Source organism: Zootermopsis nevadensis, unplaced genomic scaffold, assembly GCF_977971745.1.
Source record: "Zootermopsis nevadensis isolate Lab colony 2312 unplaced genomic scaffold, Znev_1.0 Znev_ptg000044l, whole genome shotgun sequence".
Lineage (NCBI taxonomy): Eukaryota > Metazoa > Arthropoda > Insecta > Blattodea > Termopsidae > Zootermopsis > Zootermopsis nevadensis.
The window spans coordinates 1,046,859-1,118,947 of NW_028259176.1; the positions used below are offsets into that span (position 1 = coordinate 1,046,859).

A 72,089-nucleotide genomic window follows, 5' to 3' on the forward strand; every position below is an offset into this window, starting at 1 on the left:
ATGTGTGTCTAAGGGTTTGGAGGATAGAGACATTTAAATTTTTCGAGATTATTCGAAAGTCAATTTTTCAAAGGCAAATATCTCCCGATCTGTAGGAATCTGAGAGACAAAACTTATGTCACTTTGAGGGAACGTAAATGTCAACTTCATGTCAGAATCTCCTCAATGTATGTACAAGGGTTTGGACGATAGATACATTTTAATTTTTCGAGATTATTCGAAAGTCAATTTTTAAAAGGCAAATATCTCCCGATCTGTAGGCATCTGAGAGACAAAACGTGTGTCACTTTGAAGGAATGTATATGTCAACTTCATGTCAGAATCTCGTCAATGTATGTCCAAGGGTTTGGAGGATAGAGACATTTAATTTTTCGAGATTATTCGAAAGTCAATTTTTGAAAAGGCAAATATCTCCCGATCTGTATTAATCTGAGGGACAAAACTTATGTCACTTTGAGGGAACGTATATGTCAACTTCCTATCAGAGTCACGTCAATGTATGTCCAAGGGTTTGGAGGATAGAGACATTTAAATTTTTCGAGATTAGTCGAAAGTCACTTTTTAAAAGGCAAATATCTGCCGATCTGTAGGAATCTGAGAGACAAAACTTATGTCACTTTGAGGGAACGTATATATCAACTTCCTGTCAGAGTCACGTCACTGTATGTCCAAGGGGTTGGAGGATAGAGACATTTTAATTTTTCGAGATTAATCGAAAGTCAATTTCTGAAAAGGCAAATATCTCCCGATCTGTAGGAATCTGAGAGACAAAACTTATGTCACTTTGAGGGAACGTATATGTCAACTTCATGTCAGAATCTCGTCAATGTATGTCCAAGGGTTTCGACGATAGAGACATTTTAATTTTTCGAGATTATTCGAAAGTCAATTTTTAAAGGCAAATATCTCCCGATCTGTAGGCATCTGAGAGACAAAACGTATGTCACTTTGAAGGAACGTATATGTCAACTTCATGTCAGAATCTCGTCAATGTATGTCCAAGGGTTTGGAGGATGGAGACATTTGAATTTTTCGAGATTATTCGAAAGTCAATTTGTGAAAGGCAAATATCTCCCGATCTGTAGGAATCTGAGAGACAAACCTTTTGTCACTTTGAGGGAACGCATATGTCAACGTCATGTCAGATTCACGTCAATGTATGTCCAAGGGTTTGGAGGATAGAGACATTTAAATTTTTATAGATTATTCGAAAGTCAATTTTTAAAATTTAAATATCTCCCGATCTGTAGGAATCTGAGAGACAAAACTTATGTCACTTTGAGGGAACGTATATGTAAACTTCCTGTCAGAGGTTCGTAAATGTATGTCCTTGGGTTTGGAGGATAGAGACATTTCAATTTTTCGAGATTATTCGAAAGTCAATTTTTAAAAGGCAAATGTCTCCCGATCTGTAGGAATCTCAGAGACAAAACTTATGTCACTTTGAGGGAACGTATATGTCAACTTGCTGTCAGAGTCACTTCAATGTATGTCCAAGGGTTTGGACGATAGAGACATTTTAATTTTTCGAGATTATTCGAAAGTCAATTTTTAAAAGGCAAATATCTCCCGATCTGTAGGCATCTGACAGACAAACCTTATGTCACTTTGAGGGAACGCATATGTCAACTTCATGTCAGAGTCTCGTCAATGTATGTCCAAGGGTTTGAAGGATAGAGACATTTGAATTTTTCGTGATTATTCGAAAGTCAATTTTTAAAAGGCAAATATCTCCCGATCTGTAGGAATCTGAGAGACAAAACTTATTTCACTTTGAGGGAACATATATGTCAACTTCCTGTCAGAGTCACGTCAATGTACGTCCAAGGGTTTGGAGGATAGAGACATTTAAATTTATAAAGATTATTCGAAAATCAGTTTTTCAAAAGGCAAATATCTCCCGATCTGTAGGAATCTGAGCGACAAAACTTATGTCACCTTGAGGGAACGTATATGTCATTGTCATGTCAGAGTCACGTCGATGTATGCCCAAGGGTTAGGAGGATAGAGACATTATAATTTTTCGAGATTATTCGAAAGTCAATTTTTAAAAGGCAAATATCTCCCGATCTGTAGGAATCTGAAAGACAAAACTTATGTCACTTTGAGGGAACGTATATGTAAACTTCCTGTCAGAGTCACGTCAATGTATGTCCAAGGGTTTGGAGGATAGAGACATTTTAATTTGTCGAGATTATTCGAAAGTCAATTTTTAAAAGACAAATATCTCCCGATCTGTAGGAATCTCAGAGACAAAACTTATGTCACTTTGAGGGAACGTATATGTCAACTTCTTGTCAGAGTGACTTCAATGTATGTCCATGCGTTTGGAGGTTAGAGACATTTAAATTTTTAGAGATTATTCGAAAGTCAATTTTTAAAAGACAAATATCTCCCGATCTGTAGACATCTGAGAGACAAAACTTATGTCACTTTGAGGGAACGTATATGTCAACTTCATGTCAGAATCTCATCAATGTATGTCCAAGGGTTTGGAGGATAGAGACATTTTAATTTTTCGAGATTATTCGAAAGTCAATTTATGAAAAGGCAAATATCTCCCGATCTGTAGGAATCTGAGAGACAAAACTTATGTCACTTTGAGGTAACGCATATGTCAACTTCATGTCAGAGTGTCGTCAATGTATGTCCAAGGGTTTGGACGATAGAGACATTTTAATTTTTCGAGAATATTCAAAAGTCAATTTTTAAAAGGCAAATATCTCCCGATCTGTAGGAATCTGAGAGACAAATCTTATGTCACTTTGAGGGAACGCATATGTCAACTTCTTGTCAGAGTCTCGTCAATGTATGTCCAAGGGTTTTGAGGATAAGGAAATTTTAATTTTTCGAGATTATTCGAAAGTCAATTTTTAAAAGGCAAATATCTCCCGATCTGTAGGAATCTGAGAGACAAAACTTATGTCACTTTGAGGGAACGTATATGTAAACTTCCTATCAGAGTCACGTCAATGTATGTTAAAGGGTTTGGAGGATAGAGACATTTTAATTTTTCGAGATTACTCGAAAGTCACTTTTTAAAAGGCAAATATCTGCCGATCTGTAGGAATCTGAGAGACAAAACTTATGTCACTTTGAGGGAACTTATATATCAACTTCCTGTCAGAGTCACCTCAATGTATGTCCAAGGGTTTGCAGGATAGAGACATTTTAATTCTTCGAGATTATTCGAAAGTCAATTTTTAAAATTCAAATATCTCCCGATCAGTAGGAATCTGAGAGACAAAACTTATGTCACTTTGAGGGAACGTATATGTCAACTTCATGTCAGAATCTCGTCAATGTATGTCCAAGGGTTTCGACGATAGAGACATTTTAATTTTTCGAGATTATTCGAAAGTCAATTTTTAAAGGCAAATATCTCCCGATCTGTAGGCATCTGAGAGACAAAACTTATGTCACTTTGAAGGAACATATATGTCAACTTCATGTCAGAATCTCGTCAATGTATGTCCAAGGTTTTGGAGGATAGAGTCATTTTAATTTTTCGAGATTATTCGAAAGTCAATTTTTAAAAGGCAAATATCTCCCGATCAGTAAGAATCTCAGAGACAAAACTTATGTCACTTTGAGGGAACGTATATGTGAACTTGCTGTCAGAGTCACTTCAATGTATGTCCAAGGGTTTGGACGATAGAGACATTTTAATTTTTCGAGATTATTCGAAAGTCAATTTTTAAAAGGCAAATATCTCCCGATCTGTAGGAATCTCAGATACAAAACTTATGTCGCTTTGAGGGAACGTATATGTCAACTTCTTGTCAGAGTCACTTCAATGTATGTCCATGGGTTTGGAGGATAGAGACATTTAAATTTTTAGAGATTATTCGAAAGTCAATTTTTAAAAGACAAATATCTCCCGATCTGTAGGCATCTGAGAGACAAAACTTATGTCACCTTGAGGGAACGTATATGTTAACGTCATGTCAGAATATCGTCAATGTATGTCCAAGGGTTTGGACGATAGAGACATTTTAATTTTTCGAGATTATTCGAAAGTCAATTTTTAAAAGGCAAATATCTCCCGATCTGTAGGAATCTGAGAGACAAAACTTATGTCACTTTGAAGGAACGTATATGTCAACTTCATGTCAGAATCTCGTCAATGTATGTCGAAGGGTTTGGAGGATAGAGACATTTTAATTTTTCGAGATTATTCGAATGTCAATTTTTAAAAGACAAATATCTCCCGATCTGTAGGCATCTGAGAGACAAAACTTATGTCACTTTGAGGGAACGTATATGTCAACTTCTTGTCAGAGTCCTTTCAATGTATGTCCATGGGTTTGGAGGATAGAGACATTTAAATTTTTAGAGATTATTCGAAAGTCAATTTTTTAAAGGCAAATATCTCCCGATCTGTAGGAATCTGAGAGACAAATCTTATGTCACTTTGAGGGAACGCATATGTCAACTTCTTGTCAGAGTCTCGTCAATGTATGTCCAAGGGTTTCGAGGATAGAGAAATTTTAATTCTTCGAGATTATTCGAAAGTCAATTTTTAAAAGGCAAATATCTCCCGATCTGTAGGAATCTGAGAGACAAAACGTATGTCACTTTGAGGGAACGTATATGTAAACTTCCTGTCAGAGTCACGTCAATGTATGTAGAAGGGTTTGGAGGATAGAGACATTTTAATTTTTCGAGATTATTCGAAAGTCAATTTTTAAAAGGCAAATATCTCCTGATCTGTAGGAATCTGAGAGACAAAACTTATTTCACTTTGAGGGAACATATATGTCAACTTCCTGACAGAGTCACGTCAATGTGTGTCTAAGGGTTTGGAGGATAGAGACATTTAAATTTTTCGAGATTATTCGAAAGTCAATTTTTCAAAGGCAAATATCTCCCGATCTGTAGGAATCTGAGAGACAAAACTTATGTCACTTTGAGGGAACGTAAATGTCAACTTCATGTCAGAATCTCCTCAATGTATGTACAAGGGTTTGGACGATAGATACATTTTAATTTTTCGAGATTATTCGAAAGTCAATTTTTAAAAGGCAAATATCTCCCGATCTGTAGGCATCTGAGAGACAAAACGTGTGTCACTTTGAAGGAATGTATATGTCAACTTCATGTCAGAATCTCGTCAATGTATGTCCAAGGGTTTGGAGGATAGAGACATTTAATTTTTCGAGATTATTCGAAAGTCAATTTTTGAAAAGGCAAATATCTCCCGATCTGTATTAATCTGAGGGACAAAACTTATGTCACTTTGAGGGAACGTATATGTCAACTTCCTATCAGAGTCACGTCAATGTATGTCCAAGGGTTTGGAGGATAGAGACATTTAAATTTTTCGAGATTAGTCGAAAGTCACTTTTTAAAAGGCAAATATCTGCCGATCTGTAGGAATCTGAGAAACAAAACTTATGTCACTTTGAGGGAACGTATATATCAACTTCCTGTCAGAGTCACGTCACTGTATGTCCAAGGGGTTGGAGGATAGAGACATTTTAATTTTTCGAGATTAATCGAAAGTCAATTTCTGAAAAGGCAATTATCTCCCGATCTGTAGGAATCTGAGAGACAAAACTTATGTCACTTTGAGGGAACGTATATGTCAACTTCATGTCAAAATCTCGTCAATGTATGTCCAAGGGTTTCGACGATAGAGACATTTTAATTTTTCGAGATTATTCGAAAGTCAATTTTTAAAGGCAAATATCTCCCGATCTGTAGGCATCTGAGAGACAAAACGTATGTCACTTTGAAGGAACGTATATGTCAACTTCATGTCAGAATCTCGTCAATGTATGTCCAAGGGTTTGGAGGATAGAGACATTTGAATTTTTCGAGATTATTCGAAAGTCAATTTGTGAAAGGCAAATATCTCCCGATCTGTAGGAATCTGAGAGACAAACCTTTTGTCACTTTGAGGGAACGCATATGTCAACGTCATGTCAGATTCACGTCAATGTATGTCCAAGGGTTTGGAGGATAGAGACATTTAAATTTTTATAGATTATTCGAAAGTCAATTTTTAAAATTTAAATATCTCCCGATCTGTATTAATCTGAGAGACAAAACTTATGTCACTTTGAGGGAACGTATATGTAAACTTCCTGTCAGAGGTTCGTAAATGTATGTCCTTGGGTTTGGAGGATAGAGACATTTCAATTTTTCGAGATTATTCGAAAGTCAATTTTTAAAAGGCAAATGTCTCCCGATCTGTAGGAATCTCAGAGACAAAACTTATGTCACTTTGAGGGAACGTATATGTCAACTTGCTGTCAGAGTCACTTCAATGTATGTCCAAGGGTTTGGACGATAGAGACATTTTAATTTTTCGAGATTATTCGAAAGTCAATTTTTAAAAGGCAAATATCTCCCGATCTGTAGGCATCTGACAGACAAACCTTATGTCACTTTGAGGGAACGCATATGTCAACTTCATGTCAGAGTCTCGTCAATGTATGTCCAAGGGTTTGAAGGATAGAGACATTTGAATTTTTCGTGATTATTCGAAAGTCAATTTTTAAAAGGCAAATATCTCCCGATCTGTAGGAATCTGAGAGACAAAACTTATTTCACTTTGAGGGAACATATATGTCAACTTCCTGTCAGAGTCACGTCAATGTACGTCCAAGGGTTTGGAGGATAGAGACATTTAAATTTGTAAAGATTATTCGAAAATCAGTTTTTCAAAAGGCAAATATCTCCCGATCTGTAGGAATCTGAGCGACAAAACTTATGTCACCTTGAGGGAATGTATATGTCATTGTCATGTCAGAGTCACGTCGATGTATGCCCAAGGGTTAGGAGGATAGAGACATTATAATTTTTCGAGATTATTCGAAAGTCAATTTTTAAAAGGCAAATATCTCCCGATCTGTAGGAATCTGAAAAACAAAACTTATGTCACTTTGAGGGAACGTATATGTAAACTTCCTGTCAGAGTCCCGTCAATGTATGTCCAAGGGTTTGGAGGATAGAGACATTTTAATTTGTCGAGATTATTCGAAAGTCAATTTTTAAAAGACAAATATCTCCCGATCTGTAGGAATCTCAGAGACAAAACTAATGTCACTTTGAGGGAACGTATATGTCAACTTCTTGTCAGAGTGACTTCAATGTATGTCCATGCGTTTGGAGGTTAGAGACATTTAAAGTTTTAGAGATTATTCGAAAGTCAATTTTTAAAAGACAAATATCTCCCGATCTGTAGACATCTGAGAGACAAAACTTATGTCACTTTGAGGGAACGTATATGTCAACTTCATGTCAGAATCTCATCAATGTATGTCCAAGGGTTTGGAGGATAGAGACATTTTAATTTTTCGAGATTATTCGAAAGTCAATTTATGAAAAGGCAAATATCTCCCGATCTGTAGGAATCTGAGAGACAAAACTTATGTCACTTTGAGGTAACGCATATGTCAACTTCATGTCAGAGTGTCGTCAATGTATGTCCAAGGGTTTGGACGATAGAGACATTTTAATTTTTCGAGAATATTCAAAAGTCAATTTTTAAAAGGCAAATATCTCCCGATCTGTAGGAATCTGAGAGACAAATCTTATGTCACTTTGAGGGAACGCATATGTCAACTTCTTGTCAGAGTCTCGTCAATGTATGTCCAAGGGTTTTGAGGATAAGGAAATTTTAATTTTTCGAGATTATTCGAAAGTCAATTTTTAAAAGGCAAATATCTCCCGATCTGTAGGAATCTGAGAGACAAAACTTATGTCACTTTGAGGGAACGTATATGTAAACTTCCTATCAGAGTCACGTCAATGTATGTTAAAGGGTTTGGAGGATAGAGACATTTTAATTTTTCGAGATTACTCGAAAGTCACTTTTTAAAAGGCAAATATCTGCCGATCTGTAGGAATCTGAGAGACAAAACTTATGTCACTTTGAGGGAACTTATATATCAACTTCCTGTCAGAGTCACCTCAATGTATGTCCAAGGGTTTGCAGGATAGAGACATTTTAATTCTTCGAAATTATTCGAAAGTCAATTTTTAAAATTCAAATATCTCCCGATCAGTAGGAATCTGAGAGACAAAACTTATGTCACTTTGAGGGAACGTATATGTCAACTTCATGTCAGAATCTCGTCAATGTATGTCCAAGGGTTTCGACGATAGAGACATTTTAATTTTTCGAGATTATTCGAAAGTCAATTTTTAAAGGCAAATATCTCCCGATCTGTAGGCATCTGAGAGACAAAACTTATGTCACTTTGAAGGAACATATATGTCAACTTCATGTCAGAATCTCGTCAATGTATGTCCAAGGGTTTGGAGGATAGAGTCATTTTAATTTTTCGAGATTATTCGAAAGTCAATTTTTAAAAGGCAAATATCTCCCGATCAGTAAGAATCTCAGAGACAAAACTTATGTCACTTTGAGGGAACGTATATGTGAACTTGCTGTCAGAGTCACTTCAATGTATGTCCAAGGGTTTGGACGATAGAGACATTTTAATTTTTCGAGATTATTCGAAAGTCAATTTTTAAAAGGCAAATATCTCCCGATCTGTAGGAATCTGAGAGACAAAACTTATGTCACCTTGAGGGAACGTATATGTCATCGTCATGTCAGAGTCACGTCGATGTATGCCCAAGGGTTTGGAGGATAGAGACATTATAATTTCTCGAGATTATTCGAAAGTCAATTTTTAAAAGGCAAATATCTCCCGATCTGTAGGAATCTGAGAGACAAAACTTATGTCACTTTGAGGGAACGTATATGTAAACTTCCTGTCAGAGGTTCGTAAATGTATGTCCAAGGGTTTGGAGGATAGAGACATTTTAATTTTTCGAGATTATTCGAAAGTCAATTATTAAAAGGCAAATATCTCCCGATCAGTAAGAATCTCAGAGACAAAACTTATGTCATTTTGAGGGAACGTATATGTGAACTTGCTGTCAGAGTCACTTCAATGTATGTCCAAGGGTTTGGACGATAGAGACATTTTAATTTTTCGAGATTATTCGAAAGTCAATTTTTAAAAGGCAAATATCTCCCGATCTGTAGGCATCTGAGAGACAACCCTTATGTCACTTTGAGGGAACGCATATGTCAACTTCATGTCAGAGTCTCGTCAATGTATGTACAAGGGTTTGGAGGATAGAGACATTTTAATTTTTCGAGATTATTCGACAGTCAATTTTTAAAAGGCAAATATCTCTCGATCTGTAGGAATCTGAGAGACAAAACTTATTTCACTTTGAGGGAACATATATGTCAACTTCCTTTCAGAGTCACGTCAATGTATGTCCAAGGGTTTGGAGGATAGAGACATTTAAATTTGTAGAGATTATTCGAAAGTCAATTTTTGAAAAGGCAAATATCTCCCGATCTGTAGGAATCTGAGCGACAAAACTTATGTCACCTTGAGGGAACGTGTATGTCATCGTCATGTCAGGGTCACGTCGATGTATGCCCAAGGGTTTGGAGGATAGTGACATTATAATTTCTCGAGATTATTCGAAAGTCAATTTTTAAAAGGCAAATATCTCCCGATCTGTAGCAATCTGAGAGACAAAACTTATGTCACTTTGAGGGAACGTATATGTAAACTTCCTGTCAGAGTCACGTCAATGTATGTCCAAGGGTTTGGAGGATAGAGACATTTTAATTTGTCGAGATTATTCGAAAGCCATTTTTTAAAAGGCAAATATCTCCTGATCTGTAGGAATCTCAGAGACAAAACTTATGTCACTTTGAGGGAACGTATATGTCAACTTCTTGTCAGAGTCACTTCAATGTATGTCCATGGGTTTGGAGGATAGAGACATTTAAATTTTTAGAGATTATTCGAATGTCAATTTTTAAAAGACAATTATCTCCCGATCTGTAGGCATCTGAGAGACAAAACTTATGTCGCTTTGAGGGAACGTATATGTCAACTTCTTGTCAGAGTCACTTCGATGTATGTCCATGGGTTTGGAGGATAGAGACATTTAAATTTTTAGAGATTATTCGAAAGTCAATTTTTAAAAGGCAAATATCTCCCGATCTGTAGGAATCTGAGAGACAAATCTTATGTCACTTTGAGGGAACGCATATGTCAACTTCTTGTCAGAGTCTCGTCAATGTATGTCCAAGGGTTTCGAGGATAGAGAAATTTTAATTTTTCGAGATTATTCGAAAGTCAATTTTTAAAAGGCAAATATCTCCCGATCTGTAGGAATCTGAGAGACAAACCTTATGTCACTTTGAGGGAACGTATATGTAAACTTCCTGTCAGAGTCACGTCAATGTATGTCCAAGGGTTTGGAGGATAGAGACATTTTAATTTTTCGAGATTATTCGAAAGTCAATTTTTAAAAGGCAAATATCTCCCGATCTGTAGGAATCTGAGAGACAAAACTTATTTCACTTTGAGGGAACATATATGTCAACTTCCTGACAGAGTCACGTAAATGTATGTCCAAGGGTTTGAGCATAGAGACATTTAAATTTGTAGAGATTATTCGAAAGTCAATTTTTTAAAAAGGCAAATATCTCCCGATCTGTAGAATCTGAGAGACAAAACTTATGTCACTTTGAGGGAACGTATATGTAAACTTCCTGTCAGAGACACGTCGATGTATGTCCAAGGGTTTGGAGGATAGAGACATTTTAATTTTTCGAGATTATTCGAAAGTCAATTTTTAAAAGGCAAATATCTCCCGATCTGTAGGAATCTGAGATACAAAACTTATGTCACTTTGAGGGAACGTAAATGTCAACTTCATGTCAGAATCTCGTCAATGTATGTCCAAGGGTTTGGACGATAGATACATTTTAATTTTTCGAGATTATTCGAAAGTCAATTTTTAAAAGGCAAATATCTCCCGATCTGTAGGCATCTGAGAGACAAAACTTGTGTCACTTTGAAGAAACGTATATGTCAACTTCATGTCAGAATCTCGTCAATGTATGTCCAAGGGTTTGGAGGATAGAGACATTTTAATTTTTCGATATTATTCGAAAGTCAATTTTTAAAAGGCAAATATCTCCCGATCTGTAGGAATCTGAGAGACAAAACTTATGCCACTTTGAGGGAACGTATATGTCAACTTCATGTCAGATTCACGTCAATGTATGTCCAAGGGTTTGGAGGATAGAGACATTTGAATTTTTCGAGATTATTCGAAAGTCAATTTTTAAAAGGCAAATATCTCCCGATCTGTAGGAATCTGAGAGACAACACTTATGTCACTTTGAGGGAAGGTATATGTCATAGACATGTCAGATTGGCGACAATGTAAGTCCAAGGGTTTGGAGGATAGAGACATTTTAATTTTTCGAGGTTATTCGAAAGTCACTTTTTCAAAGGCATATATCTCGCGATGTGTAGGAATCTGAGAGACAAACCTCATATCAGTGTGATTACACTTGTATGCCAACTTCATGTCAGAGTCACGTCAATGTATGTCCAAGGGTTTGCAGGATAGAGACATTTTAATTTTTCACGGTTATTCGAAAGTCAATTTTTCAAAGGCATTTATCTCGCGATGTGTACGAATCTGAGAGAAAGAACTCATGTCACTATGGGGTCACGTACATGTCAACTTCATGTCAGAGTCACGACAATGTACGTCCAAGGGTTTGCAGGATAGAGAACTTTTACTTTTTCGCGGGTATTCGAAAGTCAATTTTTCAAAGGCATATATCTTCCGATCTGTAGGAAACTGAGACACAAAACTCCTGCCGTGTCTTCAAACTGTTGGTAACGTATCTGAAACACGCATGTCATTGCTAAATGTACCTCTGACTTTTCTTCACGGTGGTACTGTCTTGTCTCAATCTCGTACGTCTTAGGTAAATGTACTCTTGTCGTGTCTTATGGAATTCATCGGAATAAAGTATAAATATCACAAAACAACGCACTTGCATACAGCACACCAGCTCAAGGAACACAATACATCATCATACAGTAGCGTATGACACAATAAATTGCCATTTGAAATATTATAAATTCTGTGTGATGTGTGACTAATTTTTGTCTTAACAAACAAAATACGAGCTACAAAACATGCATGATGTGGGTGGGTGCGTGTTTGGGTTAATCTTCGTATGTATACATAGATTGGTAAACACATGAACGGATGGATAGATATGTAGATGGGTAAATAGATAAATAGGCAGACACATAGACAGGAGACAGAGAAACAGATACACAGAGAGAGAGAGAGAGATATTCAGATAGATAGAATAGATAGATTATATAGGTAGAGAAACCGAGATATCTAAAGCCGGCCTGATAATCTTTTATACACGTACTATTCTGTGGCCTGAGTGAACAACCGTCTGTCATCAAATGTTATATGAGTAAGGATCGCTTTTCACTACATCCTCGGAGCTAATTCTGAAAATACCTAAACCTCATCTCTAATGAGTATTTGTATTCATAACATATTAATAATATAATTGGCTTCTTTCTCTAACTAACGAAAGTAAAATATTTAATCCAAGAATGTATTCCACACATACTCAAGTGTAACCACTCATGTAGCCAAAAATCTATTATGTCATATGAAAAAAGTAACGCAGTCCTAATACACGCCATGTGGGACGCTTGGCTGGAGAGGCAGTTATTAAGTACAAATTTATTTCTGCAGTAATTTTTAACTAAATTATGATATCAATCTTATACCGCATTGAATCAAAGAAGCTACTCAGGCACCTAGTCTACAAATTATGTCTACCGATGTTCATTCCCATGTTCACAGCAGCTGTTACTAGACACTCTATTATCTTCACATCAAATTTTATGTCTTCCCTTCAGGGTTTTTTTTTTCAGACCCAAAATCCGTATTCACTTGTAATTTCTACGTCATCCCCGATTTTTACCACGATTAATACTTTATTTCTGGATCCTCTGCAAGTCCGCGGTTCAACTACCGACAGCGACACAATCAAGTTCGGTCCAATTCAATAATATACACAGAAGATACCGTGAATTTTTCCTTCGGGTAAAACCGGCTGGAACGTGATGCTGTCCACGTATCTCTATCTAGCTAGCTGTTAAAGATGCACGTACCTAAACCTTCAATAACCCATACGCCTTCATGCCGTAGTGCGTAATTAAACACGGGCGCAACTTATCTTTAAAAAGAAATTAGTCTATCACGTGTAAGTAATAAGATGAGAAAGAACGAGAAGATGAAGATTTGCAATTCGTTTTCCTTCAAGGATGGAAATAAGGACTTCATTAGATAAAACCTCTCAACTACGGGATACTGGCAAAAACTAAGCTACAAACTACTACGACTACTGCAACATTGAAGAGATAAATTTCACCCACCAGCGATGAACTGGAGGTTTCTCAGATGACGTCGTCGCTGGACATGGCAATCGTCCGTTGTTTCTCGTGTCGTCTGCTACAAGTTCACTCACGTTTCAGAGCTACGCGCTGCCTCCATTCACAAAGCAATGAGCAATTTTAGTTGACTTCTTTTTTTTTTGGGGGGGGGGGGAGGCTCTCTATGATTTCTGTATTATTTGATTTATATATAATATGAGCGACGTTCTTTGCAAATGACTTGACAATGCGAGCTTTCATAACTCTGAAAGAACAAGGGAATTAATAGAAAGTGTCGGATGCAAAGTTGTATTTTTGCCACCAAACTCGCTAGATTTAAATCCAATTGAGAACTTTTGGTTTGTCATCAATGCACACTTTAATTTGCTAGTACGCTACTATATAATTAATAATTATAATGTAACAAGTCATGGAAATTTTAGCTGCTGTTAAAATCTGATCTCATTGAAAGTCAACTCATATGCGAAAATTTAAAGACGAAATAGTGACATGTCGTTCTTCTACCTGTTATAAAGGGAGATGGAAACAGAGGTATACAAGCAAGTGTTACAGTTTTCGATGTTTCTACAATCGGAAAAAATAAAAGTACAAGTTATTTATTTATTTATTTATTTATTAAATAACATCTTGAACATATAACAATCTGAAAACTTCATTTAAAATCTCAGTGGCGGCGTTTCAATTATTTCGGCTTCAAAAGCCTGTATTATTTTATTCACATGTTATTTGTATGTGATTTCGTTGTCCACTACGTCTCGTCCCTAATTTCAGTGTGAATCTCCCATCAATCCACACTTTAATGTCATAGTACTGATGCCTACGATACTATAAAATCTCAATCACTTTCACTGAATGAACTTTGTCTGCGTCAGAGGTGGTTAAATTTGGACTGTACGTCTGTCCTGCAATATGATTGTAATCTAAGGGCAAAGCTATGTAAATAAACAACGATAATGTAGTTTTCAGCCCCATGAAATTTTCCAAATTTAAAATCTTCCCCGCTTTATAGTTTGTGTTAGCAGACGCTTAAGTCACCTCAAAATTACTTAACTTGAAAAGCTAGCCGTTACTCAGATCATCAAAACAGAAAATCCCCACTTTTTAAAATCCTCAATATCTTCTATATATGCTTTAGCAAATCCCACCACTGCAACTTAACGCATGGTCTGTGACCTCACACCCTCAACATTTCTAATATTGTGGGCAAACTAACTGCGTCTTTGCTGGATTCCGCTGATATTCCGTTGCAGCGCAGCGGCTGGACTGCAGGGTCGATGATGTTGTTAGTGGTTAAGAATGCATGCAGCTACAACTCTACTCTAACCCGTCTATCCTCTGAGGGTAGGAAGAAGGCGAAAAAGAAGAAAAGAAAGAAGAAGACGAGTAAATAGAAAGAATCTGAATTCATTTTGCTCAAGGGATGGAACAAGCAAAACATTAATTGGAGACTCAAAATTAAGGAACATTGGAAGGAGTTTAACCCCTGCACCCCAGGCGTTAGTCGTGTGTTAATTTAAAATTAAAGTAATTCGTTTCACTCGCCAGCAAAGATGGCAGAAACGAAATATGCCGGAGAGATGACCGCCGACACTGGAAACACGACAAGAGTGCAGCGTCCGGGTGGAAGCGGCTGCGGAACTCCGGGTTCCTCGGAGCGTGTAGACGCAACCGCACGGGTGAAAATGCCATGAAGATCCTCCTCTGAGTCTCGGAACCACGAAGATTCACTTGCCTTTCCCCTGAAACGAGACAGAATGTCCCATATAATGACAAGAATTTATATGTAGGGTCTGAAGCTCCATATTATTCATATTAACATTAATTACGATGAGAGCAAACCAAATTTAAACGTTAACAGTGTGTTGTTCATTAATATTTACAACTTTTATTTATCAGACTAGAAGACAAAAGATTCTAAATTCATGGTCAACCTTATTTTGATTAGAACATACAAACAGCTTGGTTGAAAGTTATCTCCTAAACACAACACACTCTTTTCTGAAATGCTAGACTAATTATAGAAAAAGCACTCATTAAAAGCAGCTTCGGGGGGGGGATGCGGGTATTATCTGTCCCGACACTACGCCTCGGCCTCGCAAGATAGAAATTTGTGCCTTACATCTTCAATCTGCGCGTAAATTGTTATCTCCTGTTCTCACTGTGGTGATTGTGATGATTAATTTTACCGACGTTTAGGAAATGATATTGCTACCTCCATCATAACAGCGATGATGGTGGGCCCTTATGATGACGCAACATCACAAAAGACATTCATAAAACATTTTTCGGTTATGATTATTTGCTCCCAAGCGATTTTGGACCTTACGGGATAACATTTATAAATAACCGTTGCCATGGTAACGCTGCTAAGAGATGTTGGGTCTAATCGGATAATTCTTATGATTATTATTGTTTACTACTTTACATTTTTGCCGTCATTCTTAGCGGGCAATTTATTAGTCTTAAAATTTTGTCCGTTATACCCCATAAAATGGCATGATTCTTCTAAAATATGAACTTGAAATTACATTGAATAAAGCGATAGCTGTCTACATTTAATGTGTCTTAAAATATGCTTCAGAATACTAAAAAGGACGAGAAAGATCTCTAACGATTGTCTGTCGACGGGGAGAGATTCGAACCCGAAACCTATCGAGTAGGACAACTCAATATTTATTTCTTGTATGTTTACTTACCCACCTCTCCTGATCTGTGGAACTAACCCTGACCGATCATTAAACAGACTACGTGCATGATGAGGGACCATACATCAAAGGAAGACAGTGATTTCTATCTACACCAAGACATTCCAACAGCACCAGGTTCTAGCCAGTGTGCTCAACGGTTAAACGGGTACGGGGTTACTGCGACCTGCTGTAAACATCTGACCAGTTAACGACGTATTACGGAACAGAGAATGACGTCCACATGTTCATAATCCCATGCTCTGGCAAAACAGATACGGGTGTAATTTGTCAATATTCGATTTAAAAGAAATTGGATAATAATCATTTTATGCGGAAAAGTTTACAAAGATATGAGAGACTCAAACAAGGAACAGAAATGTGATTAGTCCGTGAAACATTAAACAAGAATAATCTCTTTTAAAATTGACATATTGCAGAGGATATAGAGTCTGGATGTAATGACTCATACGACCCGGATTTAAAGAAATCAGATATTATTCGTTCAAGTATCATGTGGAGTAACAAATATTTCCGAGGAATATATTTCTTCCATCCTCAGGGCTAAAGATTGGTGAGCATTAATGTTACATTCTATAACATTAGGTGTAACTGGGAGGATAATATTAAAATTGTTCTTACGGAAGTACTTTTCAAGGTTGCGAAATGGATTAATATAGCTCAGGAAAGACACCAGTGACGGGATTTTGTGAACACTAAGCTGAACTTTCCATTCAAGGCGGATAATTTTACTGGCTGAGCCTATTGTTAGCTTCTAACTCCCACCTCAGAAATTCGCAAGACTACCTTTGATGGTCATATCGATGGCAAAGCATGTAAAATTTAAAAAAGAAAGTTGTATGGCATCTGGTGTCATTTCAATAAAATAAATTCTTTCTAAAATAATTAATAATGCCATACACGCATACGATAAAAATAGAAATTAAAGTCTCACTGATTATTACAGAAATTTGGACATATAATAATAATAATAATATTTGCATTAAAGGGTTATTTTGATCTGGGACCATGCACAGCTACTGTATAACTCACAGTCGAACGCACGTATATGTACGATGGTGTCCGACGCTACCAGAAGCTTGCTGGAATATCGGCTGGATACCGGCCCTGCGATACGACCTTAAGGTCAAAACGTGCCCCCCATTTCCAAACAACCATTCGCAGTCAATACTCTTCGTTTCTAACACGTACTACTAACATTACACAGGCCGATTTTCGTCAAATTCGATATTAACTGTATGTCACTATCTGTTACCTTCCATTGGTACTATCAGCCATGACCCTCGTTATTAATTTATGTATTAAAAGTACAAATCCACGATTAAGAATATCCATAAATTTAAACTTGCATGCATCTAGGACAAAAAATTCTGAATGGATTAGGCATTGGACAAGGCAGGTAGCTCCAAAATTGACTTTCGATATTACGCCCGTGCGCACAGACATGTTTAATTTGTTACCATGCACTTGGGCAAACATTACACGGATCCCTAGGGTCAAATCAACAGGTCACGCCGCCATTGTGCCAATTCTTTTAAGTACTGCATAATTTTTTGAAAGCGTCTCCACGAACAGCGGAGAATTTTATGGAAGTGCATTAAGACGCACTCTTTCAACCAAGGTCAACAGTTCATGACACGAAATAACAGAAAAAGATAATTATTTGTCTGAATTCGATTCCACAAGGAATTTAATCCATGGTTACACGTGATATGAGCAATGCGACAAAGTTGGAGAATGTGTAATATTTCTAAGAATTCCATTCACGCAGTGCATTTATTGAGACTATCTGCTGGTTTCTTCCAGCTTAAAACATGTTTTCAAACACGGCAGCAATTTCTTTCTCGTACTGAACACGTACACGTGTTCAACTTATTAAATGGGACACGAAGTGCTGGAAACAGCGACTTTTTCAAGTTTTGCTATTATTCTCGAGACAATGTTCAATGGCGCAACAAATATTCGAGCTGAGGAACGACTGGATTTTAGAGCAACACACACCTGAACGCGGTAATAAATTCGTCAGAATCTGTCGAGAATCGATGAACCAATTTACTGTAACCTGAGTGTCAACCCATCCTAATCTTCGGAACTTATTAAAAACACAGACAGACAGACAGAGAGAGAGAGAGATGCTTCAACTAAGTTAACAGTCCTATAATATTTCTTGATGATTTAGACAGGCGTAATACTTCGTTTCTCACTCTGTAAGACAATCCGAACTTGAAAACACTTAGGGAAAGAGATTCAAGAAGATTATTTACAAGCGAGTGGGGCGAAGTAATACTGATAAAGAAAAAGGTATGTAAACGGTACATTAAGCCTTCAACAGAGAATGCTAAATACCAAGTAGTTCAATTCTGAAAGTTTACTTCAACGTATGTACCAAGTGTTTTAATTATGATGCCTTTTATATTTATGGATTTTCTATGATTCTCACTATAAACAACGATCATTTCCTTAAACAGCGTTAACTAGTTGATCTTCGTAATGCTGAAGAGTTGTGTTTTCTTCGCGGTACGGACTGAATTCTTTAATATTAATCAGACGAACTATGATTCTCGGAATAAACAGCGATCATTTCCTTAAACAGCGTTAACCAGTTGATCTTCGTAATGGTGAAGTGTTGTGTTTTCTTCGCGGTACGGACTGAATTCTTTAATATAAATCAGACGAACTATGATTCTCGGAATAAACAGCGATCATTTCCTTAAACAGCGTTAACCAGTTGATCTTCGTAATGCTGAAGAGTTGTGTTTTCTTCGCGGTACGGACTGAATTCTTTAATATTAATCAGACGAACTATGATTCTCGGAATAAACAGCGATCATTTCCTTAAACAGCGTTAACCAGTTGATCTTCGTAATGGTGAAGTGTTGTGTTTTCTTCGCGGTACGGACTGAATTCTTTAATATTAATCAGACGAACTATGATTCGCGGAATAAACAGCGATCATTTCCTTAAACAGCGTTAACCAGTTGATCTTCGTAATGCTGAAGAGTTGTGTTTTCTTCGCGGTACGAACTGGATTCTTAAATATTATTCAGACCAACTATGATTCTCGGAATAAACAGCGATCATTTCCTTAAACAGCGTTAACCAGTTGATCTTCGTAATGGTGAAGTGTTGTGTTTTCTTCGCGGTACGGACTGAATTCTTTAATATTAATCAGACGAACTATGATTCTCGGAATAAACAGCTCACAAAACTAGTCGCGTCCCTGGCAGACGGCTAATCCAAGCAATACAGACTCCGTACGCAATACTCGGTCCACCTGACACCAACAGCATTTCCTTACGAAATTTATCCAACAGAAATGAAGTAAGGACGACCAGTCAGTTTTTAAAATTTCTGTGTTTATACACGAAGAGAACGGCCTTGACCAGTTAAACGACTGTCAGCTACACGATGACTGCCGTACATGTTTACAAGACAGACGCAAGAAACTGGTCTCATACCGCAAGTGTGCGTGTCCATCACCGGACACGCAACGTCTCTGCGATTGTCTGCATTTTCTCCTTTTCCAATCTTTCCCATCAACAATTCTCAAATGATCTGTAACTTTTCCTTTCTGTTTCCAACTCATAAAAGAACTCGATTCCTTACCGTACGTAGGGGGTTTCAAACATTCTTTAATTTTTGACGATATCGGTACTTTCGCGAAATCCCATCCACGTAGACCAGGTTTTACTCAGACACTACATTACCGTCGAGACATACTAATTTCTAATTTCCCACAGAACACTATCTACGAAAGTCATTATAATTTTGAATCAACCTCGAAATAATACATCACCGTACTCACCCGAGTCCATCGCTCACTGGTGCCTCATCGTTTCAGACGTCTCGAGCCAGACGACGTCACAGAGCAGCGTCCAGGAGCGAGACGTGGAAAAATCTTCTGGTTCAGAGGTTCACGACGGCGATGAAGAATGATGATATCATAATCACCGTGAATGTGAAGAGGGCTCCGCCAATCACCTCAAAGCAGACATAATGACAAGAATTTATAATTACGTCGCTTCTGTACGTACGCTCTGAAACTCGATCAGTGGGCATTATCTGACAATTTCTCATTGTACTCACCGGAGTCCTTAGTTCGCTGCTGCTGTAATATAATTTTCGGGTTGTCGTGTTAGCGACCTCACGATGTAAGCGGCCGTCATCCTCACCGCTCCGTAAACCTCAAGTCTTGAACGAGTGTCACGTGGTTGTTACCACTGACCTAGAAGGAGACGGAATGCGTGGGCAGAATCACAGAACAATCAAAACGTAAAATAAAATAATATCTCAGAATACTTAGTTCAGTATTGCAACGTCATTTCAGCCATCTTGTCTTGTGTGACGTAGGCCAAGTCACGTTGTATCGGTAACAGCACGCAATATAAGTTTTTCTCTCAACGTACTTTCAGAACTCTCTACTTCAGAGGACGGAATATTTCATGCAACTCACCTTGAATGACTTAAGTAGGCTCGCGTTGTACAGGACGTAGCACCCGAGGACCCACAACAGGACACATGTACTCTCGCATGTGCGTTGTCACAGTCCTAGAGAAAAATATATAGACGATCTTATATCACTCCACTTTCTCCATGGAAAAGCGACGTAATTCACCTGTAAAGCCGCCAGACAGAAATGCCGATAAGTCAGGGTCGTTATCTATCCGACCAGGTTAAATCTGTATTCATTATGATAAGGTCAAATCCAGGAGTCAATTATAATCAATATTACAATTTTCATCGATTTGTGCTTACATTACACGTACAGTGAATGGCAAAAGAGGTGGAAATCCACACAATAAGAATTTATTATTATTATTATTTTCGCTTCAGATTTCAGGATTACATTTTCAATGGTGCAAGGGTTAATAAAATCTAACTCAAAGACGTTTGTAATTTCTAGAGAAAATCGGTTAGTATTTTCAGTATCACGAAATCGCCTGCATTCTTTAGAGCCTCGTACTACCACCACGAAACCTTCAACAACTCTTTGGCTGTCGAATAAATCGAGAATTAAACCAAATACAAGCTGAGACGTAATATCAAAATGGCCGACTGAAGCCCCAACTTACGTAAAGACTGCGTACATACGCGCTGTACCGAAGCAGGAGACAGACAACCGGAAAAAACTTAACTTGTCCGTAGGAAACAAGTTTCGCGGAGCATGCTGGGAAAGGCAAAGATGAAAAACTCATCCAACGCGCGTCGGCAGAGATGACTAAGGGGCAGATAAAATTATACGTCCAGTAATAAAACACTAGAAGCGAAAATACTACGAGCAGCGAAAACTCAATGATTTAATCGAATGAAACTAAATCGCGGGACGGAGGGTCAGCCTCAGACTGTAAATGGTCGTAGAGAATAAAACAAAGCTTAAAAACATAAAATAAATGGCAGCGTCCTCTGTGCGGGAACATCGGGACCCACCACAAGCGCCGTCCCGCACAGAGGGCGCAAGTTATTATTTTGCTTTAAGAGGTTTGTTTTAAGTTCCTATGACCACTTAGCGGCTGCGGTTGAGCCCCCCTGTCGGTATTATTCCATATCAATTACTGCGCTTTCGCTGCTGGTACAATTTTCGAATTTTGAGTGGTCCTTTCATTATACCTAATCTTACTATGCTCTTGCTATATCCCCTAGACAAGATCTGTTGCCAGGTCGGTTAGTCGAAAGACTTGGACGACTCGCCTCGCCCACAAGGTTCTGTTTTCCGTAGCGTGCGAGCGCAAAGCCAACGAGTTGGACTCGTCCGACTCGGGCGGTTCGTTGGAACCCGCCACCAGGCGCCCGGCGCCCAGGCCATTGTCCGGAGCCGGGTCCGCGCCTCTGCTCGCTCAAGAAACAGCCTGGGCCTCCACCTCCCTTCGTGGGTCGCGGGGGTTAGGTCGCGGGGGTTAGGGCGCGGGGGTTAGGGCGCGGGGGTTAGGGCGCGGGGGTTAGGGCGCGGGGGTTAGGGCGCGGGGGTTAGGGCGCGGGGGTTAGGGCGCGGGGGTTAGGGCGCGGGGGTTAGGGCGCGGGGGTTAGGGCGCGGGGGTTAGGGCGCGGGGGTTAGGGCGCGGGGGTTAGGGCGCGGGGGTTAGGGCGCGGGGGTTAGGGCGCGGGGGTTAGGGCGCGGGGGTTAGGGCGCGGGGGTTAGGGCGCGGGGGTTAGGGCGCGGGGGTTAGGGCGCGGGGGTTAGGGCGCGGGGGTTAGGGCGCGGGGGTTAGGGCGCGGGGGTTAGGGCGCGGGGGTTAGGGCGCGGGGGTTAGGGCGCGGGGGTTAGGGCGCGGGGGTGAAATTTTTTTGGGGTGGCGGCCCCTCGTTTTGAATTCTGGTTGGGGATCCTATGTGGGATAATATGGGAATTTTTGGTGGGGAATCCTGCGGGATCGTGGGTTGCGACCGTGGGAAATTCTGTTGGAAATGTTTGGTGGCAGATTCTGCTAGATCTGGGTAGGGAATCCTTGGTGGGGATCCTAGGAAATCTGTGGGGAATACTAGGATGGTCATGGGGAGTCCTGGTAAATCCGAGGAATCCTGGAGGGGGTTATAGGGGATTCTAGAGGTGATTGTCTTCGGGGATCCTGCCGTGGTCCTAGAGGGCAGTGTCCCTGGGGTTCATCAGGGAATCCTTGGGTCCTAGGGGATGCTGTGGTTCCTGGGATATGGTGATGCTGAAAGGATCCTGAGGGGATGGTCCCGGGGGGGGCGATCTTGGGTAGGGGTGATCATGAGGGTTGGCCCAAAGAAGGGGATAGCCCTGGGAAGGGGTGCGACTGGGGTAGTGGCCCTGGGGTAAAGGGTGTGGCCCTAGGGTGGCTGGCTAGCAGAAATATTGGTGAGAAGATATAACCTTGAGATTTTTTAAGACCAGTATCTACGAAACTATTGGGCCGAATTTGTCGTGGCTTCCTTGACCTATACGTGACCTCATTTTGACATGAGTATGGTCAATCAGGTATTCACCGTTTGGCATAAATACGTATGACCTTGAGAATTTTAAAGACCTCTATCTGGCAAACTATTGGGGCGAACTTGTCTTGACTTTGTCATGACCTTGACCTAACAGTGACATCAATGTTACAAGAGAATAATCACTCTGATATCTGATGAAGATGTGAGGGCGAAATAATGTACAACAGTGGTCCCCAACGCGGTGCCCGCGTTGATACGGAAAGAGGTTATACTGAATAATAAAGGCCGTTCAACCATGAACATTATAAAATCAAAGCACAGTTCTCCACGTACTAATGCCCATCTTGACGATTGCGAGCAGCAACATCATCCTACTCTCCCAAATTTGTAAAACTGGCCGCTGAAATGCAGTGCCAAACATCACACTGACTTCCCACTTGGGTAATAATAATTGTACTTATAAAAGTACGTATTTTTGATTGCGTGGTTTCTTGTATCAATAAACGTCGTGTTCTTTTGTGTATTATTTGGTGTCCGTATCTTATTTGTCCAGAGAAAACAAAATTTGGCTTTGTTAATTGGTTGGTGCCCGCCACAATCTCATAAACTCTCAAATGTGCCCTTGGGCAAAAAAAAGGTTGGGGACCACTGACGTAGGGCAATACATGCCAAACATTATCATCAGTGCGTTTGGTGTAATCACGCACGTCTGCTGATATCGAAGTTTCAACGTTCCTACGTGCGGATATCCGTATATCCCATGTACACATAAGATCGAGATTAGATACATTTCTTTTGTACATTCATATTTATTTATGACGGACTTTGCTCGACTGTCTTAACTACCACGCACCGTGGGACATAGCCGCAGAGCTCGACCGTCCATGTACGACGCAGTGCGAAGAATGAAACAATAAGAGAAGGGGGGAACTCCAAATTAAAATATAAATAAACATCACGTACAAGCAGCTTACCGTGTCTCGTTTGTGTGCGGTAGTTGGCTGCCTGAGTCAAAGTCACACGGTGCGTAATATCTGACTGGCTAACTTCTTCGGTGCGTGCTACTTTCCGCGTTGCCTGACAGCACAAGTCCCTCGGCGATACCGACTACATAAGAATAAAATTAAGAATATATATACGCATGTGTATATAAATATGCATATATATTTTTGAGAGAATAAGAAATTTTGGTAGAATCAAAAAAGAGTAAAAACATAATATAATAAGAAATCACATAAAGTACGTTGCCGTGGCTACTGTGTGCGCGCGCGAGTGCGGTGCATGCTACTTGGTCGGTCGAGTTCCGAGTCAATGTCCGGCGGTGCGTCGTAGTTTTCTGTAATGCTTGGCACCACAAACCCCTCGGCGATACCGACTTGGTAAGAATAAAAAATAATATATATATGCATACATACGTTTTTATGTACGTATTTATATATATTTTTGCAAATAAGTGTTAGTGAGCTGTCAAGGGGAGGCTGCCCGTGCCTCTGGCGGCAGCCGAGGAGCCGACTGCCGGCCTGCGGACCCCGACGACCGGCGATTGCTGATTTACGGGTGGCTCAGAACGCAGTGCCGCGAGCGAGGCAGGCCTCGAAGAGGGGACAGATACAATGGTCGGCCGGTCGCCGGGAACTCTTTCGCGGGAAACGCCCCATGGCCAGCCCGGCCGAGACCGTGAGAAGCAGAGATTGGGTGCTGCACAGACGGAGTCTCGCATGGACTGGGTGTCATTCAACGTTTCTGGTAGGTATAGAATGGGAAAAATTTCGACATTTTCATATTTTTTTTAATTTTTTTGAAAAAAACTAAAATTGCTGGAAATTGTCAAAAAAAACAACACAAAACCCAAAAATTTTGAAATTTTTCAAAAATTTTTGAAGTTTACATTTTTCAAATTCTTTAAGCTTTCTGCGTCCTTTCGAAGTAAAGAACTATATTGAGGAGACTTTATGGCCTTAAAATTTAATGACATTGCACATTAAACAACAAAGGTCCTAATACAGATCCTTGAAAGTTACCAGACAATAAATCAAAAGGAAATGACAAAACTTCAGAATAACGTACTTGCGAATGTCTGCTGCTTATGTAACTTAAGAAATCAATCATATATCCAGCAGACAGTTCATAGTCACCAAGTTTGTGCAAACGTAAGACATGCAAAACAACACTGATAAATGTTTTAATATTTGCCGTCAAATCACAATTTTTAATAAGATGATAAAATATAAAATATTTAAAATATCATTTTACGTTTCGCATCGAATGATCGATTTACAAATTGGAACGTCTCTTACGACATGTTTCGGTTATATTTAACCGTCTTCAGGTATAAATTAGATTGGTAAATTTAAAACTCGAATTACAATCCTTTACAATGTTATGCAGTTTATGAAAGATGTTCTTATCAGATTACTCTTATATATTAGAACGAAGGTATTGTTTTTTATATGGCGTGGTTCATCTGATGTTCAATATTAGTCTGTAAAGCAATGATTTAAAGAAAACATTAATAAATATGGAGTAATATAGAAAACAAAATGATAAAATCAACATAAAAGGCATCATGTACACATAAGATCGAGATTAGATACATTTCTTTTGTACATTCATGTATGTCTGAAGGTTGATATGGGTTGCCATTATCCACACATTGAAGGCAGATTCATATTTATTTATGACGGACTTTGCCACAGTACGTACGTGTTTGCCGTGTGGTATTCTACGTCCATACAGCATCCAGTTGATGTGATGTGTCCAGATGGGGGGGGGAGGGAGGAGATCATAAATGCAGAGGGAGTTAAAGAGAGAAAAGTAATGCCGCACCAGCTTGGCCCAAAAGTTATATTCTGAGCAAAAAATTTCGAAAAGGAATTCCCACAGTGGCAAAGCGTGACTTTTTCAAAAGTGTTGGCCAAACCCCACTCCGGGATGGGGGTCAGGGGAGTTAAAACTTTGGCAGTTGAGTTTTTGGATCGTAATTTATCTTCCATGATGAACAATTAAGTGTTAGCAGTCGAGGTTTGGCTAGCATCTTAGCTTCGTAGGTCATGTAATCCTCTACTTACCCCCTCAAACCAGAACTAAATTGTAAGATTTGAGGTTTCCACAGCAGATATTGTTTCTGTCATAATTGCGTTTGCGCAAATAGACTGGGAGCTTACGCCTGAATGAGGTACCCATCAACGCTTGTAGGGGAAGGTATTCCCATATGTCATTTCAGATAAATCCATTAAAACAGCACACCCAAGTTACTGCTATTCTTATGGGCACACACTCCAGAAGCATCTATACGTTAATGTGATTAAGTCAAGGTTCTTTACAATGTCTTCCGTGGTTTAATGCGTCACTGGGACATACGATTGTGTGGGTCGTATTAACCCGGTCAGTATCGCACTCCATTGCAGCATGCTGCCACTACAAACAGTCCTACATATCGGGTGGGATATCTAGTTGCTACAGGTTGCAGCGTGAACTTGTAACTTAATCAGTACACGAACTGTAAAGAAGTTCTTGACATAATCTCGCACAGTGCTAGGACAATGGATGTAAAATAAAATGTCGTACCTTTAGTTGCAACGAAGGTAACTGTTGCGAGTAGCGCCAACTGGGACAATCATAATTAATAAGAAAGCTGGCCATGTCGTTGACCGATTGACTAACTAACTAGATGGCTTACCGAACCCGAAGGTTCATCACCGAATTAACCAAAGCTCTGTCCTGGGCCAACAAAATCCAGTCTCCTTCAACTCCTATCTCCCACAGATCCCGCCTGACATTATCCTCCCATCTACGTCTAGGTCTCCCCAGCTGTCTCTTCCCTTTAGGCTTCCAAACCAGTACCCGGTGCACACCTCTTGTCCCATCCATGCGCGCTACATGCCCAGCCCATCTCATTCTTCTCGACTTAATCAGCCTGACAATATTGGGGGAGGAGTACAGATTTTTAAGCTCGTCATTGTGCAGTTTTCTCCACGCCCCATCGTCTTCCCTCCTAGGCCCAAATATCCTCCTCAACACCCGATTCTCAAACACCTGCAATCTGTGTTCCTCCCTCTGAGTGAGAAGCCATGTTTCGCACCCATACAAAACAACAGGCAAAATTATTGTCTTGTATATTTTAATCTTCAGGTTCTTAGAAATCAGACGGGAAGACAAAATATTTTGGACTGAGAAGTTGCAAGCATTTCCGGAATTTAGTCTCCTCCTAACTTCGTCGTGAGCATCATTTTGAATCGTTTTTGTTGTTCCCAAGTATTTGAACTTTGTAACCCTTTCAAAGGATTTATGAGCCACCTTAATGTCTGTCGGGTACATCATCGTGTTCACAAAAGTCCGCCACCGGGGTCTATCCTGAGTCAGTTGCATCCAGTTCACTCCATTGAGACCCCATCTCCGTAAGATTCGTGTTAATGTTATCTTCCCACCTACGCCGAGGTGTTCCCTTCAGGCCTTGTAAACTTTCAACTCGCCCTAAAAACATCGGCTGAGGAGCTCGTCATGCATTTTTCTCTATTATCCGTCCCACCTTCATTTTGGGTCCAGACATCTTCCTCGACACTCTGTTCTCAGAGCTCCTCAGTCTATGTTCCTCCCTCAATGTGAAAGACCACGTTTTGCACCCATAAATACTTTGCACTCAATAATAGCAAGCATTCCCCGGATTTAATCTGCTGATGTAGGAGATAATGAGAGGGAGATTCTTCGATATTTATTCCTCTAAATCCGGAATAAAAATTTCTTTCAGCTCCCTAAAACGCTTTAATAATGTCCATGTATCAAGAGATGTAAAGTGTTAGAATTATTGTTCAGAATATAAACCCCACTTCTTAAGATCCATTAATTTTTATTAAGATTCTGGGATACGAAACACCTTTCATTCCTTTAAAATATTAATTGCCTACTGGAATATTCTTTTATTATCAATGTTGCCGTGAACAAACAGAAGTCAATCTAATGTTACTTGAAATTGTGTTAAAAAAGTTTAATTCTCTTACAAGAGTTCACAAATTCAGACGAAAACATTAAATGTGATGAACATTAATAATAAATAGGAATCCCTTATCTCAAACTTTGTTCAATTGTAAGAGACCATGACGTCCACCGTCAATGATCGATCTAATCAAAACTAAAACGGAGAGAGTGGAGGGCAGGAGCACAGATTTCTTAATAATTCTTTTATTAGATAAGAACTTGCGATATTCTATATTAGTAAGAATTTGCCACAAACAACATATTCCCTCCACCTAACATTTACCTGGGCAATACTCGTTACAGCTGAATCTAAACGGTGACAAGCCGCTGCATCCAGTCTGTACAAAAAGTCATTATTTCAAGGTCACCAACTCTGAAATGACAAATGTTCATGTAAAAGACAGATCAATGAAAATGTCACCTTATATTTTAAACTGCGACAGTAGCTCAGTCTCTTGTGTGGAAGGAAACGATCTTGGATGAAGATAAGTGCAAAATTCCTCTGACAGCATAGCCGAGTTTCCAGGAAATTCCAAAGTGCAATGGCCGTGACTTCCACATGAAACCAGATTCATTCAGAATGGAGTTGCCTCTTTCCACATCCTACGTCATTAGGAACCCTGCATATTCCAAACTGCATTACAACACTGATATTTAAACACCGCAACCTATCTGCTGTCACACCACAGCGACCAGAATGGCATATCCAGATCACATCAGGTGTTCCGAGTAAAGGTGACGATTCTGAAGAAAAAGTAACACACACATCGCGAAGACAAGTTTACTGCAATTACTGTCATCATCATTATTGCCATCTTCTTCTTCCAAACATCTAATCTGCCATATGCAACTTCCGTGCTCATTCTTTCCCTTTCTGACTGCCTCACTAGAATCGTAACAAACTGGTAATATTACCAACTACAAAACATCAGTGCCTTCCTGGACAAACACGTAGTAACTAGTTTTAACACTTTTCTTAGTATTCAAATTGAGCTGAGTTGTTTTTTAAAGATTACGAGGACGAACAAGACCTCAAAACAATGTAGAAATACACGAATTCTGTCGGCCAATGTACAAACGTTCTAGGCTACGCTTCAGGAAGTTGTCAAATGTCACTTTCATGAATTACAAAGGGACCCTTTCCCCCCCCCCCAGTAACGTATCCAACGCAACGAATTATGGTCGTATTACGTAGGAAAATGGTGGGGACAAACGAAGTCAAATCAGACGACAAAACGATGAAGTAAAGCAAACGCGAAAAGCCGTTCAATATGACCTTCGTGACTGTGTGTTCGTAAATAATTTGTTTCGGCTACGGTAAAAAAAATGATCATTTCCTTGTTAACCAAAGCAACGCGCCATTCATTATGCTAAACTACGTTCAATTTTTCTGCTACCCTTTTTAAAACAATCCGCACACCTACGCCCACATCTTGGGGAAGATTTTTATTCGAAGTCTTGGTTACTCGTATGGTCACATTTCCAGCAATTACAGAACCAGCAGACAACTGCCTGCCTTCTCTCTGTCGCTCCACACCCAATTCACATAACATGATGGAAGGATGACTGTAAGTGCTAAAGAAACTGGCAGGGTGCTGGGGCCACCAACCCGGTCGCAAATACTTAGACACTCTGTACTGTGGACATGGGGATTCCCCACTAAGTAAAGGAGAGCCACCAAAAATTTCTTACTTTGAGGAAACATCTCTCCATGACACCAGCAGCAGCACTCTCAATGTAACAACTTTAACAAGTAGAAACACAACAAAATAAAGAAAGCAATTCTACAAAACAATATTTTGCATCTGACATTACGTCAATAAACAGTTTTACGAGATGAGTTTTAGTGCACGCTGATTACTGAATTGCCAGCATGTCTACATGAGAATTTCTGATTGTGGTCACAATGTTTATTAAGATCCCGGGACCCCTTCAACATCGTCATCGTATGTTGACTGACTACCCAATAACAAGATCAATAAAACGTGCAACAAACAAAGCTACGTTCTGCCTCCAAGAATCATACGCAAAGGAATCTTCACTCACAGACAGCTCAAACACTCTAATATTTTAACAAACATCCTGCAAAAGAGCTGTACCACTTAAAGTCCTCTCCCTTCCATTTCAGCACAGATTCTTACAGTAGTAATACGTTTTAGAAATGAAAGGAGGGGAGACACGGGTTTCGTATTGTATGCATTTCCTTCCTGATTTCTGCCCTCTAAAAAAAATAACTGAGGGTTTCGTGGGTGCGATATGGGAGCCCAAGATGAGAGGAAGGAGGGGTTATGTAAAAATATATTTATGAGGGAGCAGCCAAGGTGGTCAACGAACACCAAACAGACATCATATATCATTTCATTTCCAGGTCAACAATCTTTAACCAAACTAAATGGTCAATAACTCTACATTCTTCCTATAAACAATCTGACTGACAAGACTAACAAATTAGTCTTTCCTAAGCCAAGAACTCTTCACAACCATTTTACACACATAATATAACAATCCTGACAACACCAGCACTGGTACATTGTGACCCACATAAGTGGCACTGCCTTTCTATACTTGGTTCCAACCAACCACACCACTCCTCGATCCTAATGCAAATCCCATCCCCACCCCCAACCATGAAATATACCAGAAGTAATACTGAGCCTCATCACATGTCCATGAGACTGACACCTGACAACTCTCAACTTATGGTTAAGTCTCGAATAAATGGAACCTCTGACAGTCATCTCCATTTTTGCAAGCAAATCCAAATTCATAACGAACACCACACCACAAACTTACAAGTTTTGTAACCGATCCCCTTGCTCAACACAGCAAACTCTAAACTTAAGCACAAGAACAGAAAATATCCCGGCAGCTCCGCTCACTGTGCACATCTCACATGTAACAAAACCTTATCACAAATAGTCACCACCCTCGTCTACAAGCTACACCTAACCTCCAATTTTGGTGTCCTATGAACAATATATTCACTAGAGAATCATGAATGCCTCCAGCGTACCACAGATACTGCAATAATGCCAATCCCTCACCACATTTACGTCTTTCAACATATCAAATCTCACATTTAAGTTCACAACATCTAAAGTACCTAATAAAATTGGACAGACTCATCTCTCTCACACGACAACCACATCAAATACATTCTAATGCTCATGTACTCACACAACGAATGCCTGGTTCAGACCGATATCAGTCTCTTGCGGATTCGAGGTTCCTTCTTTGTCCCAGCAGGTTTAATCTTCTGACATCAAGTCGGTCTGCCAACTGTTGCCGCACGTACTTCAACGCTTCTCTGGCTAGCAGTACGCAGGTCACGTGGTGCTCAGTAGAATCTGAAGGATCATTCTGTTTCTCGTAATCTGCTACTCCCACAAAGAGAAAATACATTCACATTCAAGAAATCAAGACATCACACTCTTCAAAGAACACACAGTTTTACTTCACCAAGCAGTTAACACTCCCATCTTAGCCAATGAACAAGCACCTTCCATTTTCAGAAGACAAATTTTGTCATGTTCATTACAAACCCATTCACAAGTTAACTTTAAATATGGGTCACGACCAGCGACCTGACAAAATCTGAACTCCCTCGCTCACAGATTCATACTGGAGCCTTTCTTTCGTCCCCCCCAGCAAATTTAAAACATTCGCCAAGTGGGCCATTATTCCACACGTCATAATACTGCAACTACAAACTCTACAACTCACACACATCACGTCAGACCCACGCAACTTCCGTTGCCACTGATTCAGTGGATATTTAACGAACAGTTCGCTTGCCGTCTGTCTGGAGCCGAGGATGTTGATCGCTGTCTCCAAGATAGGAACAAGTGCCAGGTGTCCCGGCTTACACGGCTCCCTCTCCTCGTGCCCCATTATGACAGCAAGGGAGTCTATAAACACCAGTCGGTCCATGCCCTTCAGGTTCGCCTGTTTTGATGTCATGGAGAAACGACGTAAATGAAAGATTAAGAAATGGCAAGCCTCTACCACACAGCCAACATCTGTAGCACTTCTACTACTAAGGTGAATTCAACCGACAAGGGGCAAGAGGTAGCCGTATCAATTAGATTTATTTTCCATATCACCATTAGTAATGCCACTTTATAATGCCTTCTGGAAGCAAAGGTGGAAACTTCACCGTCAGTAATATAAATTGTTTCAATGTTGAACAATCTAAATTTATAAAACTGAACTCACCAGCTTCCTGTGATATCGCCACCATTGTGTAGTGACAAACAAGGAACACCGTCATAACTCTTTCATGGCTGCAGCAACAAACACTCCTACCAACTTACACAACAGGCCTCACTGGTTTTTCCAGATATGAAGCAGAAATAAGTACGTCAGACGCTTTCAACCAGTTCACATACTAAATATGGTTTAAAGAGAGATTTCAGGTTCTCACAGTCGTCTTTGGGTTCTAACACCACTTGGACTTACAGAAAACCAACACCGATTACGATTTTTAAACATTTAATGGTTCGCTATATCAGCTGAAGTTATCCTTGTGACTAAGCGCAATGCCATGAGGCAGTGGGAGCATGGAGGTAAACTCCATGCATTCTCAATTACGATGTGCGATCAGAAAGTTTCTAGACTGCGCCTATAAAAACCCGTACACTTATCTCAGGTATTAAATTCATCCATCACCCTCGAAGTAGTTCCCCTGGGAGTGAACACAACGATCCCAGCGCCGCTGCCAAGCCTGGAAGCATCCCTGGAAATCTTTCTTTGTCAGCCTGTCAAGCACCATCTGCGATTCTGCCTGAATCTCTTCTATCGTCTCAAATCTCCTTCCCTTTAGCTGAATTTTCATCTTTGGGAAGAGGAAGAAGTCACACGGAGCTTAGAAAGGAAGTTGGGGTCGGTTCTTGCAAGATCTTTGAGCTCCTGACAAACGAGAAGTCGATTCTGCTTCTGGTCCTCAGACAGGATGCGTCGCATGTGGAGTTCTTCCTTTAGAATCAGCTGACAGGTCCCATAGCCTATCCCAACAATGTCGCACAAGTCGTTGATGGTACGACGTCGATCTTCGTGAATGGCCTGCCGAATCTTCGTAACATTTTCGGGCGTTGTGCTCGAAGATGGTCGTCCAGAACGCTCGTCATCATCGACAGAGGTTCGGCCATTTTTAAAACGTGAATGCCACACAAAAGTTTGTGCACGACCCATTGTGGACTCCCCAAATGCTTGCTTTAGCATTTCATAGGATTCCGTAGCCGTTCTGGCGAGTCTTTGGCAAAATATGATGTACACGCCATTCCGAAATCGCAGGAGGGTCGGTGTAATGCACTACCAAAACGCCCGTAACTAAGAAACAAATGCTAATTCGATGATGCCGGCTGGCACACTGATTCACTATGAATGTAGGCCGCACCCCCTAAAGGCAGAAGCTCGTACTACATCCGGTTCACCCTCTATTGACACAGCCTGAAACTTTCTGATCGCACCTCGTATAGAACTATGTGGAGGTCAGCCTCAAAATGTGGTTCCTTAAACTGGCAAAGAAAAATCACGTTCTTCATTGTTTCTTTTTAGTCTCAATAGAAGAAATAGACAAGTTCTTTATTTCATTAAAACCATTTACTACTTTTCAGGAAAAAAAGGTCTTCTTCTTTCAATAATGGCATTGTAATTCAGAAAAGAAGTTTATTAAACAATTTACTCAAATAGATGAACTTGCCTGTGACTGACGTCTGGTGAGTGGCTCTGGCTTGCTTGTCCTGCAATCTGTAGGGAATCCCATGGACTGCGGAGATCTCCACATGTGGATCATCAAAACTGCAACAGCGAATCACAATGAGTACAGATAATTACACTCACATCCTAATGTTCAATGGTCACAACAGTGGCCAATGCAGTAGCTGCTTCCTAAATCAGCAACTGATGTACGGGGCACAGAGCAAATGGGAAATCTGAGTTTATGATATGACAAAGAAATACATTACTTGTAGAAGCCTCCTGGTACTGGCAGGATACTAAACACAAACTAATTGTGATACAGCCTCTAACGGGCTCACTGTACCAGTAAATAATGAGTTCTGGGTGCTCAGAGAAAAATCTATATCAGTGCCTCATAGACTGCCTTGGGACTCGCTTACAATTCTGCGAAGAAAAGCCAGTGATTAACAATCTGTTATGTCATGTTAGTACCATCAGGCTGGAAAAACATCTTTTATTTTGTACACTATTTTAATATCAAGAATGAGGTTAGTTTGACAATATTCTTCTGCCTCCAACTGCTCTTATATACCTTGGACAGGAGAAAAGCTGCTGCACTCTATTCTCATCATCATTAAAATTCAGGGATGCCACCAAGAAACAGCAAATTATTTCCCAGCACTGACGACGGTAGAACGGATCCGTCGTGCTTGACTTCTGAGCACTAGATGCTGTCTCCACGACCTGGAAAACACAAGCAACAGTTTCAAGTTATAACGACTAAGGAAAGTGAAATGTTTTAGTTACAGTAACTTCCATGCGGCATTGTTATAATACTTTCACGTACTGCACTTACTGTAATACTCTAAACACCTTTTCTCCACATCAGGGCGCATGTCATATTTATTTCCAGAAACTTTGGGTTTCATGGACACCTAGACTTTTATTTTGCAAGTGGAAACAAGTTTGACAAATCTCAACAACACTGAAATAAAAATTAACTACAAGCATATAATTTTTGTATAGTCTATGCTAACCCTAATAAACGTCAAAAAGGAACGTACTATACGCGTACCAAGTTATTTAATAATTTTCCACCAACAATTTAAACTCTAAATGATTTAAAGGTGTTCAAGCGTGCATTGAGAGGTCACCTCATCACTCACACTTTCCATTCTGCAGTTTATTTCACCTCTGCTGAAATTTCTTCAGTTTTATGTATATCTATAATCTATATTTAAAGTGGTTTTGCATTTCTATTTAAAATTCTGAGGTTTATGTATATTAATTTGTAATTTTTTTTAATACCTGTATTGCAGAATCTGAAGGTTATGTACATTCACATATGAAACACGTCCTTGCATTGTGTCAAAAGTACTGAGGTTTACGTATATTGAATGAAGTCCTGAAGTTTATGTTTGTTGTATGAAATGACTTGTACTGCATCCTTTGGATTACTCCTAAGAAGGATCTATGGAATGCAAACAAACTCTACTCTCTAACATACCTGAATAATGCAATTCCTTATCACACACACTAATAAGGCTTTTTACATGCAAAAGAAAATAATCACAACAATGGCAGGTGTCAAAAGCTGCTTACCTTATAGAGAATAATTTCGTAAATTTAATATACTTCCACTTGCAAGTGAATTTATATTCTGCTTGCTATCATTTGTGGTGGAAAAGTTGGATAATTTTAAAAGAAATACAGATGTACATAATTGAATTACAAGATGTAAACCCTGCTAAATGTCAAAGAGGAGTGTACTTTACACGTGTCAAGTTATTTAATAATTAAAACTCTAAATTGTGATATAAATGTATTCAAGCCTGCACTGAAATTAGCTTTCATACTTGAATTGCAAAATCTGAAGGTTATGTACATTCATATGTGAAACACGTTCTTGTAATTGTGTCAAAAGTACCGAGGTTTACGTATATTGAATGAAGTCCTGAAGTTTATGTTTATTGTATGAAATGACTTGTACTGCATCCTTTGGATTACTCCTAAGAAGGATCTATGGAATGCAAACAAACTCTACTCTCTAACATACCTGAATAATGCAATTCCTTATCCAAGTAACAAACACTCCAGGTGCTTCGTTCTGTCTCGTTCTTCACATCTCCAACTCCAAATAAGCTGCTTCCCCATCACGCACACAACTGATCTTCTGAAACACTGATATTCAGACAAATTGGTCCTCCATGTCTTCGTTGATGCCAGTAAACACACACTACAGCTACAGTTCACATGAAAGTTGCTACTCAGCACATCCCCTGTTCTCAAACTCCTCTTTGAGACAGACTAGGCACTCCCACTAAATCTATAACAGTACACCTCCTCGGAAAGCAAGGTATATAATCGCACGAGGGCCTGAGGTCTTCCTTGTGGCATTGTGAGGCATGCTACGAAAACCCCATACTTGGTCACTAGGAATCAAAAGTGGGCAACTGTGGTGTGGTGTGGTGTGGTGGCCACATAACCAACATTACAACCTGTAACCCTAGCTGCTTACTTCTAGCTTCTTCACTGCGATAAGCTCTTGCACAAAGTTAAATCAACAGCTACTGAATTTCCACATGCAAGTCACAAAAACAGAGGCTGCCACCACGAGTCTGTGGGTCATCCCAACCGCATCGACTGATGAATTGTGTCCATCATGCACAGTGGTCATGTCAGCTACCGGAGCAAAGTCTTGCTACCTCCGTAGTAATGATGGACTCGAAACTGCATAACGGCTGAAGTATCCCATATGCTTGCATTCACGCCTACCTGAAACAAAACCATGTACAGAAATAAACATCCGCATTGAGAGACCAGTATTAATTCTTACTACGAAGGCACTCTACACCACATTAATAACCTACTGGCAACTAATCCGGCCTTTCGTGCAACCAAAATATTTCCCACTTTACGTACTTCACACAGGAGAAAGATGACAAACATCAGTTCAAATAAACTTGCAAGCATTGGAAATATAAGAGAGTAAAGCTGCACTCGACTGGCCATGCATCCTACCATCACGCCGTCCGAAGTAAACAATAACAGCAGAGGAGCTGCGCCATTTTCTCGCACGCAGGGACGGCAACGTCTGAAAAACAGCGAACACATCCCGCCACCGGCGGAGCATGAGGGATATTCAATGATCAATATGTGCGCACCCTGACGAACTGTCCTGTCATCTACCGACAATACACCTGAGGTACATGCCCGTCCGCGAACACTACACGGCACTGACGAACCAAATGCTGACTGAAATACCACTCCAAAGACTGTAAAATTATGAAGACCTCAAACTTTATTCCGTGAATACCTTTAGTGACACATCTTCTCCTTTAAAAACGACAGGAAGTAAAGAAAAAAATTAAGGCGAAACGAGCTACCAACTTCGCCTATAAGAAACCAACTACCAATCACTTCCATAACCTCAAAAATCATAAAATAATTTATGAATCCAACCACACCCAATAAACTACAGCTCAATCAACTTAGCACAAAGCACTATGAAACAAGTAGCCAACAATTTTCATCTACATCGCCTACATCCTAGGGCACATTTGTCACATAACCTGTCGGTCGCCGTTATGATACTGCTCAGATTGATACCAGACACAACTCTTGAATACCTGCACGTCTACCTATAAATCACCCAGTGAAATCGTCCACGTCCTTTCCAACACGAACTTATCCTCGTCACATTTCATGTTGGCACTCAAGACATCACGGAAATTCAGCACCGACATTCTCCCTACGCGATAATTTCTCACAAGTAATTTTGCAGAAGGGCGAAAACGTCTCGCGAGCTGAGTCATTTGAAAAGTACGACCAACATCACCTATAAGACACCAACTAATAAACATTTCCATAACCTAAATATCTTCCATCATTTATGAAAACAGGTGGGATTTCGTAAACTACAGCTCAATGAACGAAGCACTATAAACGATTATTGCATATGTCGCCACTACACAGCCCCTCTGCCACCAGGTTGTACTTCACGAGCATCTATAACACACCCAACGACCCAGCCCACTGGTGACCGTACTTCAACAACACCAACTTCACTTCGTCAGACTCCATTTTGGCACATGCAGCAATCAACACTTAATACACTACCAACAAAATTAATGCCGGCAATATTCGCTGAAAACCACTTGCAGAAAAACACACACAATCCAGAAAACTCATTGCACTTTCCTGACTTACAAAAAGCAATCTCATCACTGGCAAGTCACACTTTTCGATCATAGGACAACTGCTATTGCGCATCTCCCGTTAACGACTGTTTGGAAACTCCCTCTCGGTGATGATCACCAAGTATTCCCGTTACCTCCCGCTTTGACATCTCTTTACAGATTTACATAGAGAAAATACAAACTAAGTAATGCGTGGTCAGCACACTTTTAAAGCCCTCCTGGGTCAGAGAACGGACACCCACTATTATCAAGACTGTCCGGTATAGCTATGCCAGAGATCTTCATCACCGCACTTCCTAAACGAGTGAAACTGCAGAGCCCCCCCCCCCCCATCTGCTTCCGAACAGATTCACAATGACTGACGTTTTGAAGATCTTTCTGTGGCATTAGCTTGAACTGAGAATGTGAAATGGGATGAAGCAGATAAAAGGAAATAACATATTCTTTCCAGGAAGCAGACTCTTATCCACGCAATGTGATTGCGGCCGACATTTCTACTATTTTACTACACTCCGTAGAACACCCCACACACATAACTAGACATCCACACCTTACACGTTCACATAATTCATATCTAAGTTGCTATCACACTTGCAACACAATTACCACAACAGAGCAAGCCCCTGTCAATGGGTTAAATTTTTAGAAATTATTCGAAAGTCAATTTTCAAAAGGCAAATATCTCCCGATCTGTAGGAATCTGAGAGACAAACCTTATGTCACTTTGAGGGAAACTATATGTCAACTTCCTGTCAGAGTCACGTCAATGTATGTTCAAGGGTTTGGAGGATAGAGACATTTTAATTTTTCGAGATAATTCGAAAGTCAATTTGTGAAAGTCAAATATCTCCCGATCTGTAGGAATCTGAGAGACAAACCTTATGTCACTTTGAGGAAACGCATATGTCAACTACATGTCAGAGTCACGTTAATGTATGTCCAAGGGTTTGGAGGATAGAGACATTTAAATTTTTCGAGATTATTCGAAAGTCAATTTTTAAAAGGCAAATATCTCCCGATCTGTAGGAATCTGAGAGACAAAACTTATGCCACTTTGAGGGAACGTATATGTCAACTTCATGTCATAGACACGTCAATGTATGTCCAAGGGTTTGGAGGATAGAGACATTTAAATTTTTCGAGATTATTCGTAAGTCAATTTTTAAAAAACAAATATCTAACGATCTGTAATCATCTGAGAGACAAACCTTATGTCACTTTGAGGGAACGCATATGTCAACTTTTTGTCAAAGTCACGTAAAAGTATGTCCAAGGGTTTGGAGGATAGAGACATTTTAATTTTTCGAGATTATTCGAAAGTCAATTTTTAAAAGGCAAATATCTCCCGATCTGTAGGAATCCGAGAGACAAAACTTATGTTTTTTGAGGAAACGTATATGTCAACTTCCTGTCATAGTCACGTCAATGTATGTCCAAGGTTTTGGACGATAGAGACATTTAAATTTTTCGAGATTATTCGAAAGTCAATTTTTAAAAGGCAAATATCTCCCGATCTGTAGGCATCTGAGAGACAAACCTTATGTCACTTTGAGGGAACGCATATGTCAACTTCATGTCAGAGTCTCGTCAATGTATGTCCAAGGGTTTGCAGGATAGATACATTTAAATTTTTCGAGATTATTCGAAAGTCAATTTATGAATAGGCAAATATCTCCCGATCTGTATTAAACTGAGAGACAAAACTTATGTCACTTTGAGGGTAACGTATATGTGAACTTCATGTCATAGTCACGTCAATATATGTCCAAGGGTTTGGAGGATAGAGACATATAAATTTTTAGAGATTATTCGAAAGTCAATTATTAAAAGGCAAATATCTCCCGATCTGTAGGCATCTGAGAGACAAAACTTATGTCACTTTGAGGGAACGTATATGTCAACTTCATGTCAGAATCTCGTCAATGTATGTCCAAGGGGTTGGACGATAGAGACATTTAAATTTTTAGAGATTATTCGAAAGTCAATATTTAAAAGGCAAATATCTCCCGATCTGTAGGCATCTGAGAGACAAAACTTATGTCACTTTGAGGGAACGCATATGTCAACTTCATGTCAGGGTCTCGTCAATGTATGTCCAAGGGTTTGGAGGATAGAGACATTTTAATTTTACGAGATTATTCGAAAGTAAATTTTTAAAGGCAAATATCTCCCGATCTGTAGGAATCTGAGAGACAAAACTTATGTCACTTTGAGGGAACGTATATGTAAATGTCCTGTCAGAGTCACGTCAATGTATGTCCAAGGGTATGGAGGATAGAGACATTTAACTTTTTGGAGATTATTCGAAAGTCAATTTTTAAAAGGCAAATATCTCCCGATGTGTAGGATTCTGAGAGACAAAACTTATGTCACTTTGAGGGAACGTATATGTCAACTTCATGTCATAGTCACGTCAATGTATGTCGAGGGGTTTGGAGGATAGAGACATATAAATTTTTCGAGATTATTCGGAAGTAAATTTTTAAAAGGCAAATATCTCCCGATCTGTAGGAATCTGAGAGACAGAACTTATGTCACTTTGAGGGAACGTATATGTAAACGTCCTGTCAGAGTCACGTCAATGTATGTCCAAGGGTTTGGAGGATAGAGATATTTTAATTTTACGAGATTATTCGAAAGTCAATTTTTAAAAGGCAAATATCTCCCGATCTGTAGGAATCTGAGAGACAAAACTTATATCACTTTGAGAGAACGTATATGCCAACTACATGTCAGAATCTCGTCAATGTATGTCCAAGGGTTTGGACGATAGAGAAATTTTAATTTTTCGAGATTATTCGAAAGTCAATTTTTAAAAGGCAAATATCTCCCGATCTGTGGGCATCTGAGAGACAAACCTTTTGTCACTTTGAGGGAAAGCATATGTCAACTTCATGACAGAGTCTCGTCAATGTATGTTCAAGGGTTTGGAGGATAGAGACATTTTAATTTTTCGAGATTATTCGAAAGTCAATTTTTGAAAAGGCAAATATCTCCCGATCTGTATTAATCTGAGTGACAAAACTTATGTCACTTTGAGGAAACGTATATGTCAACTTCATGTCAGAGTCTCGTCAATGCATGTCCAAGGGTTTGGAGGATAGAGACATTTTAATTTTTCGAGATTATTCGAAAGTCAATTTTTGAAAAGGCAAATATCTCCCGATCTGTATTAATCTGAGAGACAAAACTTATGTCACTTTGAGGGAACGTATATGTCAACTTCTTGTCATAGTCACGTTAATGTATGTCGAAGTGTTTGGAGGAAAGAGACATTTAAATTTTTCGAGATTATTCGAAAGTCAATTTTTAAAAGGCAAATATCTCCCGATCTGTAGGAATCTGAGAGACAAAACTTATGTCACAATGAGGGAACGTATATGTCAACTTCCTCTCAGTGTCACGTCAATGTATGTCCAAGGGTTTGGAGGATAGAGACATTTAAATTTTTAGAGATTATTCGAAAGTCAATTTTTAAAAGGCAAATATCTCCCGATCTGTAGGAATCTGAGAGACAAAACTTATGTCACTTTGAGGGAACGTATATGTTAACTTCATGTCAGAATCTCGTCAATGTATGTCCAAGGGTTTGGACGATAGAGATATTTTAATTTTTCGAGATTATTCGAAAGTCAATTTTTAAAAGGCAAATATCTCCCGATCTGTAGGCATCTGAGAGACAAACCTTATGTCACTTTGAGGGAACCCATATGTCAACTTCATGTCAGAGTCTCGTTAATGTATGTTCAAGGGTTTGGAGGATAGAGACATTTTAATTTTTCGAGATTATTCGAAAGTCAATTTTTAAAAGGCAAATATCTCCCGATCTGTAGGAATCTGAGAGACAAAACTTATGTCACAATGAGGGAACGTATATGTCAACTTCCTGTCAGTGTCACGTCAATGTATGTCCAAGGGTTTGGAGGATAGAGACATTTAAATTTCTAGAGATTATTTGAAAGTCAATTTTTAAAAGGCAAATATCTCCCGATCTGTAGGAATCTGAGAGACAAACCTTATGTCACTTTGAGGGAACGCATATATCAACTTCATGTCAGAATCTCGTCAATGTATGTCCAAGGGTTTGGACGATAGACACATTTAAATTTTTCGAGATTATTTGAAAGTCAGTTCTTAAAATGCAAATATCTCCCGATCTGTAGGCATCTGAGAGACAAACCTTATGTCACTTTGAGGGAATGCATATGTAAACTTCGTGTCAGAGTCTCGTCAATGTATGTCCAAGGGTTTGGACGATAGAGACATTTTAATGTTTCGAGATTATTTGAAAGTCAATTTTTAAAATGCAAATATCTCCCGATCTGTAGGCATCTGAGAGACAAATCTTATGCCACTTTTTGGGAACGCATGTGTGAACTTCATGTCAGAGTCTCGTCAATGTATGTCAAAGGGTTTGGAGAGTAGAGACATTTTAATTTTTCGAGATTATTCGAAAGTGAATTATTTAAAGGCAAATATCTCCTGATCTGTAGGAATCTGAGAGACAAAACTAATGTCACTTGGAGGGAACATATATGTCAACTTCCTGTCAGAGTCACGTCAATGTATGTCCAAGGGTTTGGAGGATAGAGACATTTAAATTTTTAGAGATTATTCGAAAGTCAATTTTTAAAAGGCAAATATCTCCCGATCTGTAGGAATCTGAGAGAAAAAACTTATGTCACTTTGAGGGAACGTTTATGTCAACTACATGTCAGAATCTCGTCAATGTATGTCAAAGGGTTTGGACGATAGAGATATTTAAATTTTTCGAGATTATTCGAAAGTCAATTTTTAAAAGGCAAATATCTCCCGATCTGTAGGCATCTGAGAGACAAACCTTATGTCACTTTGAGGGAACGCATATGTCAACTTCATGTCAGAGTCTTGTCAATGTATGTTCAAATGTTTGGAGGATAGATACATTTTAATTTTTCGAGATTATTCGAAAGTCAATTATTAAAAGGCAAATATCACCCGATCTGTAGGCATCTGAGAGACAAACCTTATGTCACTTTGAGGGAACGTATATGTCAACTACATGTCAGAATCTCGTCAATGTATGTAAAAGGGTTTGGACGATAGAGATATTTTAATTTTTCGAGATTATTCGAAAGTCAATTTTTAAAAGGCAAATATCTCCCGATCTGTAGGAATCTAAGAGACAAATCTTATGTCACTTTGATGGAACGTATATGTCAACTTGCTGTCAGAGGCACGTATATGTATGTACAAAGTTTTTGACGATAGAGACATTTTAATTTTTCGAGATTATTCGAAAGTCAATTTTTAAAAGGCAAATATCTCCCGATCTATAGGCATCTGAGAGACAAACCTTATGTCACTTTGAGGGAACGCATATGTCAACTTCATGTCAGAGTCTCGTCAATGCATGTCCAAGGGTTTGGAGGATAGAGACGTTTAAATTTTTCGAGATTATTCGAAAATCAATTTTTGAAAAGGCAAATATCTCCCGATCTGTATTAATCTGAGAGACAAAAATAATGTCACTTTGAGGGAAAGTATATGTCAACTTCTTGTCATAGTCACGTCAATGTATGACGAAGGGTTTGGAGGAAAGAGACATTTTAATTTTTCGAGATTATTCGAAAGTCAATTATTAAAAGGCAAATATCTCCCGATCTGTAGGAATCTGAGAGCCAAAACTTATGTCACTTTGAGGGAACGCATATGTCAACTACATGTCAGAGTCTCGTCAATGCATGTCCAAGGTTTTGGACGATAGAGACATTTAAATTTTTCGAGATTATTCGAAAGTCAATTTTTAAAAGGCAAATATCTCCCGATCTGTAGGAATCTGAGAGACAAAACTTATGTCACTTTGAGGGAACGTATATGTAAATGTCCTGTCAGAGTCACGTCAAAGTATGTCCAAGGGTTTGGAGGATAGAGACATTTTAATTTTTCGAGATTTTTCGAAAGTCAATTTTTAAAAGACAAATATCTCCCGATCTGTATTAATCTGAGAGACAAAACTTATGTCACTTTGAGGGAACGTATATGTCAACTTCATGTCATAGTCACGTCAATGTATGTCCTAGGGTTTGGAGGATAGAGACATTTAAATTTTTAGAGATTATTTGAAAGTCAATTTTTAAAAGGCAAATATCTCCCGATCTGTAGGCATCTGAGAGACAAACCTTATGTCACTTTGAGGGAACGCGTATGTCAACTTCATGTCAGAGTCTCGTAAAGGCATGTCAAAGGGTTTGGAGGATAGAGACATTTTAATTTTTCGAGATTATTCGAAAGTCAATTTTTGAAAAGGCAAATATCTCCCGATCTGTATTAATCTGAGAGACAAAACTTATGTCCATTTGAGGGAACGTATATGTCAACTTCTTGTCATAGTCACGTCAATGTATGTCGAAGGGTTTGGAGGAAAGAGACATTTTAATTTTTCGATATTATTCGAAAGTCAATTTTTAAAAGGCAAATATCTCCCGATCTGTAGGAATCTGAGAGACAAAACTTATGTCACTTTGAGGGAACGTATATGTCAACTTCATGTCAGAGTCTCGTCTATGTATGTCCAGGGTTTTGGACGATAGAGACATTTAAATTTTTCGAGATTATTCGAAAGTCAATTTTTAAAAGGCAAATATCTCCCGATCTATAGTTATCTGAGAGACAAACCTTATGTCACTTTGAGGGAACGCATATGTCAACTTCATGTCAGAGTCTCGTCAATGCATGTCCAAGGGTTTGGAGGATAGAGACATTTTAATTTTTCGAGATTATTCGAAAGACAATTTTTGAAAATTCAAATATCTCCCGATCAGTATTAATCTGAGAGACAAAACTTATGTCACTTTGAGGGAACGTATATGTCAAGTTCATGTCATAGTCACGTCAATGTATGTCGAAGGGTTTGGAGGAAAGAGACATTTTAATTTTTCGAGATTATTCGAAAGTCAATTTTTAAAAGGCAAATATCTCCCGATCTGTAGGAATCTGAGAGACAAACCTTATGTCACTTTGAGGGAACGTATATGTCAACTTCCTGTCAGAGTCACGTCAATGTATGTCCAAGGGTTTGGAGGATACAGACATTTAAATTTTTAGAGATTATTCTAAAGTCAATTTTTAAAAGGCAAATATCTCCCGATCTGTAGGAATCTGAGAGACAAAACTTATGTCACTTTGAGGGAACGTATATGTAAATGTCGTGTCAGAGTCACGTCAATGTATGTCCAAGGGTTTGGAGGATAGAGACATTTTCATTTTTCGAGATTTTTCGAAAGTCAATTTTTAAAAGACAAATATCTCCCGATCTGTATTAATCTGAGAAACAAAACTTTTGTCACTTTGAGGGAACGTATATGTCAACTTCATGTCATAGTCACGTCAATGTATGTCCAAGGGTTTGGAGGATAGAGAAATTTAAATTTTTAGAGATTATTTGAAAAACAATTTTTAAAAGGCAAATATCTCCCGATCTGTAGGCATCTGAGAGACAAACCTTATGTCACTTTGAGGGAACGCATATGTCAACTTCATGTCAGAGTCTCGTCAATGCATGTCCAAGGTTTTGGACGATAGAGACATTTTAATTTTTCGAGATTATTCGAAAGTCAATTTTTAAAAGGCAAATATCTCCCGATCTATAGGCATCTGAGAGACAAACCTTATGTCACCTTGAGGGAACACATATGTCAACTTCATGTCAGAGTCTCGTAAATGCATGTCAAAGGGTTTGGAGGATAGAGACATTTTAATTTTTCGAGATTATTCGAAAGTCAATTTTTGAAAAGGCAAATATCTCCCGATCTGTATTAATCTGAGAGACAAAACTTATGTCCATTTGAGGGAACGTATATGTCAACTTCCTGTCAGAGTCACGTCAATGTATGTTGAAGGGTTTGGAGGATAGAGACATTTAAATTTTTCGAGATTATTCGAAAGTCAATTTTTAAAAAGCAAATATCTTCCGATCTGTAGGGATCTGAGAGACAGAACTTATGTCACTTTGAGGGAACGTATATGTAAACGTCCTGTCAGAGTCACGTCAATGTATGTCCAAGGGTTTGGAGGATAGAGATATTTTAATTTTACGAGATTATTCGAAAGTCAATTTTTAAAAGGCAAATATCTCCCGATCTGTAGGAATCTGAGAGACAAAACTTATATCACTTTGAGAGAACGTATATGCCAACTACATGTCAGAATCTCGTCAATGTATGTCCAAGGGTTTGGACGTTAGAGAAATTTTAATTTTTCGAGATTATTCGAAAGTCAATTTTTAAAAGGCAAATATCTCCCGATCTGTGGGCATCTGAGAGACAAACCTTTTGTCACTTTGAGGGAAAGCATATGCCAACTTCATGACAGAGTCTCGTCAATGTATGTTCAAGGGTTTGGAGGATAGAGACATTTTAATTTTTCGAGATTATTCGAAAGTCAATTTTTGAAAAGGCAAATATCTCCCGATCTGTATTAATCTGAGTGACAAAACTTATGTCACTTTGAGGGAACGTATATGTCAACTTCATGTCATAGTCACCTTAAGGTATGTCGAAGGGTTTGGAGGATAGAGACATTTAAATGTTTAGAGATTATTCGAAAGTAAATTTTTAAAAGGCAAATATCTCCCGATCTGTAGGAACCTGAGAGACGAAACATATGTTATTTAGAGGGAACGTATATGTCAACTTCATGTCAGAATCTCGTCAATGTATGTCAAAGGGTTTGGACGATAGAGACATTTTAATTTTTAGAGATTATTCGAAAGTCAATTTTAAAAGGCAAATATCTCCCGATCTGTATTAATCTGAGAGACAAACATTATGTCACTTTGAGGGAACGCATATGTCAACTTCATGTCAGAGTCTCGTCAATGTATGTCCAAGGGTTTGGACGATAGAGACATTTTAATTTTTCGAGATTATTTGAAAGTCAATTATTAAAAGGCAAATATCTCCCGATCTGTAGGCATCTGAGAGACAAACCTTATGCCACTTTGTGGGAACGCATATATCAACTTCATGTCAGAGTCTCGTCAATGTATGTCCAAGGGTTTGGAGGATAGAGACATTTTAATTTTTCGAGATTATTCGAAAGTGAATTATTAAAAGGCAAATATCTCCCGATCTGTAGGAATCTGAGAGACAAAAGTAATGTCACTTTGAGGGAACATATATGTCAACTTCCTGTCAGAGTCACGTCAATGTATGTCCAAGGGTTTGGAGGATAGAGACATTTAAATTTTTAGAGATTATTCGAAAGTCAATTTTTAAAAGGCAAATATCTCCCGATCTGTAGGAATCTGAGAAACGAAACTTATGTCACTTTGAGGGAACGTATATGTAAATGTCCTGTCAGAGTCACGTCAATGTATGTCCAAGGGTTTGGAGGATAGAGACATTTAAATTTTTAGAGATTATTTGAAAGTCAATTTTTAAAAGGCAAATATCTCCCGAACTGTATGCATCTGAGAGACAAAACCTCATGTCACTTTGAGGGAACGCATCTGTCAACTTCATGTCACAGTCTCGTCAATGTATTTCCAAGGTTTTGGACGATAGAGACATTTTAATTTTTAGAGATTATTCGAAAGTCAATTTTTAAAAGGCAAATATCTCCCGATCTATAGGCATCTGAGAGACAAACCTTATGTCACCTTGAGGGCACGCATATGTCAACTTCATGTCAGAGTCTCGTCAATGCATGTCCAAGGGTTTGGAGGATAGAGACATTTAAATTTTTAGAGATTATTCGAAAGTCAATATTTAAAAGGCAAATATCTACCGATCTGTAGGCATCTGAGAGACAAAACTTATGTCACTTTGAGGGAACGCATATGTCAAATTCATGTCAGGGTCTCGTCAATGTATGTCCAAGGGTTTGGAGGATAGAGACATTTTAATTTTTCGAGATTATTCGAAAGTCAATTTTTAAAAGGCAAATATCTCCCGATCTATAGGCATCTGAGAGACAAACCTTATGTCACCTTGAGGGCACGCATATGTCAACTTCATGTCAGAGTCTCGTCAATGCATGTTCAAGGGTTTGGAGGATAGAGACATTTTAATTTTTCGAGATTATTCGAAAGTCAATTTTTGAAAAGGCAAATATCTCCCGATCTGTATTAATCTGAGAGACAAAACTTATGTCACTTTGAGGGAACGTATATGTCAACTTCTTGTCATAGTCACGTTAATGTATGTCGAAGTGTTTGGAGGAAAGAGACATTTTAATTTTTCGAGATTATTCGAAAGTCAATTTTTAAAAGGCAAATATCTCCCGATCTGTAGGAATCTGAGAGACAAAACTTATGTCACAATGAGGGAACGTATATGTCAACTTCCTGTCAGTGTCACGTCAATGTATGTCCAAGGGTTTGGAGGATAGAGACATTTAAATTTTTAGAGATTATTCGAAAGTCAATTTTTAAAAGGCAAATATCTCCCGATCTGTAGGAATCTGAGAGACAAAACTTATGTCACTTTGAGGGAACGTATATGTTAACTTCATGTCAGAATCTCGTCAATGTATGCCCAAGGGTTTGGACGATAGAGATATTTTAATTTTTCGAGATTATTCGAAAGTCAATTTTTAAAAGGCAAATATCTCCCGATCTGTAGGCATCTGAGAGACAAACCTTATGTCACTTTGAGGGAACCCATATGTCAACTTCATGTCAGAGTCTCGTTAATGTATGTTCAAGGGTTTGGAGGATAGAGACATTTTAATTTTTCGAGATTATTCGAAAGTCAATTTTTAAAAGGCAAATATCTCCCGATCTGTAGGAATCTGAGAGACAAAACTTATGTCACAATGAGGGAACGTATATGTCAACTTCCTGTCAGTGTCACGTCAATGTATGTCCAAGGGTTTGGAGGATAGAGACATTTAAATTTCTAGAGATTATTTGAAAGTCAATTTTTAAAAGGCAAATATCTCCCGATCTGTAGGAATCTGAGAGACAAACCTTATGTCACTTTGAGGGAACGCATATATCAACTTCATGTCAGAATCTCGTCAATGTATGTCCAAGGGTTTGGACGATAGACACATTTAAATTTTTCGAGATTATTTGAAAGTCAGTTTTTAAAATGCAAATATCTCCCGATCTGTAGGCATCTGAGAGACAAACCTTATGTCACTTTGAGGGAACGCATATGTCAACTTCGTGTCAGAGTCTCGTCAATGTATGTCCAAGGGTTTGGACGATAGAGACATTTTAATTTTACGAGATTATTCGAAAGTCAATTTTTAAAAGGCAAATATCTCCCGATCTGTAGGAATCTGAGAGACAAAACTTATATCACTTTGAGAGAACGTATATGCCAACTACATGTCAGAATCTCGTCAATGTATGTCCAAGGGTTTGGACGATAGAGAAATTTTAATTATTCGAGATTATTCGAAAGTCAATTTTTAAAAGGCAAATATCTCCCGATCTGTGGGCATCTGAGAGACAAACCTTTTGTCACTTTGAGGGAAAGCATATGCCAACTTCATGACAGAGTCTCGTCAATGTATGTTCAAGGGTTTAGAGGATAGAGACATTTTAATTTTTCGAGATTATTCGAAAGTCAATTTTTGAAAAGGCAAATATCTCCCGATCTGTATTAATCTGAGTGACAAAACTTATGTCACTTTGAGGGAACGTATATGTCAACTTCATGTCATAGTCACGTCAAGGTATGTCGAAGGGTTTGGAGGATAGAGACATTTAAATGTTTAGAGATTATTCGAAAGTAAATTTTTAAAAGGCAAATATCTCCCGATCTGTAGGAATCTGAGAGACGAAACATATGTTACTTAGAGGGAACGTATATGTCAACTTCATGTCAGAATCTCGTCAATGTATGTCAAAGGGTTTGGACGATAGAGACATTTTAATTTTTAGAGATTATTCGAAAGTCAATTTTTAAAAGGCAAATATCTCCCGATCTGTATTAATCTGAGAGACAAACATTATGTCACTTTGAGGGAACGCATATATCAACTTCATGTCAGAGTCTCGTCAATGTATGTCCAAGGGTTTGGAGGATAGAGACATTTTAATTTTTCGAGATTATTCGAAAGTGAATTATTAAAAGGCAAATATCTCCCGATCTGTAGGAATCTGAGAGACAAAAGTAATGTCACTTTGAGGGAACATATATGTCAACTTCCTGTCAGAGTCACGTCAATGTATGTCCAAGGGTTTGGAGGATAGAGACATTTAAATTTTTAGAGATTATTCGAAAGTCAATTTTTAAAAGGCAAATATCTCCCGATCTGTAGGAATCTGAGAAACGAAACTTATGTCACTTAGAGGGAACGTATATGTCAACTTCATGTCAGAATCTCGTCAATGTATGTCCAAGGGTTTGGAGGATAGAGACATTTAAATTTTTAGAGATTATTTGAAAGTCAATTATTAAAAGGCAAATATCTCCCGAACTGTATGCATCTGAGAGACAAAACCTCATGTCACTTTGAGGGAACGCATCTGTCAACTTCATGTCACAGTCTCGTCAATGTATTTAAAAGGTTTTGGACGATAGAGACATTTTAATTTTTAGAGATTATTCGAAAGTCAATTTTTAAAAGGCAAATATCTCCCGATCTATAGGCATCTGAGAGACAAACCTTATGTCACCTTGAGGGAACGCATATGTCAACTTCATGTCAGAGTCTCGTCAATGCATGTCCAAGGGTTTGGACGATAGAGATATTTTAATTTTTCGAGATTATTCCAAAGTCAATTTTTAAAAGGAAAATATCTCCCGATCTGTAGGCATCTGAGAGACAAACCTTATGTCAGTTTGAGGGAACGCATATGTCAACTTCATGTCAGAGTCTCGTCAAGTATGTCCAAGGGTTTGGACGATAGAGACATTTTAATTTTTCGTGATTATTTGAAAGTCAATTTTTAAAAGGCAAATATCTCCCGATCTGTAGGCATCTGAGAGACAAACCTTATGCCACTTTGTGGGAACGCATAAGTCAACTTCATGTCAGAGTCTCGTCAATGTATGTCCAAGGGTTTGGAGGATAGAGACATTTTAATTTTTCGAGATTATTCGAAGTGAATTATTAAAAGGCAAATATCTCCCGATCTGTAGGAATCTGAGAGACAAAACTAATGCCACTTTGAGGGAACATGTATGTCAACTTCCAGTCAGAGTCACGTCAATGTATGTCCAAGGGTTTGGAGGATAGATACATTTAAATTTTTAGAGATTATTCGAAAGTCAATTTTTAAAAAGCAAATATCTCCCGATCTGTAGGAATCTGAGAGACAAAACTTATGTCACTTTGAGGGAACGTATATGTAAATGTCCTGTCAGAGTCACGTCAATGTATGTCCAAGGGTTTGGAGGATAGAGACATTTAAATTTTTAGAGATTATTCGAAGGTCAATATTTAAAGGCAAATATCTCCCGATCTGTAGGAATCTGAGAGACGAAACTTATGTCACTTAGAGGGAACGCATATGTCACCTTCATGTCAGAGTCTCGTCAATGTATGTCCAAGGTTTTGGACGATAGAGACATTTTAATTTTTCGAGATTATTCGAAAGTCAATTTTTAAAAGGCAAATATCTCCCGATCTATAGGCATCTGAGAGACAAAAATTATGTCACCTTGAGGGCACGCATATGTCAACTTCATGTCAGAGTCTCGTCAATGCATGTCCAAGGGTTTGGAGGATAGAGACATTTTAATTTTTCGAGATTATTCGAAAGTCAATTTTTGAAAAGGCAAATATCTCCCGATCTGTATTAATCTGAGAGACAAAACTTATGTCACTTTGAGGGAACGTATATGTCAACTTCTTGTCATAGTCACGTTAATGTATGTCGAAGTGTTTGGAGGAAAGAGACATTTAAATTTTTCGAGATTATTCGAAAGTCAATTTTTAAAAAGGCAAATATCTCCCGATCTGTAGGAATCTGAGAGACAAAACTTATGTCACAATGAGGGAACGTATATGTCAACTTCCTGTCAGTGTCACGTCAATGTATGTCCAAGGGTTTGGAGGATAGAGACATTTAAATTTTTAGAGATTATTCGAAAGTCAATTTTTAAAAGGCAAATATCTCCCGATCTGTAGGAATCTGAGAGACAAAACTTATGTCACTTTGAGGGAACTTATATGTTAACTTCATGTCAGAATCTCGTCAATGTATGTCCAAGGGTTTGGACGATAGAGATATTTTAATTTTTCGAGATTATTCGAAAGTCAATTTTTAAAAGGCAAATATCTCCCGATCTGTAGGCATCTGAGAGACAAACCTTATGTCACTTTGAGGGAACCCATATGTCAACTTCATGTCAGAGTCTCGTTAATGTATGTTCAAGGGTTTGGAGGATAGAGACATTTTAATTTTTCGAGATTATTCGTAAGTCAATTTTTAAAAGGCAAATATCTCCCGATCTGTAGGAATCTGAGAGACAGAACTTATGTCACAATGAGGGAACGTATATGTCAACTTCCTGTCAGTGTCACAACAATGTATGTCCAAGGGTTTGGAGGATAGAGACATTTAAATTTCTAGAGATTATTTGAAAGTCAATTTTTAAAAGGCAAATATCTCCCGATCTGTAGGAATCTGAGAGACAAACCTTATGTCACTTTGAGGGAACGCATATATCAACTTCATGTCAGAATCTCGTCAATGTATGTCCAAGGGTTTGGACGATAGACACATTTAAATTTTTCGAGATTATTTGAAAGTCAGTTTTTAAAATGCAAATATCTCCCGATCTGTAGGCATCTGAGAGACAAACCTTATGTCACTTTGAGGGAACGCATATGTCAACTTCATGTCAGAGTCTCGTCAATGTATGTCCAAGGGTTTGGACGATAGAGACATTTTAATTTATCGAGATTATTTGAAAGTCAATTTTTAAAATGCAAATATCTCCCGATCTGTAGGCATCTGAGAGACAAATCTTATGCCACTCTTTGGGAACGCATATGTCAACGTCATGTCAGAGTCTCGTCAATGTATGTCAAAGGGTTTGGAGAATAGAGACATTTTAATTTTTCGAGATTATTCGAAAGTGAATTATTTAAAGGCAAATATCTCCTGATCTGTAGGAATCTGCGAGACAAAACTAATGTCACTTGGAGGGAACATATATGTCAACTTCCTGTCAGAGTCACGTCAATGTATGTCCAAGGGTTTGGAGGATAGAGACATTTAAATTTTTAGAGATTATTTGAAAGTCAATTTTTAAAAGGAAAATATCTCCCGATCTGTAGGCATCTGAGAGACAAAACTTATGTCACTTTGAGGGAACGCATATGTCAACTTCCTGTCAGAGTCACGTCAATGTATGTAAAAGGGTTTGGAGGATAGAGACATTTAAATTTTTAGAGATTATTCGAAAGTCAATTTTTAAAAGACAAATATCTCCCGATCTGTAGGAATCTGAGAGAAAAAACTTATGTCACTTTGAGGGAACGTTTATGTCAACGACATGTCAGAATCTCGTCAATGTATGTCAAAGGGTTTGGACGATAGAGATATTTTAATTTTTCGAGATTATTCGAAAGTCAATTTTTAAAAGGCAAATATCTCCCGATCTGTAGGCATCTGAGAGACAAACCTTATGTCACTTTGAGGGAACGCATATGTCAACTTCATGTCAAAGTCTCGTCAATGTATGTTCAAATGTTTGGAGGATAGATACATTTTAATTTTTCGAGATTATTCGAAAGTCAATTTTTAAAAGGCAAATATCACCCGATCTGTAGGCATCTGAGAGACAAACCTTATGTCACTTTGAGGGAACGTATATGTCAACTACATGTCAGAATCTCGTCAATGTATGTCCAAGGGTTTGGACGATAGAGATATTTTAATTTTTCGAGATTATTCGAAATTCAATTTTTAAAAGGCAAATATCTCCCGATCTGTAGGAATCTAAGAGACAAATCTTATGTCACTTTGATGGAACGTATATGTCAACTTGCTGTCAGAGGCACGTCAATGTATGTACAAAGTTTTTGACGATAGAGACATTTTAATTTTTCGAGATTATTCGAAAGTCAATTTTTAAAAGGCAAATATCTCCCGATCTATAGGCATCTGAGAGACAAACCTTATGTCACTTTGAGGGAACGCATATGTCAACTTCATGTCAGAGTCTCGTCAATGCATGTCCAAGGGTTTGGAGGATAGAGACGTTTAAATTTTTCGAGATTATTCGAAAGTCAATTTTTGAAAAGGCAAATATCTCCCGATCTGTATTAATCTGAGAGACAAAAATAATGTCACTTTGAGGGAAAGTATATGTCAACTTCTTGTCATAGTCACGTCAATGTATGACGAAGGGTTTGGAGGAAAGAGACATTTTAATTTTTCGAGATTATTCGAAAGTCAATTATTAAAAGGCAAATATCTCCCGATCTGTAGGAATCTGAGAGCCAAAACTTATGTCACTTTGAGGGAACGCATATGTCAACTTCATGTCAGAGTCTCGTCAATGCATGTCCAAGGTTTTGGACGATAGAGACATTTAAATTATTCGAGATTATTCGAAAGTCAATTTTTAAAAGGCAAATATCTCCCGATCTGTAGGAATCTGAGAGACAAAACTTATGTCACTTTGAGGGAACGTATATGTAAATGTCCTGTCAGAGTCACGTCAAAGTATGTCCAAGGGTTTGGAGGATAGAGACATTTAAATTTTTAGAGATTATTCGAAAGTCAATTTTTAAAAGGCAAATATCTCCCGATCTGTAGGAATCTGAGAGACGAAACTTATGTCACTTTGAGGGAACGTATATGTAAATGTCCTGTCAGAGTCACGTCAATGTATGTCCAAGGGTTTGGAGGATAGAGACATTTTAATTTTTCGAGATTTTTCGAAAGTCAATTTTTAAAAGACAAATATCTCCCGATCTGTATTAATCTGAGAGACAAAACTTATGTCACTTTGAGGGAACGTATATGTCAACTTCATGTCATAGTCACGTCAATGTATGTCCTAGGGTTTGGAGGATAGAGACATTTAAATTTTTAGAGATTATTTGAAAGTCAATTTTTAAAAGGCAAATATCTCCCGATCTGTAGGCATCTGAGAGACAAACCTTATGTCACTTTGAGGGAACGCGTATGTCAACTTCATGTCAGAGTCTCGTCAATGTATGTCGAAGGTTTTGGAGGATAGAGATATTTTAATTTTTGGAGATTATTCGAAAGTCAATTATTGAAAAGGCAAATATCTCCCGATCTGTATTAATCTGAGAGACAAAACTAAAGTCACTTTGAGGGAACGTATATGTCAACTTCTTGTCATAGTCACGTCAATGTATGTCGAAGGGTTTGGAGGAAAGAGACATTTTAATTTTTCGAGATTATTCGAAAGTCAATTTTTAAAAGGCAAATATCTCCCGATCTGTAGGAATCTGAGAGACAAAACTTATGTCACTTTGAGGGAACGTAAATGTCAACTTGCTGTCAGAGGTACGTCAATGTATGTCCAAGGGTTTGGAGGATAGAGACATTTAAATTTTTAGAGATTATTCGAAAGTCAATTTTTGAAATGGCAAATATCTCCCGATCAATAGGAATCTAAGAGACAAAACTTATGTCACTTTGAGGGAACGTATATGTCAACTTCATGTGAGAATCTCGTCAATGTATGTCCAAGGGTTTGGACGATAGAGACATTTTAATTTTTCGAGATTATTCGAAAGTTAATTTTTAAAAGGCAAATATCTCCCGATCTGTAGGCATCTGAGAGACAAACCTTATGCCACTTTGAGGGAACGTATATGTCAACTTGCAGTCAGAGGCACGTCAATGTATGTCCAAGGGTTTGGAGGATAGAGACATTTAAATTTTTAGAGATTATTTGAAAGTCAATTTTTAAAAGGCAAATATCTCAAGATCTGTAAGAATCTGAGAGACAAAACATATGTCACTTTGAGGGAACGTATATATCAACTTCCTGTCAGAGTCATGTCAATGTATGTCCAAGGGGTTGGAGGATAGAGACATTTAAATTTTTAGAGATTATTCGAAAGTCAATTTTTGAAAAGGCAAATATCTCCCGATCTGTAGGAATCAGAGAGACAAAACTTATGTCACCTTGAGGGAACGTATATGTCAACTAGATGTCAGAATCTCGTCAATGTATGTCCAAGGGTTTGGACGATAGAGATATTTTAATTTTTCGAGATTATTCGAAAGTCAATTTCTAAAAGGCAAATATCTCCCGATCTGTAGGCATCTGAGAGACAAACCTTATGTCACATGAGGGAACGCATATGTCAACTTCATGTCAGAGTCTCGTCAATGTATGTTAAAGGGTTTGGAGGAAAGAGACATTTTAATTTTTCGAGATTATTCGAAAGTCAATTTTTAAAAGGCAAATATCTCCCGATTTGTAGGAATCTGAGAGACAAAACTTATGTCACTTTGAGGGAACGTATATGTCAACCTGCTGTCAGAGGCACGTCTATGTATGTCCAAGGGTTTGGAGGTAAGAGACATTTAAATTTTTAGAGATTATTCGAAAGTCAATTTTTGAAAAGGCAAATATCTCCCGATCAATAGGAATCTTAGAGACAAAACTTATGTCACTTTGAGGGAACGTATATGTCAACTTCATGTGAGAATATCGTCAATGTATGTCCAAGGGTTTGGACGATAGAGACATTTTAATTTTTCGAGATCATTCGAAAGTCAATTTTTAAAAGGCAAATATCTCCCGATCTGTATTCATCTGAGAGACAACCCTTATGCCACTTTGAGGGAACGCATATGTCAACTTCATGTCAGAGTCTCGTCAATGTATGTCCAAGGGTTTGGAGGATAGAGACATTTTAATTTTTCGAGATTATTCGAAAGTCAATTTTTGAAAAGGCAAATATCTCCCGATCTGTATGAATCTGAGAGACAAAACTTATGTCACTTTGAGGGAACGTATATGTCAACTTAATGTCATAGTCACGTCAATGTATTTCGAAGTGTTTGGAGGAGAGAGACATTTAAATTTTTAGAGATTATTCGAAAGTCAATTTTTAAAGGCAAATATCTCCCAATCTGTTAGAATCTGAGAGACAGAACTTATGTCACTTTGAGGGAACGTATATGTCAACTTCCGGTCAGAGTCACGTCAATGTATGTCCAAGGGTTTGGAGGATAGAGACATTTAAATTTTTATAGATTATTCGAAAGTCAATTTTTAAAAGGCAAATATCTCCCGATCTGTAGGAATCTGAGAGACAAAACTTATGTCACTTAGAGGGAACGTATATGTCAACTTCATGTCAGAATCTCGTCAATGTATGTCCAAGGGTTTGGACGATAGAGACATTTTAATTTTTCGAGATTATTCGAAAGTCAATTTTTAAAAGGCAAATATCTCCCGATCTGTAGGCATATGAGAGACAACCCTTATGTCACTTTGAGGGAACGCATATGTCAACTGCATGTCAGAGTCTCGTCAATGTATGTCCAAGGATTTGGACGATAGAGACATTTTAATTTTTCGAGATTATTTGGAAGTGAATTATTTAAAGGCAAATATCTCCCGATCCGTAGGAATCTGAGAGACAAAACTAATGTCACTTTGAGGGAATATATATGTCAACTTCCTTTCAGAGTCACGTCAATGTATGTCCAAGGGTTTGCAGGATAGAGACATTTAAATTTTTAGAGATTATTCGAAAGTCAATTTTTGAAGGCAAATTACTACCGATCTGTAGGCATCTGAGAGACAAAACGTATGTCACTTTGAGGGAACATATATGTCAACTTCATGTCAGAGTTTCGTCAATGTATGTCCAAGGGTTTGGACGATAGAGATATTTTAATTTTTCGAGATTATTCGAAAGTCAATTACTAAAGGCAAATATCTCCCGATCTGTAGGCATCTGAGAGACAAACCTTATGTCACATTGAGGGAACGCATATGTCAACTTTATGTCAGACTCTCGTCAATGTATGTTCAAGGGTTTGGACGATAGAGACATTTAAATTTTTATAGATTATTCCAAAGCAATTTTTAAAAGGCAAATATCTCCCGATCTGTAGGCATATGAGAGACAACCCTTATGTCACTTTGAGGGAACGCATATGTCAACTGCATGTCAGAGTCTCGTCAATGTATGTCCAAGGGTTTGGACGATAGAGACATTTCAATTTTTCGAGATTATTTGGAAGTGAATTATTTAAAGGCAAATATCTCCCGATCCGTAGGAATCTGAGAGACAAAACTAATGTCACTTTGAGGGAATATATATGTCAACTTCCTGTCAGAGTCACGTCAATGTATGTAAAAGGGTTTGCAGGATAGAGACATTTAAATTTTTAGAGATTATTCGAAAGTCAATTTTTAGAAGGCAAATATCTACCGATCTGTAGGCATCTGAGAGACAAAACTTATGCCACTTTGAGGGAACATACATGTCAACTTCGTGTCAGAGTCTCGTCAATGTATATTCAAGGGTTTGGAGGATAGAGACATTTTAATTATTCGAGATTATTCGAAAGTCAATTATTAAGAGGCAAATATCTCCCTATCTGTAGTCATCTGAGAGACACAACTTATGTCAATTTGAGGGAACATATATGTCAACTTCATGTCAGAGTCTCGTCAATGTATGTCCAAGGGTTTGGACGATAGAGATATTTTAATTTTTCGAGATTATTCGAAAGTCAATTTCTAAAAGGCAAATATCTCCCGATCTGTAGGCATCTGAGAAACAAACCGTATGTCACATTGAGGGAACGCATATGTCAACTTCATGTCAGAGTATCGTCAATGTATGTCCAAGGGTTTGGAGGATAGAGACATTTTAATTTTTCGAGATAATTCGAAAGTCAATTTTTGAAAAGGCAAATATCTCCCGATCTGTATTAATCTGAGAGACAAAACTTATGTCACTTTGAGGGAACGTATATGTCAACTTCATGTCATAGTCACGTCAATGTATGTCAAAGGGTCTGGAGGATAGAGACATTTAAATTTTTAGAGATTATTCGAAACTCAATTTTTAAAAGGCAAATATCTCCCGATCTGTAGGAATCTGAGAGACAAACCTTATGTCCAGTACTTTTATTTTCCGTCGTTACACAAGCTTATTGTTAAAATCATATAAAATTTCACATAAAATTGTTACATTTTAAAATTGACGACATGTTTCGATATACAATTCTATCATCGTCAGGTCTATCAAAATTAAAATTAAAATCTGGTGTATCTGTTGCTCTGCTTATATTGCTTTTGTTTTTATCCGTTTTTATTACATCTCCAGGCTTCTTTCATTTAATTTTGTAGACGCGCCTGGGTGCCTATATCTGCAAAATCAATTTTAATTTTCATATCATGATTCTGGCTACCGACATAGGAAATGGAATAATATTACTCTAATTTTATAACAACGGACACGCACCTCACACACAACCCGGTATGTTATAATACTTTATATTTTGTGATTGCATTTCTTTTGCTTGTATTACGATATATTTGAGTAATTCCTTAAAATAATATAAAATTAGAGTAATATTATTCCATTTCCTATGTCGGTAGCCAGAATCACGATATGAAAATTAAAATTGATTTTGCAGATATAGGCACCCAGGCGCGTCTCCAAAATTAAATGAAAGAAGCCTGGAGATGTAATAAAAACGGATAAAAACAAAAGCAATATAAGCAGAGCAACAGATACACCAGATTTTAATTTTAATTTTGATAGACCTGACGATGATAGAATTGTATATCGAAACATGTCGTCAATTTTAAAATGTAACAATTTTATGTGAAATTTTATATGATTTTAACAATAAGCTTGTGTAACGACGGAAAATAAAAGTACTGTATTGAGGAACACAAGCATGATGCAATTAAGATATAAACCTTATGTCACTTTGAGGGAACGTATATGTCAACTTCCTGTCAGAGGCACGTCAATGTGTGTCCAAGGGTTTGGAGGATAGAGACATTTGAATTTTTCGAGATTATTCGAAAGTCAATATTTAAAGGCAAATATCTCCCGATATGTAGGAATCTGAGAGACAAAACTTATGTCACTTTGAGGGAACGTATATGTCAACTTCATGTCACAGTCACGTCAATGAATGTCCAAGGGTTTGGAGTATAGAGACATTTAAATTTTTAGAGATTATTCGAAAGTCAGTTCTTAAAAGGCAAATATCTCCCGATCTGTAGGAATCTGAGAGACAAAACTTATGTCACATTGAGGGAACGTATATGTAAACTTCCAGTCAGAGTCACGTCAATGTATGTCCAAGGGTTTGGAGGATAAAGACATTTTAATTTTTCGAGATTATTCGAAAGTCAAGTTTTGAAAAGGCAAATATCTCCCGATCTGTAGGAATCTGAGAGACAAAACTTATGTCACTTTGAGGGAACGCATACGTCATCGTCATGTCAGAGTCACGTCAATATATGTCCAAGGGTGTGCAGGATACAGACATTTTAATTTTTCAGGGTTATTCGAAAGTCAATTATTCAGAGGCATATATCTCTCGATATGTAGGAATCTGAGAGACAAAACTAATGTCACTATGAGGACATTTACATATCAACTTCATGTCAGAGTCACGACAATGTACGAAAAAGGGTTTGATGGATAGAGACATTTGAATTTTTCGAGATTATTCGAAAGTCAATTTTTGAAAAGGCAAATATCTCCCGATCTGTAGGAATCTGAGAGACAAACCTTATGTCACATTGAGGGAACGTATATGTCAACCTCATGTCAGAGTCACGTCAATGTATGTCCAAGGGTTTGGACGATAGAGATTCATTTTAATTTTTCGAGATTATTCGAAAGTCAATTTTTGAAAAGGCAAATATCTCCCGATCTGAATTAATATGAGAGACAAAACTTACGTCACTTTGAGGGAACGTATATGTCAACTTCATGTCATAGTCACGTCAATGTATGTCCAAGGGTTTGGAGGATAGAGACATTTAAATTTTTATAGATTATTCGAAAGTCAATTTTTAAAAGGCAAATATCTCCCGATCTGTAGGAATCTGAGAGACAAAACTTATGTCACTTAGAGGGAACGTATATGTCAACTTCATGTCAGAATCTCGTCAATGTATGTCCAAGGGTTTGGACGATAGCGACATTTTAATTTTTCGAGATTATTCGAAAGTCAATTTTTAAAGGCAAATATCTCCCGATCTGTAGGCATATGAGAGACAACCCTTATGGCACTATGAGGGAACGCATATGTCAACTGCATGTCAGAGTCTCGTCAATGTATGTCCAAGGGTTTGGACGATAGAGACATTATAATTTTTCGAGATTATTTGGAAGTGAATTATTTAAAGGCAAATATCTCCCGATCCGTAGGAATCTGAGAGACAAAACTAATGTCACTTTGAGGGAATATATATGTCAACTTCCTGTCAGAGTCACGTCAATGTATGTCCAAGGGTTTGGAGGATAGAGACATTTAAATTTTTAGAGTTTATTCGAAAGTCAATTATTAGAAGGCAAATATCTACCGATCTGTAGGCATCTGAGAGACAAAACTTATGTCACTTTGAGGGAACATATATGTCAACTTCGTGTCAGAGTCTCGTCAATGTATGTTCAAGTGTTTGGAGGATAGAGACATTTTAATTTTTCGAGATTATTCGAAAGTCAATTTTTAAAAGGCAAATATCTCCCGATCTGTAGGCATCTGAGAGACAAAACTTATGTCACTTTGAGGGAACATATATGTCAACTTCATGTCAGAGTCTCGTCAATGTATGTCCAAGGGTTTGGACGATAGAGATATTTTAATTTTTCGAGATTATTCGAAAGTCAATTTCTAAAAGGCAAATATCTCCCGATCTGTAGGCATTTGAGAGACAAACCTTATGACACATTGAGGGAACGCATATGTCAACTTCATGTCAGAGTCTCGTCAATGTATGTTCAAGGGTTTGGAGGATAGAGACATTTTAATTTTTCGAGATTATTTGGAAGTGAATTATTTAAAGGCAAATATCTCCCGATCCGTAGGAATCTGAGATACAAAACTAATGTCACTTTGAGGGAATATATATGTCAACTTCCTGTCAGAGTCACGTCAATGTATGTCCAAGGGTTTGCAGGATAGAGACATTTAAATTTTTCGAGATTATTCGAAAGTCAATTTTTAGAAGGCAAATATCTACCGATCTGTAGGCATCTGAGAGACAAAACTTATGCCACTTTGAGGGAACATACATGTCAACTTCATGTCAGAGTCTCGTCTATGTATGTTCAAGGGTTTGGAGGATAGAGACATTTTAATTTTTCGAGATTATTCGAAAGTCAATTATTAAAAGGCAATTATCTCCCGATCTGTAGGCATCTGAGATACACAACTTATGTCAATTTGAGGGAACATATATGTCAACTTCATGTCAGAGTCTCGTCAATGTATGTTCAAGGGTTTGGAGGATAGAGACATTTTAATTTTTCGAGATTATTCGAAAGTCAATTTTTGAAAAGGCAAATATCTCCCGATCTGTATTAATCTGATAGACAAAACTTATGTCACTTTCAGGGAACGTATATGTCAACTTCATGTCATAGTCACGTCAATGTATTTCGAAGGGTTTGGAGGATAGAGACATTTAAATTTTTAGAGATTTTTCGAAAGTCAATTTTTAAAAGGCAAATATCTCCCAATCTGTTGGAGTCTGAGAGACAAAACTTATGTCAGTTTGAGGGAACGTATATGTCAACTTCATGTGAGAATCTCGTCAATGTATGTCCAAGGGTTTGAACGATAGAGACATTTAAATTTTTCGAGATTATTCGAAAGTCAATTTTTAAAAGGCAAATATCTCCCGATCTGTAGGCATCTGAGAGACAAACCTTATGCCACTTTGAGGGAACGTATATGTCAACTTGCAGTCAGAGGCACGTCAATGTATGTCCAAGGGTTTGGAGGATAGAGACATTTAAATTTTTAGAGATTATTTGAAAGTCAATTTTCAAAAGGCAAATATCTCCCGATCTGTAGGAATCTGAGAGACAAAACTTATGTCACTTTGAGGGAACGTATATATATCAACTTCCTGTCAGAGTCACGTCATTGTATGTCCAAGGGTTTGGAGGATAGAGACATTTAAATGTTTAGAGATTATTCGAAAGTCAATTTTTGAAAAGGCAAATATCTCCCGATCTGTAGGAATCAGAGAGACAAAACTTATGTCACCTTGAGGGAACGTAGATGTCAACTAGATGTCAGAATCTCGTCAATGTATGTCCAAGGGTTTGGACGATAGAGATATTTTAATTTTTCGAGATTATTCGAAAGTAAATTTCTAAAAGGTAAATATCTCCCGATCTGTAGGCATCTGAGAGACAAACCTTATGTCACATGAGGGAACGCATATGTCAACTTCATGACAGAGTCTCGTCGATGTATGTTAAAGGGTTTGGAGGATAGAGACATTTTAATTTTTCGAGATTATTCGAAAGTCAATTTTTAAAGGCAAATATCTCCCGATCTGTAGGCATATGAGAGACAACCCTTATGGCACTATAAGGGAACGCATATGTCAACTGCATGTCAGAGTCTCGTCAATGTATGTCCAAGGGTTTGGACGATAGAGACATTATAATTTTTCGAGATTATTTGGAAGTGAATTATTTAAAGGCAAATATCTCCCGATCCGTAGGAATCTGAGAGACAAAACTAATGTCACTTTGAGGGAATATATATGTCAACATCCTGTCAGATTCACGTCAATGTATGTCCAAGGGTTTGGAGGATAGAGACATTTAAATTTTTAGAGATTATTCGAAAGTCAATTATTAGAAGGCAAATATCTACCGATCTGTAGGCATCTGAGAGACAAAACTTATGTCACTTTGAGGGAACATATATGTCAACTTCCTGTCAGAGGCACGTCAATGTGTGTCCAAGGGTTTGGAGGATAGAGACATTTGAATTTTTCGAGATTATTCGAAAGTCAATATTTAAAGGCAAATATCTCCCGATATGTAGGAATCTGAGAGACAAAACTTATGTCACTTTGAGGGAACGTATATGTCAACTTCATGTCACAGTCACGTCAATGAATGTCCAAGGGTTTGGAGTATAGAGACATTTAAATTTTTAGAGATTATTCGAAAGTCAGTTCTTAAAAGGCAAATATCTCCCGATCTGTAGGAATCTGAGAGACAAAACTTATGTCACATTGAGGGAACGTATATGTAAACTTCCAGTCAGAGTCACGTCAATGTATGTCCAAGGGTTTGGAGGATAAAGACATTTTAATTTTTCGAGATTATTCGAAAGTCAAGTTTTGAAAAGGCAAATATCTCCCGATCTGTAGGAATCTGAGAGACAAAACTTATGTCACTTTGAGGGAACGCATACGTCATCGTCATGTCAGAGTCACGTCAATATATGTCCAAGGGTGTGCAGGATACAGACATTTTAATTTTTCAGGGTTATTCGAAAGTCAATTATTCAGAGGCATATATCTCTCGATATGTAGGAATCTGAGAGACAAAACTAATGTCACTATGAGGACATTTACATATCAACTTCATGTCAGAGTCACGACAATGTACGAAAAAGGGTTTGATGGATAGAGACATTTGAATTTTTCGAGATTATTCGAAAGTCAATTTTTGAAAAGGCAAATATCTCCCGATCTGTAGGAATCTGAGAGACAAACCTTATGTCACATTGAGGGAACGTATATGTCAACCTCATGTCAGAGTCACGTCAATGTATGTCCAAGGGTTTGGACGATAGAGATTCATTTTAATTTTTCGAGATTATTCGAAAGTCAATTTTTGAAAAGGCAAATATCTCCCGATCTGAATTAATATGAGAGACAAAACTTACGTCACTTTGAGGGAACGTATATGTCAACTTCATGTCATAGTCACGTCAATGTATGTCCAAGGGTTTGGAGGATAGAGACATTTAAATTTTTATAGATTATTCGAAAGTCAATTTTTAAAAGGCAAATATCTCCCGATCTGTAGGAATCTGAGTGACAAAACTTATGTCACTTAGAGGGAACGTATATGTCAACTTCATGTCAGAATCTCGTCAATGTATGTCCAAGGGTTTGGACGATAGCGACATTTTAATTTTTCGAGATTATTCGAAAGTCAATTTTTAAAGGCAAATATCTCCCGATCTGTAGGCATATGAGAGACAACCCTTATGGCACTATGAGGGAACGCATATGTCAACTGCATGTCAGAGTCTCGTCAATGTATGTCCAAGGGTTTGGACGATAGAGACATTATAATTTTTCGAGATTATTTGGAAGTGAATTATTTAAAGGCAAATATCTCCCGATCCGTAGGAATCTGAGAGACAAAACTAATGTCACTTTGAGGGAATATATATGTCAACTTCCTGTCAGAGTCACGTCAATGTATGTCCAAGGGTTTGGAGGATAGAGACATTTAAATTTTTAGAGTTTATTCGAAAGTCAATTATTAGAAGGCAAATATCTACCGATCTGTAGGCATCTGAGAGACAAAACTTATGTCACTTTGAGGGAACATATATGTCAACTTCGTGTCAGAGTCTCGTCAATGTATGTTCAAGTGTTTGGAGGATAGAGACATTTTAATTTTTCGAGATTATTCGAAAGTCAATTTTTAAAAGGCAAATATCTCCCGATCTGTAGGCATCTGAGAGACAAAACTTATGTCACTTTGAGGGAACATATATGTCAACTTCATGTCAGAGTCTCGTCAATGTATGTCCAAGGGTTTGGACGATAGAGATATTTTAATTTTTCGAGATTATTCGAAAGTCAATTTCTAAAAGGCAAATATCTCCCGATCTGTAGGCATTTGAGAGACAAACCTTATGACACATTGAGGGAACGCATATGTCAACTTCATGTCAGAGTCTCGTCAATGTATGTTCAAGGGTTTGGAGGATAGAGACATTTTAATTTTTCGAGATTATTTGGAAGTGAATTATTTAAAGGCAAATATCTCCCGATCCGTAGGAATCTGAGATACAAAACTAATGTCACTTTGAGGGAATATATATGTCAACTTCCTGTCAGAGTCACGTCAATGTATGTCCAAGGGTTTGCAGGATAGAGACATTTAAATTTTTCGAGATTATTCGAAAGTCAATTTTTAGAAGGCAAATATCTACCGATCTGTAGGCATCTGAGAGACAAAACTTATGCCACTTTGAGGGAACATACATGTCAACTTCATGTCAGAGTCTCGTCTATGTATGTTCAAGGGTTTGGAGGATAGAGACATTTTAATTTTTCGAGATTATTCGAAAGTCAATTATTAAAAGGCAATTATCTCCCGATCTGTAGGCATCTGAGATACACAACTTATGTCAATTTGAGGGAACATATATGTCAACTTCATGTCAGAGTCTCGTCAATGTATGTTCAAGGGTTTGGAGGATAGAGACATTTTAATTTTTCGAGATTATTCGAAAGTCAATTTTTGAAAAGGCAAATATCTCCCGATCTGTATTAATCTGATAGACAAAACTTATGTCACTTTCAGGGAACGTATATGTCAACTTCATGTCATAGTCACGTCAATGTATTTCGAAGGGTTTGGAGGATAGAGACATTTAAATTTTTAGAGATTTTTCGAAAGTCAATTTTTAAAAGGCAAATATCTCCCAATCTGTTGGAGTCTGAGAGACAAAACTTATGTCAGTTTGAGGGAACGTATATGTCAACTTCATGTGAGAATCTCGTCAATGTATGTCCAAGGGTTTGAACGATAGAGACATTTAAATTTTTCGAGATTATTCGAAAGTCAATTTTTAAAAGGCAAATATCTCCCGATCTGTAGGCATCTGAGAGACAAACCTTATGCCACTTTGAGGGAACGTATATGTCAACTTGCAGTCAGAGGCACGTCAATGTATGTCCAAGGGTTTGGAGGATAGAGACATTTAAATTTTTAGAGATTATTTGAAAGTCAATTTTCAAAAGGCAAATATCTCCCGATCTGTAGGAATCTGAGAGACAAAACTTATGTCACTTTGAGGGAACGTATATATATCAACTTCCTGTCAGAGTCACGTCATTGTATGTCCAAGGGTTTGGAGGATAGAGACATTTAAATGTTTAGAGATTATTCGAAAGTCAATTTTTGAAAAGGCAAATATCTCCCGATCTGTAGGAATCAGAGAGACAAAACTTATGTCACCTTGAGGGAACGTAGATGTCAACTAGATGTCAGAATCTCGTCAATGTATGTCCAAAGGTTTGGACGATAGAGATATTTTAATTTTTCGAGATTATTCGAAAGTAAATTTCTAAAAGGTAAATATCTCCCGATCTGTAGGCATCTGAGAGACAAACCTTATGTCACATGAGGGAACGCATATGTCAACTTCATGACAGAGTCTCGTCGATGTATGTTAAAGGGTTTGGAGGATAGAGACATTTTAATTTTTCGAGATTATTCGAAAGTCAATTTTTAAAGGCAAATATCTCCCGATCTGTAGGCATATGAGAGACAACCCTTATGGCACTATAAGGGAACGCATATGTCAACTGCATGTCAGAGTCTCGTCAATGTATGTCCAAGGGTTTGGACGATAGAGACATTATAATTTTTCGAGATTATTTGGAAGTGAATTATTTAAAGGCAAATATCTCCCGATCCGTAGGAATCTGAGAGACAAAACTAATGTCACTTTGAGGGAATATATATGTCAACATCCTGTCAGATTCACGTCAATGTATGTCCAAGGGTTTGGAGGATAGAGACATTTAAATTTTTAGAGATTATTCGAAAGTCAATTATTAGAAGGCAAATATCTACCGATCTGTAGGCATCTGAGAGACAAAACTTATGTCACTTTGAGGGAACATATATGTCAACTTCGTGTCAGAGTCTCGTCAATGTATGTTCAAGGGTTTGGAGGATAGAGACATTTTAATTTTTCGAGATTATTCGAAAGTCAATTTCTAAAAGGCAAATATCTCCCGATCTGTAGGCATCTGAGAGACAAACCTTATGACACATTGAGGGAACGCATATGTCAACTTCATGTCAGAGTCTCGTCAATGTATGTTCAAGGGTTTGGAGGATAGAGACATTTTAATTTTTCGAGATTATTTGGAAGTGAATTATTTAAAGGCAAATATCTCCCGATCCGTAGGAATCTGAGAGACAAAACTAATGTCACTTTGAGGTAACATATATGTCAACTTCCTGTCAGAGTCACGTCAATGTATGTCCAAGGGTTTGGAGGATAGAGACATTTAAATTTTTAGAGATTATTTGAAAGTCAATTTTTAAAAGGAAAATATCTCCCGATCTGTAGGCATCTGAGAGACAAAACTTATGTCACTTTGAGGGAACGCATATGTCAACTTCCTGTCAGAGTCACGTCAATGTATGTAAAAGGGTTTGGAGGATAGAGACATTTAAATTTTTAGAGATTATTCGAAAGTCAATTTTTAAAAGACAAATATCTCCCGATCTGTAGGAATCTGAGAGAAAAAACTTATGTCACTTTGAGGGAACGTTTATGTCAACGACATGTCAGAATCTCGTCAATGTATGTCAAAGGGTTTGGACGATAGAGATATTTTAATTTTTCGAGATTATTCGAAAGTCAATTTTTAAAAGGCAAATATCTCCCGATCTGTAGGCATCTGAGAGACAAACCTTATGTCACTTTGAGGGAACGCATATGTCAACTTCATGTCAGAGTCTCGTCAATGTATGTTCAAATGTTTGGAGGATAGATACATTTTAATTTTTCGAGATTATTCGAAAGTCAATTTTTAAAAGGCAAATATCACCCGATCTGTAGGCATCTGAGAGACAAACCTTATGTCACTTTGAGGGAACGTATATGTCAACTACATGTCAGAATCTCGTCAATGTATGTCCAAGGGTTTGGACGATAGAGATATTTTAATTTTTCGAGATTATTCGAAATTCAATTTTTAAAAGGCAAATATCTCCCGATCTGTAGGAATCTAAGAGACAAATCTTATGTCACTTTGATGGAACGTATATGTCAACTTGCTGTCAGAGGCACGTCAATGTATGTACAAAGTTTTTGACGATAGAGACATTTTAATTTTTCGAGATTATTCGAAAGTCAATTTTTAAAAGGCAAATATCTCCCGATCTATAGGCATCTGAGAGACAAACCTTATGTCACTTTGAGGGAACGCATATGTCAACTTCATGTCAGAGTCTCGTCAATGCATGTCCAAGGGTTTGGAGGATAGAGACGTTTTAATTTTTCGAGATTATTCGAAAGTCAATTTTTGAAAAGGCAAATATCTCCCGATCTGTATTAATCTGAGAGACAAAAATAATGTCACTTTGAGGGAAAGTATATGTCAACTTCTTGTCATAGTCACGTCAATGTATGACGAAGGGTTTGGAGGAAAGAGACATTTTAATTTTTCGAGATTATTCGAAAGTCAATTATTAAAAGGCAAATATCTCCCGATCTGTAGGAATCTGAGAGCCAAAACTTATGTCACTTTGAGGGAACGCATATGTCAACTTCATGTCAGAGTCTCGTCAATGCATGTCCAAGGTTTTGGACGATAGAGACATTTAAATTATTCGAGATTATTCGAAAGTCAATTTTTAAAAGGCAAATATCTCCCGATCTGTAGGAATCTGAGAGACAAAACTTATGTCACTTTGAGGGAACGTATATGTAAATGTCCTGTCAGAGTCACGTCAAAGTATGTCCAAGGGTTTGGAGGATAGAGACATTTAAATTTTTAGAGATTATTCGAAAGTCAATTTTTAAAAGGCAAATATCTCCCGATCTGTAGGAATCTGAGAGACGAAACTTATGTCACTTTGAGGGAACGTATATGTAAATGTCCTGTCAGAGTCACGTCAATGTATGTCCAAGGGTTTGGAGGATAGAGACATTTTAATTTTTCGAGATTTTTCGAAAGTCAATTTTTAAAAGACAAATATCTCCCGATCTGTATTAATCTGAGAGACAAAACTTATGTCACTTTGAGGGAACGTATATGTCAACTTCATGTCATAGTCACGTCAATGTATGTCCTAGGGTTTGGAGGATAGAGACATTTAAATTTTTAGAGATTATTTGAAAGTCAATTTTTAAAAGGCAAATATCTCCCGATCTGTAGGCATCTGAGAGACAAACCTTATGTCACTTTGAGGGAACGCGTATGTCAACTTCATGTCAGAGTCTCGTCAATGTATGTCGAAGGTTTTGGAGGATAGAGATATTTTAATTTTTGGAGATTATTCGAAAGTCAATTATTGAAAAGGCAAATATCTCCCGATCTGTATTAATCTGAGAGACAAAACTAAAGTCACTTTGAGGGAACGTATATGTCAACTTCTTGTCATAGTCACGTCAATGTATGTCGAAGGGTTTGGAGGAAAGAGACATTTTAATTTTTCGAGATTATTCGAAAGTCAATTTTTAAAAGGCAAATATCTCCCGATCTGTAGGAATCTGAGAGACAAAACTTATGTCACTTTGAGGGAACGTAAATGTCAACTTGCTGTCAGAGGTACGTCAATGTATGTCCAAGGGTTTGGAGGATAGAGACATTTAAATTTTTAGAGATTATTCGAAAGTCAATTTTTGAAATGGCAAATATCTCCCGATCAATAGGAATCTAAGAGACAAAACTTATGTCACTTTGAGGGAACGTATATGTCAACTTCATGTGAGAATCTCGTCAATGTATGTCCAAGGGTTTGGACGATAGAGACATTTTAATTTTTCGAGATTATTCGAAAGTTAATTTTTAAAAGGCAAATATCTCCCGATCTGTAGGCATCTGAGAGACAAACCTTATGCCACTTTGAGGGAACGTATATGTCAACTTGCAGTCAGAGGCACGTCAATGTATGTCCAAGGGTTTGGAGGATAGAGACATTTAAATTTTTAGAGATTATTTGAAAGTCAATTTTTAAAAGGCAAATATCTCAAGATCTGTAAGAATCTGAGAGACAAAACTTATGTCACTTTGAGGGAACGTATATATCAACTTCCTGTCAGAGTCATGTCAATGTATGTCCAAGGGGTTGGAGGATAGAGACATTTAAATTTTTAGAGATTATTCGAAAGTCAATTTTTGAAAAGGCAAATATCTCCCGATCTGTAGGAATCAGAGAGACAAAACTTATGTCACCTTGAGGGAACGTATATGTCAACTAGATGTCAGAATCTCGTCAATGTATGTCCAAGGGTTTGGACGATAGAGATATTTTAATTTTTCGAGATTATTCGAAAGTCAATTTCTAAAAGGCAAATATCTCCCGATCTGTAGGCATCTGAGAGACAAACCTTATGTCACATGAGGGAACGCATATGTCAACTTCATGTCAGAGTCTCGTCAATGTATGTTAAAGGGTTTGGAGGAAAGAGACATTTTAATTTTTCGAGATTATTCGAAAGTCAATTTTTAAAAGGCAAATATCTCCCGATTTGTAGGAATCTGAGAGACAAAACTTATGTCACTTTGAGGGAACGTATATGTCAACCTGCTGTCAGAGGCACGTCTATGTATGTCCAAGGGTTTGGAGGTAAGAGACATTTAAATTTTTAGAGATTATTCGAAAGTCAATTTTTGAAAAGGCAAATATCTCCCGATCAATAGGAATCTTAGAGACAAAACTTATGTCACTTTGAGGGAACGTATATGTCAACTTCATGTGAGAATATCGTCAATGTATGTCCAAGGGTTTGGACGATAGAGACATTTTAATTTTTCGAGATCATTCGAAAGTCAATTTTTAAAAGGCAAATATCTCCCGATCTGTATTCATCTGAGAGACAACCCTTATGCCACTTTGAGGGAACGCATATGTCAACTTCATGTCAGAGTCTCGTCAATGTATGTCCAAGGGTTTGGAGGATAGAGACATTTTAATTTTTCGAGATTATTCGAAAGTCAATTTTTGAAAAGGCAAATATCTCCCGATCTGTATGAATCTGAGAGACAAAACTTATGTCACTTTGAGGGAACGTATATGTCAACTTCATGTCATAGTCACGTCAATGTATTTCGAAGTGTTTGGAGGAGAGAAACATTTAAATTTTTAGAGATTATTCGAAAGTCAATTTTTAAAGGCAAATATCTCCCAATCTGTTAGAATCTGAGAGACAGAACTTATGTCACTTAGAGGGAACGTATATGTCAACTTCATGTCAGAATCTCGTCAATGTATGTCCAAGGGTTTGGACGATAGAGACATTTTAATTTTTCGAGATTATTCGAAAGTCAATTTTTAAAAGGCAAATATCTCCCGATCTGTAGGCATATGAGAGACAACCCTTATGTCACTTTGAGGGAACGCATATGTCAACTGCATGTCAGAGTCTCGTCAATGTATGTCCAAGGATTTGGACGATAGAGACATTTTAATTTTTCGAGATTATTTGGAAGTGAATTATTTAAAGG

The 72,089-nt window shown here is 38.0% G+C and overlaps 1 protein-coding gene and 1 long non-coding RNA gene across 12 annotated transcripts; one reads left to right on the forward strand and one right to left on the reverse strand.

Moving 5' to 3' along the window:
- Positions 1-14,100: 14,100 nt before the first annotated feature.
- On the reverse strand, positions 14,101-34,531 carry LOC147871691 (transformation/transcription domain-associated protein-like). 11 transcript variants are annotated; one of them, XR_015538391.1, is made up of 10 exons: positions 34,131-34,521; positions 33,561-33,658; positions 31,583-31,804; positions 31,037-31,236; positions 28,143-28,232; positions 23,860-23,992; positions 20,445-20,606; positions 20,078-20,216; positions 19,797-19,972; positions 14,101-15,025 (listed from the first exon to the last, which is right to left on the reverse strand). XR_015538391.1 is itself a non-coding variant. In XM_087360369.1 (4 exons), the coding sequence occupies exons 1-4, from the start codon at positions 34,171-34,173 to the stop codon at positions 31,186-31,188; spliced, it is 414 nt and encodes a 137-aa protein (XP_087216495.1). In that variant the 5' UTR covers positions 34,174-34,521; the 3' UTR covers positions 30,202-31,185. The 11 variants fall into 11 exon arrangements, 1 of the variants encoding a protein (XP_087216495.1); XR_015538397.1 differs by lacking the exons at positions 14,101-15,025; positions 19,797-19,972; positions 20,078-20,216 and having other exon boundaries at positions 20,228-20,606; positions 31,037-31,233; positions 31,655-31,804; positions 34,131-34,531; XR_015538390.1 differs by lacking the exons at positions 14,101-15,025; positions 19,797-19,972; positions 20,078-20,216 and having other exon boundaries at positions 20,228-20,539.
- A 24,558-nt stretch (positions 34,532-59,089) lies between these two features.
- LOC147871692 (uncharacterized) lies at positions 59,090-59,580 on the forward strand. Its single transcript, XR_015538439.1, has 2 exons — positions 59,090-59,124; positions 59,285-59,580. It is a non-coding gene; the product is annotated as an uncharacterized LOC147871692 (long non-coding RNA).
- Positions 59,581-72,089: the final 12,509 nt, after the last annotated feature.

Bases quoted from the DNA above. Each gene is read 5' to 3' on its own strand.
- LOC147871691 (XM_087360369.1), bottom strand. From the start codon at position 34,173: ATGATGATGAGAATAGAGTGCAGCAGCTTTTCTCCTGTCCAAG. The intron at 33,659-34,130 runs GTATATAAGAGC...TCGCTGTTGCAG, and splicing joins CAGCTTTTCTCCTGTCCAAG to TTTTGATGATCCACATGTGG. The intron at 31,805-33,560 runs GCAAGTTCATCT...ACATCAAAACAG, and splicing joins TCACCAGACGTCAGTCACAG to GCGAACCTGAAGGGCATGGA.